Source organism: Malus domestica, chromosome 11, assembly GCF_042453785.1.
Source record: "Malus domestica chromosome 11, GDT2T_hap1".
Lineage (NCBI taxonomy): Eukaryota > Viridiplantae > Streptophyta > Magnoliopsida > Rosales > Rosaceae > Malus > Malus domestica.
The window spans coordinates 12,186,083-12,258,171 of record NC_091671.1 but is presented as its reverse complement, the minus strand read 5'-3'; the positions used below and the strand labels follow the sequence as shown (position 1 = coordinate 12,258,171).

At 37.0% G+C, this 72,089-nt stretch overlaps 5 protein-coding genes across 8 annotated transcripts in view; 1 reads left to right on the top strand and 4 right to left on the bottom strand.

Moving 5' to 3' along the window:
• LOC103447889 (double-stranded RNA-binding protein 2) overlaps window positions 1-438 on the bottom strand; it is a 3,241-nt gene extending 2,803 nt beyond the window's left edge. The window contains exon 1 of the mRNA XM_008387098.4: window positions 1-438. This exon is cut by the window's left edge and continues 193 nt beyond it. Coding sequence (XP_008385320.2) covers window positions 1-53 — 53 coding nt within the window. The 5' untranslated portion in view covers window positions 54-438.
• Window positions 439-17,710: 17,272 nt separating this feature from the next.
• Window positions 17,711-26,299, bottom strand: LOC103413032 (vacuolar fusion protein MON1 homolog). 2 transcript variants are annotated; one of them, XM_029088527.2, is made up of 15 exons: window positions 25,589-26,299; window positions 24,365-24,444; window positions 24,149-24,220; window positions 23,972-24,011; window positions 23,357-23,458; window positions 23,049-23,170; window positions 22,340-22,472; window positions 22,122-22,213; window positions 21,737-21,818; window positions 21,555-21,619; window positions 21,109-21,411; window positions 20,910-21,001; window positions 20,426-20,490; window positions 19,399-19,490; window positions 17,711-18,074 (listed from the first exon to the last, which is right to left on the bottom strand). In XM_029088527.2, the coding sequence occupies exons 1-15, from the start codon at window positions 26,075-26,077 to the stop codon at window positions 17,957-17,959; spliced, it is 1,947 nt and encodes a 648-aa protein (XP_028944360.1). In that variant the 5' UTR covers window positions 26,078-26,299; the 3' UTR covers window positions 17,711-17,956. The 2 variants fall into 2 exon arrangements, with proteins under 2 accessions (XP_028944360.1, XP_008349752.2); XM_008351530.4 differs by lacking the exon at window positions 17,711-18,074 and adding an exon at window positions 18,944-19,229.
• A 9,339-nt stretch (window positions 26,300-35,638) lies between these two features.
• On the bottom strand, window positions 35,639-36,471 carry LOC103447887 (protein S40-4-like). The gene has a single exon (XM_008387095.4). The coding sequence runs from the start codon at window positions 36,356-36,358 to the stop codon at window positions 35,849-35,851; it is 510 nt and encodes a 169-aa protein (XP_008385317.3). The 5' UTR covers window positions 36,359-36,471; the 3' UTR covers window positions 35,639-35,848.
• A 21,447-nt stretch (window positions 36,472-57,918) lies between these two features.
• On the bottom strand, window positions 57,919-59,902 carry LOC103447886 (F-box protein At2g26160-like). Its single transcript, XM_008387094.4, has 2 exons — window positions 59,563-59,902; window positions 57,919-59,384 (listed from the first exon to the last, which is right to left on the bottom strand). Exons 1-2 carry the CDS (start codon window positions 59,577-59,579, stop codon window positions 58,133-58,135), a joined length of 1,269 nt encoding a protein of 422 aa, XP_008385316.2. The 5' UTR covers window positions 59,580-59,902; the 3' UTR covers window positions 57,919-58,132.
• Window positions 59,903-60,399: 497 nt separating this feature from the next.
• Window positions 60,400-70,104, top strand: LOC103413030 (large ribosomal subunit protein uL11-like). Of its 3 annotated transcripts, none has more exons than XM_070808616.1 (2): window positions 60,400-61,032; window positions 69,757-70,104. In XM_070808616.1, exon 1 carries the CDS (start codon window positions 60,520-60,522, stop codon window positions 61,018-61,020), a length of 501 nt encoding a protein of 166 aa, XP_070664717.1. In that variant the 5' UTR covers window positions 60,400-60,519; the 3' UTR covers window positions 61,021-61,032; window positions 69,757-70,104. The 3 variants fall into 3 exon arrangements, with proteins under 3 accessions (XP_070664717.1, XP_028944359.1, XP_070664716.1); XM_029088526.2 differs by having other exon boundaries at window positions 60,413-61,032; window positions 69,835-70,104; XM_070808615.1 differs by lacking the exon at window positions 69,757-70,104 and adding an exon at window positions 68,717-68,917 and having other exon boundaries at window positions 60,427-61,032.
• Window positions 70,105-72,089: the final 1,985 nt, after the last annotated feature.

The following is a 72,089-nucleotide window of genomic DNA, read 5'->3' as shown; positions in this document are numbered from 1 at the left end:
GGCAAGTTGAAGCAGCTCCTTTGGGCCAGCTCTTGCAGCTGGTTCTTGTACATTTCTTCTCCCCTGTACTCTTCTCTCCCCCTCTCTGCGCGTCTGTGCCCGAGCCAACTGTTCTCGGAGCTCCGAAGTTGGGTTCTGGTAATGGGAGGAGCCCGGGAAGATCGGATCGGCGCCGATTTTGGGTCGGGTGGAAAGTGGGTTTGGGTATATGGAGCCGGCAGGAAATGGGTCGGGTTGAGATCAGAGATTTTTAGGGTTTTGAAGGGATGGGGGGTGTGAAATTGAGTTTGAAGAGAGAGAGAGGGAGGTTGGGACTTTGGAGTTGGGGGATGCGAAGCTGCAAAAAGCAGAGAGAGAGAGAGAGATGGAGAAAAGAGAAAAGGGAGGGGAGTGGGGGGTAATATTTCTGGATAGTGGAGTTTTTCTTTTTGGAAGGTAATTATAAAATATTGGGGAGAGAGAGAGAGAGAGAGGGGGGGAGTTAATTAAAAGGAAACTAATGAAAAGGGTTTGAAAACTTTGAGTTTTAATGATAAGGACAAAATAAAGGGTAAAGTGAATAGTAACATGATTGACTTTTTAGTGTAAAAATGTGTTTTTTCGTTAAAGTGAACAGTACTGGTGCTTTTCGTTAAAGTTTCCTTAATTAAATAGTGGGGTTTTGTTACTGTTGGTCAACTGAACGTTAGGCTGCATGGTTTTTTTTAATTTTTTTTACCTCAAAAATAGAATCAACTAAAGCGAGAAACCTCGCAAATAATCAGTATCATTACAATCAAATATAAAAGTAAGAGTAGTCGGAAGTCGGAAGAGAATAGTCATATCCCGAATATAAACTTTAGAGAAGAATAAACTCACATTAATCACAATATCAATCACAAAGTTTGTTTACCGATAAATATGCGTTCAAGTTACATAACGAAAGGATGAAGGCAATTAACGAATGTTTTCAACAGTTCTCCAAGGGACATAACCCCCCTATCTTCCACAGATCAATAACTAATTTAGAGTAATCCCTCCACATAAATTTTAAAGAAACCCATCTATTTTGCAAAGTTGAGTGCATCTCTGAGCGTAGCGCTTCAGCCACCAATATAGTACTTTCATTTTATGTTTTCCTTCTTTTTACTATTTTACGTGTTCATTTTATATATTCTTATAACTTCAAATTTACCACCAAAAAAAAAAATTTTACTTAAACATCGTAACTATTTGTTTGAAATACTTTATTAAGAAGTGATAATTGCACATTATTTTTTTCGTATACACTCTTGTTCAATTTTGTACGTTGTTCTTATTTGATTTATTTAATTTTATAACCATAAATAAAAAAAAGAGTTTATACGAAGAGAAAAAGTTTTGTGCAGTTATTCTTTCTCTCTCACTACGCTGAATTAAGTTTGTATTATTTTATTATTATTTACCAACGATATTTCAAGAACATTTAATTTTGTTTCTTAAAAGGGAGTGAAAACGTATAGTCGTTTCGTTGCACTCAACAAGTGTCTTACATAATTCATATACTGACACGCCCCGATCTTGATGTTCGAAGGACACTGGGATGGCCACGTGCTGGCCGACACCCGAGGGTGACGCAAGTCATTTAATGAATGCATATGCTGAGAACATGTAAATCATTCGTATAAATTTCGTTTGAACTACATAAAAATAATATACTAATATTCAACTGCCAACAATGATAAAGATAGTAATAGTGCATGACATGTTCAGAGCATACATCTAATTTAGAATATAACGGAAGGTACTATTACAATGATGTCAAAACAAAGATGAAGTCACGATATCACTGGTAAGGGAATGCCTCATAGTTCGGATTGTACGCCTCGTTCCTATGTCCTGAGGGGGCGCAAAACAAACATGAATGGACCAAGTTATATATAAATAATACTGAAACAATTATTCAATATACTAACCCCCAAAGATTTATGAAAACTAATAGCATAATATGTGATAGGTTTTTTCGAAAACCCTAGCATGCCATAAAATCTCTCATAAAACGTATGTCGTATATAGTGTGCTAAATAGTGGTATTAGTGTCGCCCGAAGGCACATAGAACTCTCTATTTGCCCGAAGGCCTTCCTTCAGAAATACTTCAAATATCAATCGCCCATAAGCTCCTACAACACCTACCCGAAGGCATACAAGTATCAATCCCCCGTAGGCTCCTACAACACCCACCTGAAGGCATATATGTGACCACTAGATACGCACAAAACCATTGAATATAAGGAAAACTAATGAAAAAGGCTTGAAAACTTTGAGTTTTAACGATAAGGATAAAATAAAGGGTAAAGTGAATAGTACTAGTATTGCATTTTTAGTGTAAAAAATGTGGTTTTTTGTTAAAGTGAACAGTACCGAGAGCTTTTTGTTAAAGTTCCCTTGAATATAATCTTTCCAAACATAGATACATATATCTCAAAATCATCTTCATAGCATATAGGCATCCATCATATATACTACAAAGAAGTGTAAAGACATATTCGTAAATAGTATATAGTCATCCATCATATATACTACAAAGAACATAAGTTTCGATAAAGTATGGTATTCCAAAATATTCTTAGTAAAGCATGATAATAATACAATGTAAATCTAATTTACTTATAAAACATAACTATTAAATCATACTCTTCATGTATGCATTTTTACTATTAAAACATGCATTTTAGAAGGGGCCCACTCATAAATACTCCGTCGTCGAAGAGCCTTAGGAAATAGGAAGGACGGAATCGCCGCTAATAATCGCACCTAAGCACATAAGGGGTCCAATTAAAAAAAACTACACTTAAACGATTGAATTTCAAAAAACGGAAGTCATAAATGGATTTAGGACGTTGAAAAGCATAAAAGGGACCTTGGGTACCCCTACGCGCCCGTCGCAAGGTAGCGACTTCAGCGACCACATGCAGCCGTGGGTCGCTGGAAAAGTCGCTGGCGTCACCCTAGACGGTGGCACGTGTGCTCCACACGCTGGCACATTATTTTTTTCGTATACACTCTTGTTTAATTTTGTACGTTGTTCTTATTTGATTTATTTAATTTTATAACCATAAATAAATAAAAAAGAGTTTATACGAAGAGAAAAAATTGTGTGCAGTTATTCTTTCTCTCTCACTACGCTGAATTAAGTTTGTATTATTTTATTATTATTTACCAGCGATATTTCAAGAGCATTTAATTCTGTTTCTTAAAAGGGAGTGAAAACGTGTAGTCGTTTCGTTGCACTCAACAAGTGTATTACATGATTCATATACTGACACGCCCCGATTCTGATGTCTGAAGGACATCGGGATGGCCACGTGTTGGCCGACACCTGAGGGTGACGCAAGCCATTTAATGAATGCATATGCTGAGAACATGTAAATCATTCGTATAAATTTCGTTTGAACTACATAAAAATAATATACTAATATTCAACTGCCAACAATGATAAAGATAGTAATAGTGCATGACATGTTCAGAGCATATATCTAATTTAGAATACAACGGAAGGTTGCTATATGATGTCAAAACAGAGATGAAGTCACGATATCACTGGTAGGGGAATGCCTCATAGTTCGGATTGTACGCCTTGTTCCTATGTCCTGAGGGGGCGCAAAACAAACATGAGTGGACCAAGTTATATATAAATAATACTGAAAGAATTATTCAACATACTAATCCCCAAAGTTTTATGAAAACTAATAGCATAATATGTGATAGGTTTTTTCGAAAACCCTAGCATGCCATAAAATCTCTCACAAAACATATGTAGTATATAGTGTGCTAAATAGTGGTATTAGTGTCGCCTGAAGGCACATAGAACTCTCCATTTGCTTGAAGGCCTTCCTTCATAAATACTTCAAATATCAATCGCCCGTAAGCTCCTACAGCACCCACCCGAAGGCATACATGTATCAATCCCCCGTAGGCTCCTACAACACCCACCTGAAGGCATATATGTGACCACTAGATACGCACAAAACCATTGAATATAATCTTTCCAAACATAGATACATATATCTCAAAATCATATTCCTAGCATAGAGTCATCCATCATATATACTACAAAGAAGTGTAAAGACATGTTCATAAATAGTATATAGTCATCCATCATATATACTACAAAGAACATAAGTTTCGATAAAGTATGGTATTCCAAAATATTCTTAGTAAAGTATGATAATAATACAGTGTAAATCTAATTTACTTATAAAACATAACCATTAAATCATGCTCTTTATGTATGCATTTTTACTATTAAAACATGCATTTTAAAGGGGTCCACTCACATATACTCTGTCATCGAAGAGTTGTACGAAATAGGAAGGACGGAATCGTCGCTAATAATCGCACCTAAGCACATAAAGGGTCCAATTAAAAAAAACTATACTTAAACGATTGAATTTCAAAAAACGGATGTCATAAATGGATTTAGGACGTTAAAAAGCATAAAAGGGGACCTTGGGTACCCCTACGCGCCCGTCGCAAGGTGGTGACTTCAGCGACCACATGTCACCGTGGGTTACCGAAAAAGTCGCTAGCGCTGCTGTGGACGGTGGCACGTGTGCTCCACAAGTCGGCACCGACAGACACCCATATGCAGGCTCATGCGCCTCTAGGCTTAAGGTTTGGACCGTGTTTGGGCCTGGGCCTGGGATCTTGGGCCTAGGATCTTTGGCTTAAGTTTTTTGGACCGAAAGCCCAAGCTATGCAAGGCCCAAAGGCCTGGGTCTGTAGGGTTTTAGGTTCTACCGGGCCTTAGGCTTGAAGGCCTTGCCCAAAGTAAGGGTTTTAGGGTTTAAATAAAAAAAAAAGGTTTGGGTTTAGGTTTTTGCTGGCTGGAGGTTCAACGGGCTAAGGGCCCGATGTTGGTCACGGCCCGAATGGCCTAGTTTGGTGGGTTATAGGTTTCCGAGTGTGGGTCTTTTGACTCGGTTCTCGACGGAACAAAGACCGGAGCCTTCTGAGCTTCGGTCGACGACGATCTACCACCATAAGGCACGATTCAAGTACTAAAATGAAGTGCAATGTGAGGGAAAGTGTTTTCTTACCTTCGATACACCGTGGGGTGGCCGGGTTTAGCTCAAGAATCGTAGGGATTCGCTGGACCTAGTTTTAGGTGCTCTCTGGGTGCCTTGGAGCTTTATAAAGATAAAGAGAGAGAGAGAGAAAGAAAGAGAGATAGAGAGAGATAGAGAGAGAAAGGATAGAGTTATATAATGATGATGATGGTGTTGGCGATCGTTTGGGTTTGGTTGTGGGTGAGTGTGTGTGTCGATCGGGGAAAGGAAATGGTGAGCTACAAGAGAGATCCGATGGTGAGAGAGATAGTGCTCGGGGAGAAAAGAGAGAATGAGAGATATGGTGAGGGAGCTGCCACGTGGCAGGCAGAGAGATGAGAGAATTTGAGAAAAAATCTATAAAGTAGATCCGGATTGGGTAGAATAGTGAGGGTGAAAATGTAATCTCGTATATTTTTAAGGGAAAATGTGAAATTACATAAAGTTTTGGGGGTGGGGTTTCACATATACGCCATTTATTCGACCCAAAAAAAAAAAAAAAAAAAATATATATATATATATATATATATATATGCTGATGTTGGGGGACTTTTAGGTTAAGGTGAACTTGGGCTTTGAGAATGTCCTCTTGTCTCCCTTCGTACGGATTCGTAACAAGTCCCGAGATATCTCGAAAGAGTTAGCTTGTCTTAGGAAATACCCTGGTAACATCAACGGCTCGAAGATAGCATGAATAATCAAGATAATGACTTGCTTAAGTGAAGCGTGGTGTGGAAGCTAGAAGATTATTAGTTTACATGAGAGAGAAGATATTTGCAAGGTTGCATGGCATTATTTACTGGATAATCTGGGCTTTCCTAGGGTGATAGTAAAGTTTCTAATGGTTGGGGATGTTTGATGCAGAACTATGGAAATTACTAAGGTTGTATAGATGGTGATACTTGGGGCTTGGAGTATGCTTCTGGGCTAAGTGGAACTTTTTAGGCTTCCTCCTGGGTGGTTCTCTCTCATTACGTTTTCTTTGTCTCCCTCTCTATGTTCTTCCAATCTCCCTTTTTGTAATGGCATTTCCCTTCTTATGTAAGTGAAGGGTTCTTCTATAGGCTTCAAAGGAATCTCCCTTTGTGGCTTGGTCTTCCCCTCTTTTCTACCTAACCCTCATATTATTCCCATTTTGTTGTAAGATAGTTGCACTGTTGAGACCTGTAGTTTGCTTCTTCCCGAGAACGCGGCTTTCCTAGGACAACCTTCCGCAAGCGCTACTTCTGGTAGCGCTCCTTATGGCTTTCGCACGTTGGTTGTCTGTGTAGGTTGGGAAGGGGAAATCAGCATTAAATGCTTGACTTGCTGGGCTTAGCATGCATTTAATGCAAGAATCTAGTTTAATCCTAACTAAATGAGTTGGCTTGCTAGGGAAATGGGTAAACTAGGCTAATTCTTTCTTAATGATGTTTGCGTGAAATACAAAGGGTATGGGCTTGGATATTTGGGCCCCTAAGCAGCCCAAAGTATTCCATGACCTTGATTCCACGTATGCCCGATAACCTTCTGTAACCATCCACACCACATTCCACTTGACAAGCCCCGAATATGTGACTTGGGCTTAGCATGAATTGTGGCTAAGGAAGCATGGCGTGATGAATAAGCATGAGCATGGCGTGAATATCTGGCTTAATCATCGTGGCATGACATGTTTGTAAGTATATCCTTCATCAATCATGTGCCTTGGCATGTGTTTGGGCTTGAATGTAGGCTTTGCATGACAATTGGGCCTTGAGACTTGGTTGGGTTGGTGTGTGATATTTTTGGGCCCCAATAGCTGAATATGTGATGGTACAACCACTGCATGTGAGACAATTGTTGTAAGCAATAAATGACTATGTGTCAATTATGACCAGTGCATGTTAAACACCCTTTATCTATACTCGAACAACGATATGTCAGTTATAATCAGTGCATGTTACACACTCGTTAAATACAATTGTGGCAGGTAATATTTACTATTTGTTTTTTACGGCCAATGCATGTTTGACACTTGTTAGTTACAACTCGACAATTGTAAAAAAGTTATGACTAGTGAATGTTGGATACAAGTTGAGTAAAATTGTAGAAAGTAAGGGTTTATTTGGTATCCTATTTGAAAATTTTTATCATTTCTCAAAACATTTCTTGAAAACAATTTTTTTTAAGATTCAAAAACTTGATTGATTTGCGATTTAATTTAAATCTTACGACTTCAACTAGACAAAGAGATCTAAAAAGAAAGGGTTGCACGAGAGAGAGAGAGAAAAAAAAATGAGAGAGGAGGGAAGAAAATACGAGATGATTGAAGGAAAGATAAAGAAGAGAGGATCAGACGAGATAGAGAGGAAGATGAGAGAATGAAGAGAGCGGATTGCAGGAGAGAAGAAAAAGATTTAAAAAGAAAAAAAAGGAGAGAGAGAGAGAGAGAGAGAGAGAGAGAGAGAGAGAGAGAGAGAGAGAGAGAGAGAGATAGATAGATAGATTTGGAGTGAGAGGAGAGAAGGGAGAGAAAAGAAAAAAGTAAGGTTAAGTTTAAAAACTCATTTTTTTATGTTTTTAGAGAATAGACTATATTTTTTAGTTTGTCTTGAGTTCAGTTTTTGAAAACAGTCCTACTAAACGAATTTTTAAGGCTTAACTTGAAAATTGTTTTTGAGTTTAAAAAGTTGAATTCAAGTGCCTGTTTGGTATCTTATTTGAAATTTTTTATCATTTCTCAAAACATTTTTTGAAAACAATTTTCTTTAAGACTAAAAAACTTGATTGGCTTGCGATTTAAAATTTTTAAATCTTACAACTTAAACTAAACAAAGAGATCTAAAAAGAGGGGGTCTAGGAGAGGGAGAAAGATGAGAGAGGAGGAAATGAAGTAAGAGATGATTGAAGGAAAGAGAAAGAAGAGAGAGGATCAGACGAGATAGAGAGGAAGACGAGTGAGAGAAAGAACTGAGAGAATGAAAAAAGCGGATTGGAGGAGAGATGAAAAAGATAAAAAAAAAAGGAGAGAGAGAGATAGATTTGGAGTGAGAGAGGAAGAGGGAGAGAAATGAAAGGAATGAGTTTAAGTTTAAAAACTCGAAAAACTCATTTTTTATGTTTTTAGAGAATATACTGTATTTTTTAGTTCAGTTTTTTAAAACAGTTATACCAAACAAGTTTGTAAGGCTTAAAACTTGAAAATTATTTTTGAGTTTAAAAAGTTGAATTCAAGTAGAATACCAAATAGACCCTAAGATTTTCTCCAAAATAGGTTCAAATTGATTGTTTGTATGTCTTCTGTGTTACTAAACATCTATTACACAATTGAGATTTATTTCATGCAGGCATTCTAAGAAAATTTTTCCTTTCGTGTTCCACAACATGTAGAAAAATCTATCTTTCGATATTATTCTTACAAACTTTTAATGATTTTTAGTATATGAATAGTATTTGCAATGCGTAGCAACTTTCACACTCTAGCTACATATACATAGGGTGTGCTATCCGCACATTCCTTTTTACTTTTCACACACTCCTTGTTAATTTATGTCCGTTGATTTTCTTCAATTCATCCGATTTGACGGCCGAAAACTAAAAAGGTGTGAGAGAAGTAAAAAATGACTGATAAGGACATTTATTATCTTATTTTGCTTAATTTAAAAAAAAAAAAAAGAGGTTGAGTGTGGGAGACGATTTGTCTACCTTAAAACCCTAACTCTTATTTTAATCTCCTTTCATCAGAGAAAGTAAAAAAATATCAAGGGACTTAGAAAATGACTTTTTCATTGAACAGGTGGAAGATGACGCTTCTACGGAAGAGGTAGAAGATTATGTTTCCATTGAAAAGGTAGAAGAATAATTTGTGTGTAGGTCATTTGAATTTGTCCATCGATTTTTGAATTTGTTGTTGTCAAATTCTTTTTAATTTGGATACCTATGTCGTTTCCATATAAATTTGCAAACCGTAGTGGTTTTCATTAGAGGTGGGCACGATTTGGTTCGGTGCGGTTTTGAGTGAAACTGAAACTGAAACCAAAATTTTTTGCGGTTCGGTGCGGTTTCAAACGGTTTCGGTTTGGTTTTTTAAAAAAAATGTACAATTTGCAATTTAACATATTAATAAGCATTTCTCAATAGCAATAGGAAAAAGACATTTGTTATGTAAACAATTAGCATGTTGCATGCAGTCGTGATGTTAAAACATGTTTGTGCAACAAAAGGGTGTCCCTTATAATGTTCATCATAAAACAAGTTGAATAAATTTGAATTCATTAAACGTGAGTGAAACTTTGATACTAGAATATGTGATATCATGATTCAAATGAGTGGACTTCATTAAATCATTGTTCGACTCTTGATAACAAGATTAGTCCACCCTTGTACATATATATGTGTGTGATGGTATGAAATAACAAAGGTCATTCAAGTTAATGAACAAAAGAAAATTATGAATGATGATATTCTAGTGTGGTTGAGTCTCATACTAAGTGTATGGATTCTAACAAACAACCAATTAAAACATGAAATATAATATGGACATTTAATTAAATGTTTATTAATATTTTCGGTGCGGTTCGGTATCGGTGCGGTTTTCAAAAGCCAAAACCAAAACCAAACCGTTCGGTGCGGTTCGATTTGGTTCGTGTTTCGGTTTCGATTTCGATTTTCGGTTCTAAGTGTCCACCCTTAGTTTTCATTTACATATTATTTGTTATATTTTTTAAGGGACAATTTTATAATTTCATATGTATGTATACATTAAAGGTGATTTTGAGAATAATAGTGGGTGGGGAAATAACATTTTAATTTTTTTACTTTTTAAAGTGGGTGGGATTATAACGTAGGTGGGAAAATAAGACAATAAGGTGAATCTAGTAGCTCTCATATGTTATTAACACTTTCATTTTAACCATATAATACTCGTAGGCATTAATGATTTAACAAGTGGCTGATGAGGGCTATCAGTTATTTTAGTCTTGAGTTTTGGACTTCTAATTTTTCTTACATTTCGGAAGAAAGGAGTTGGTTAATCAAATGCAACAAGAGTTTTGAGTGCTGTCGAGTATGCTTTCGTGCCTAGAAACTGCAATAGGCCGGCTCACTCGACGGCCTCATACAACGGATTTTTGTTTCCTGAATTTTTATTCAATGTTCTTGCTGAGGATGTAACGTTGATATTCAAATTGATTGAATAAAGCTATTGTCTGACAGAAAAAAAAAATTCAAATATAACTAGAGGCTGAATATTGGCCATTTAGTACTACAGTATAATATTATTTCTCTTCGCTTGTAAGTGAAAGATCTAAGATTAGATTTTTGCCAAAGACAAATTTAAACCATATTATTGCTAGCCTGTTGTGAGACTTAGCATACTCTCCTGCCCGTCCCCTTAGTATATAATATTGTTTAAAAAAAAAAAAAAAAACTAATTAGAGGCTGAAGGTGGTACAAAAATTTAAATTCAGCTATACGTCAATTTGCTCCCTGTGATCTAGGATTAGCTTGCTAACATATACACCCAATTTATTTCGATAAATCCTAACTCCATTGATTAGAAAACAATAGCTACCTGTGCTACTCCCTTTCCTCTTTGGTATCTAATCCCAATTAATCGCACTTTTCAATTGCCATGGCTAATGGATGTGGAATGGTACACGGATCATATTTACAAGCCACACTACTCATGATAATTTTCGTTTGAGTTCGAGATTTGTTTACATAGATGGATCTCAAACAAGATGTTATTCTCTAAATAAGACATATGTTAATCTCTAAATATGACATATGCGGTGGGTTGAAGAGGAATACCCTAATCACCAAGGCAATCCACCGCTTTCCTTAAAACGTACGTAACATCTTAACTCTAAACAGTCGTTATACTCCATAGTAATCATTTCTATTAATAGATGATACCATAATTCAACAAAATTGAGCATAAGTAATATTTTCTCGAGCTTTAATTCCATCGTTTAACAAATAACCAATGTTCTACACAAAAAATTCATCTCAAATGAGTTCCATCTTGTAAATGATATAATCAAAATTAGTATTACTTTTCTTGGTAGAGGTCAATATGAATAAGTTTATCCAATGTCAAGTTTGCTATGAACAAAAATGTATTTGGTCAAAAACATTGTGGTCAAAGGACAACGATCTTTTTGTATAGAGGTGACGAGGATAAGATAGTTTTAAAGGGACCAAAAAGAAAATATGGGCATTAAAATACGCTAAATGTGCGACCCTTCCTTTCCCTTTTCTTGTATAATTTTGTATTTTGCATGATAAGGTGGTGTAATCTTAAATAAAAATATGATGTTCTTCTAAACTTCTAATAAAATTAAAAATAGAGTAAATTCTAGTATTGATCCCTCAACTTTAACCTAATTGAAGCAATGGTCATTCAACTAAAAATTCATTATCATTGGTCTCTCAACTAAACAAAACGTGTAGCTATAGTCATTTTCGTCAACTCCGTTAGAACTTCCGTTAAAATGAGTCGCGTGCCATGCACGTGAAGCTAAATAAAAGGGCAAATATGGAAAATCAAATCAGAAAAATTGTATCAATGCTCCCTCAACTATAATCCAACTAGAGAAATTATCCATCAACTTTAATTCGATTGTATCAATGGTCCTTCCAACATAACTCATTTTGACATAATTCTGACGGAGTTGACAAAAATGACCATAGCTACATGTTTTGATGAGTTGGGAGGACCAATAATAATATATTTTTAATTGGGGAACTATTGATCCAATTTGATTAAAATTGAAGGATCATTGCTACAATTTACTTTTAAAAATATTGGCATTAAGATACGGCTAAATGTGTTGGAGATCAAAGCCTTTTGTCATGTAGATTAGTACCAGTTTGGTATTGCTTAACTTAAAAAAAAACAGGTATGAAAAAAAGCACCCAGTCTTTTTGTGTTTGGTAAACTTTCAAAATTAGTTTATTTTTCATAGTTTTGGGTGAAAAAAAGCTAAAAAGGCAAAGCAGCAAAACCCAACTTTGGAAAACTAGCTTTTTATCACAATACACGGGTGAACAGTGTCATTAAATGAATTTTTCAAAATGGCAACCTTACCCTCTCTTTCTCCTTCATCCCAGTTACCAAACATTTTACTGCTTTATTTCACAACTGGTTGTACTTACAGCACATCATAAGCAATTTTTTTTTTCAAAGCACAACAATACCAAACTAACCCTTTTGTCGTGTAGATTAATATTATGGACCAATCCAAATTGGTCCCTGGTTAACAATTATAGATAATGGGGCCATAACCTTTTAAACATAATAAATACGATTTTTTTTATATTTAAAATGGTTTTTGAGACTGGTATAACTCTTTATTTTGGTCTATGACAGTGAAAATTGATAGAAGTGGTTTTTGAATTTGCCCACTATAAACCATTTCGGTCCTTCAGTCAAAATATGTCAATATCCTTGTTAAATTATCAGGTGAAAGACCACGTGACGATCTTTAAAAGCGTATTTTTGTCAAACCAACTCATCCACTTAACGAGGATATTGGCAATTTTTTTACGAAATAACCAAAATGATTTACGGTGGACAAACTTAGTGATGACTTTTATATATTTTCATTGTCATAGACCAAAATAAGGACTTACGACATATATGTATATATATCTATATATATATATGTATGTATCTATATATCTATATACCTACATACACACACACATGATTAGTTTCTTCTTTTTCTTGTTTTTTTGCCAAGACATGAGAATCATCTTACATATGAGTACAAATACAATGGCAATTATCATTTCTAAATTATTATATTCCCCTTTCTAGCTAAAAGGATTTGAATAATGAAAATCACATGTTCCCCACCCTACTGAAAAATTATCACATTTTGATTTAGAGGAGGAGTAATTTGAGATCATAAACGAGTGGTGAGGAAAGCACACCTTTATTAAGTGTTCATGGAAAAAACCCATTTTCCTTTTTTTTTTAATTCGTTTTTTAGTTTTGTTCGGAGTGATGTTATTTGAAGACGCAAAATTAATACATTTGTTGACACTTTGCAATAAATGTGAAGTCTACGTCCAATTCTATAATAGACTGTATTAGCAAGCAAGTGGGTTAAACTTATGTGTCCAAATCAGTTTTTTATCGTAATTTTTTGTTTTTGTATTTTGATTATCTTTTGAGCTACTAAATTACTTTTTATTTTTTTTTATCCAAAAGCTACTCAATTACTAAAGCACAAGAAAACGAAAGACGAATTCCAATAGATAAGATTGAAATCTAAAAATATGGATTCGAACTTGAGTACAACGGAGAAACACATTGTTCTAGTTAATTTTTTTTTTTTGTGAGTCGAGCGATAACGTTAGTAAGTAAATATTAGCTTAGCCACCGACGAGATTCGAAAACACGCCATCATGCAAGGGCACAACACTTATTCATCACTGTAGTAAAGAGCCACTTGCATTGTTCTAGTTAACTTAATTAACTCTAAAATTGTGTTTTCTTTTAAAATAAGTTTATTTGTTTGTTTTGATTTTTGAAAATAGCAAATGAGATTTTTACTTAATTTGTGAGTATTTGCTACCCTGCAGGCATGAAACCTCTGCATTTAAACCTCATGCAGCTGCATCAATCAAAAGCATATCCAGAGAAGAGATTCTACTACTCAGGCAACTTTAATGGCCAAATTTCTTGGCAATGGTGATACTCTTTCTACTCCTCACTTCTTCTGTGACATCACTAACATTGTACCTTTTGGTTTCATCATCTTATTAGTTAAAACATTAATGTGTCTTCCATGCTCCATATATGTGAAATTTCTTGCAAAAATCAGTCACATGCCAACATATTAGAAACACAAAAATAAGGGATTTTGTGTAATGAGAGTGACCGTATTTTATGGTCGTAACAATTGGTCACATTATATGATACTAGTCTTTTTAGGCCATAGCATGCAACTGGAAGACTTTACTAAGACAAAGACTGGTTGTCAAGAACGTAGAGAAGATAGAGTGTGCAATTGACCATATTTAGTATGAATAGTACATGGTCATTAGTCAGAGTAGGTGGCTCTCCTAGGGTTCCATCTAGGATCCTTGGGCAAGAGGATCGGGTTGGCCCTTGGTAACAACACGATGTACTATCTCCCTTCAGACTTTTAAACAAAAGAAAGAAAAATCCTTTTGTTTTTATTTTGTGTCCATGTATAAGTTATTTCTTGAAAAATTATTTTCGAACACCTATTTTCTTATCTCATAAACACCCGTTCTTATTTATAATTTCCATGTTGGTAATAGACGGGTTAATTGTCATTTGTCAAGTAATATATTTTTTTATAAAGTAACAGAAATACGATACATGTAGCGTTACTCGCAGTTGTTTCGTGTCAAAACAATAGAAACCGAGTATATGTGTGGCCTCCACAGTCGACGCCGGCCAGCCAGTGGTGCACTCTTGGCATGCATGTATGTATAATAAGGACCAGGATCCTCTCCTGAGCTAAGGATGAGGATCCTCCTCATCAAGGGGTGTGGGCCGTTGGATGAAAATCCAACGTCTACAAACAGGGAGGTCCTTTTAAAGTTATAATAATTGTAGTCGTTGGATTTTCATCCAACGACCCACACCCCTTGATGAGAAGGATCCTCATGCTTAGCTCAGGAGAGGATTCTAGTCCGTATAATAATTCCCAAGTTAGAGGACCATGGAATTTCTAACACCGATGCAGTCAAATGACCAAAATACCCCTGAATTTTCACAAAGTTGTGTCATTTGTCCGAGGGTGTTATTGTCGTGGTACGCGGACAAGTAAAAGTGGGGAACAATCTTTTTCTTAGGGATCCTAGGGATTCCGTAATAGTATCCGATCATCATACATCGTGCAGTTAGAAATTATTTAAAATTTAAAATTCAAATATAAATAGTAACTAACGAAAACTGACCGCACGATTTTCGATAAATAGACACGATTACGAAATCCCTAGGATCATTAGGAGAGAAAACAAAACAAAAAACTATTTTAATCTCCGAAATTGATGATGTTTGACTGGCGTGAAATTACGGAAATGCCACTCGCGAGTTAATGATACGTTTGACGAAAGGAGTTGGAAAACGCGGGGTTCGGACCTAAAATTCCAAATAAGTCCAGAGAGAAGATGGGGACGAGTAAATGAAAAAGTTTGAAAAAGCCTTCCCACTCAATTAAATTCTTTAACTTTTAAATCTTCTTGTTGTTGAAGATGATCATGGAATTTAATTACGCATTTAATGATGTGTCATCTCCGAAATTTTATAAAATAAATAATGTTAAAATAAAATTGTTTTGTTGAATCTTGTGAAGGTAAGATGAGTTGATGATTTGATCAAAAGTCAATGGAGTTTGTTTATATAGGCATGCAAGAAAAGAAAAACTAGAAAATGATCATACCATGTTATAGTACTAATTGAAATAGTTTTTATTTCTAACTAATGGTTTTTGACGGTTTTATGTGCGGATTCTTTCATGTGACGAATTATAAAGTGATTAAATTTCTAATTGCGATGATTGAAGTTCTTTAGACTTTGGAATGCTGGTTGTATTCCTTTGCTACTTCTCATGCCCATATATCAACCAATGTTGCGGCATTAGATTGAACAAGCTGACCTTATTTTTTGCTTTTGTCTTTATTTTAGGACCCTCAAATTTAATCCAAGTTGTTTTCTTGAAGTTTATATCTTTTCTTAATACTGGAATAATGCCATTATGAATCATCAATCTTATTCTTGACTCTATCAGATAGTTGGAATTATCACACTTTTTAAAGTTGTATTGTGCCATTTACTACCAATTCCATTAAACTTTTTGTTAAAAGTTAAAACTCAACGTGTGAAAGGTAACTTTTTTTTTGATAAAATTTTTCCATTGAAACTAAAATGACAACTTTCAATTTTAACACACCAATTTTGAATTAAGTAGCAAGCTTTAGTCGCGCAATTCTGTCACTGCAACTGTTGATAGAGCAATGTGATTGTTTGGTCACGTGACGTTGATTGTATGGCCAATTAACATTGATCGATCAATTTTTGTCACGCAGTTGTTGGATTAAAGTCCAAGATGTTAATTAACATTTCTTGTGAAGCTTAAATACAAATGTTTAATTAACAAAACCCTACTTAATGATGTGAATCCTACATATTGTTCTCTCTAAACAATAGTCAAAGCCACAAGGCCTCACAACCACTTCATTACACAATTTACATCACACCCACTAAAAAAAGTACCCAGAGAGAGAGAGAGAGAGAGAGAGAGAGAGAGAGAGAGAGAGAGAGAGAGAGTAGGAGGGTATAAGTAGAATTCAAGTAGGCCTCTTTAGTTGATGACAAGAGAGAGAGAGAGAGAGAGAGAGAGAGAGAGAGAGTAGGAGGGTATAAGTAGAATTCAAGTAGGCCTCTTTAGTTGATGACAGGAGCTTTCAAGTTTCATAAATCCTTCCACAGGGAAAGGGATCATCTCCGGATCTCTTTCATCTAATTCTCCTCATCAAACAATCCGGACTCTTGAAATTTGATTTAACGGCTAAAAACACGGGTCCACTTTAAAAGTTATAATAACTTTAGTTGTTGGATCAAATTTCAAATGTCTGGATTGTTTGATGAGGAGGATTAGGTGGAAGGGAGCCGAAGATGATTCATTTCCTTTTCACATAACGACCATTCCTCCTCCATTAATACACCCTTTTTAATTAATTAATTTACTTACTTACTTCACTGTTTAAGTTACCGTTGCAGAAGAGTATTTATCAAATATAGCAAAAAATTAAAGGAAAACTAATGAAAAGAGCTTGAAAACTTTGAGTTTTAACGATAAGGACAAAATAAAAGGTAAAGTGAATAGTAACAGGTTTGACTTTTTAATATAAAAATGTGGTTTTTCGTTAAAGTGAACAGTACCGTGGGCTTTTCGTTAAAACTTCCAAAAATTAACCCGTAATTTAAAAAATGTCACTTTTATAAAATCTTTCAAATATATCCAAAATTCCACCTAAATAGACACAAATACCCTCAAATTTAACAATCAAATAAATTAAAAGTTTTTTAGCCAAAATGATTCATGACATTGACATAACTCCTTAATCTTGTCCTTAACAATTAATGATAATCAATAGTAGTGTTCTTGAGTTTGTCTATCGTGAATCATTTTAGTCTTTCTTTGAATTGGTTCATTGTGATCATTTTAGTTTTTTGGTGAAAAATCTGTCAATTGCTCTGTTAGTGTGATGATGTGGCATCATGTGGGTCACACAAATATAATCATATAACGACATGTGGATTAACTTTAAAAACTATTTTTATATTTAAAACTAAAAATGATATTAGTAAGAAAAAAGGCATTGAAGGCATGATTGAAATTCTGCTACTCCCACTTACGGTAACCGCGGCAGCGCTCAATGTCAGTGATGAGGAGGTCGAAGGGGATAAGGTTGTGGTGGTGGAGTGTAGAAGCAAAAATGAAGTTGGACCGGAGCTTGAGGCGACACTAGCTAAAAAGTCTTTAATTTATTTAATTGTTAAATTTGAGGGTATTTGTGTCTATTTAAATGACATTTTGGATATATTTGAAATTTTTTATAAAAAATGACATTTTTGAAATTAAGAGTTAATTTTTTGTTATATTTGATAAATACTCGTTGCGAGAAGAAGAAAGAAAGAAAAATCAGACCTTGTTAAAGTAAAAAGGTTGCAAAAACCACGCTTGGTGGAGTCAATACAAAAGGAGGAGAGAGGGCCTCTTGGTCATTGGGACAAGTTATGTATGGAGCACAGCATCTTCAAAGAGGAACAACAATAAGACCAAAACGATCACATTTTCCGACCGTGTCGATGTCCTAAGAAGCACCGACACGGTCCTTGTTAGGCCATCTCCAATGCACTCGAAAGTTTGGACCTCTCCTATGTCTCGGTGCTTCGTGGGCTTAACTCACCACTATATCCGGACTTAAATATAAGCATATTGGTGTTGCATAACCTAATGTGATAGGTGATAATTCTTGTCACAAATGAACTCCACCTGCCACATAATGTGATTTTATTAACATTAATTAAAGACGGTGAATATAGTCAATCGGCATTAATTATGATTGATTAACCGGTTTCGGGATATGCTTATGTAGAAAGCAATTATGCCATTTTATAAACCGAGTGCTTCGCAGAAAAGCACTTGAAAATGCTTCATGAAAAAGCACATGCTAAAAAACTTAGAGCTCGTTTGAATGTGCTTTTAAAATGACTGAAAACGTTTTTGGTGAAAATATTTTTGGAAACAATTCGTAGTAAAAATTCTAGTAAATCTTGGAAAAACAAAAGTACTTCCTGAAAGAAGCACATAACTGATGCTTCTTGTAGAAAACACTTAAGGTGCTTTTACAACCCAAAAATATTTTCTCTAAAAGCACTTTCAGTCATTTAAAAAGCACAACCAAACGAGTCTTTACTCATCTAAAAAGCGCTTTTAGCCCTTTCAGAAGGGGACAAGGATTGTCTGCCCTCCTAGTTGTGGTGCCCTTCCATGCCCTCCTATTTTGTGCGGTCACGGTTAAGCCACGTCAATATTTTATATTTTTATTGTTTTTTGTCTTATTATCTCATTAAAAAATTAATATAAAATATTGACGTGGCTTAACCGTGACCGCACAAAATAGGAGGGCATGGAAGGGCACCACAACTAGGAGGGCAGACAATCCTTATCCTTCAGAAGGAGTACAAAGCAGACCCTAAATACATAAACTATGGCCTTGGAAATGAATGGCAATCAAGGATTATGATCCTGGATACTCTAATAAAAGGAATGCCTGTTATGCACCAGAAGAAGACAAAAGAAGAAACAAAGCAGAAGAGCGAAAAGAAGAAACGAAAACATACAACGAAACAAGTACAAAATGTGCAAAATGTGCAGAGCTCATTAGTGCATTGTTCATGGTAATTCCATCTACGAAAACAAGGTTTCTCCAAACAAATTAAACGAGAAGAGAAACAGGGCTCAATTGGTGATAGCAGGATGGCACAAGCGACACGGACAAAATGATCCTAAAAGGTCTTCGCAAACATTTCACAGACCTCAATCCGGAAAAGAGAAAAGCATCAGGAGGCAGAACGGAGCCATTTGCGTGTGAAATAAACTTATAACCGTGTGTTAAAAGGATTCTTTTTGCAACTGCTTTTACATCTGTGACAAATGCAAATGCAAACCTTATGAAGCTGAAGCAACAAAGTGGTAAGTTACGAGCAACATCACCTGCTAATTCAAATGCGTATGACAAAAATGACGATTTGAATTTTATTAAAAGAACAGAACTATTGTACAGGCAGTATTACAGAATATAAAGAGATATCACCATGAAAAGGGGCTTGCTCCTAGCAAAAAAATCTCGTTTTCCACATCTTTCACCCACTGACAAACCCGGTTGCAAGTCTTTATTGCCAATGCCTGAAAACCGGTATGAATATAAGTTGAGAAGGCATCTAAAGAAAATAAACAAAATGCACCTAAGGATAAATCCAAATCAGCTTGAAATGGCTTCTCCAACAAATATTAATTATAGAAAAAACAAAAATAACATAAGATTAAAATCTTTTGTCAAAGGATAAAAGTCCTAGGGTATTTCTCCAAGGAGCCCTGCCATTCATTTTCTTCAAATTCTTTCACCGGCTTCATTTCACATTATTGCCATTATTTCTTACTTTGCTACAAGTTCATATCTTCTAAGGTGTTCTGTTTCGTGATTTCTCGTTAATGTCTATGAGTGTCTCCAGTCCCACTAACTGGGTTTGAGATTGTGTTGGCCTATTGGTAATAAGCAGGGCATACAAAACGTTGATAACCAATGAGTTGATTACGCTTGTGACAAGCTCTAGCATTGCCCATTTATTCTGCTGCTTAACCAGAAACACATTTCAACACCTATCCTACGAGATAAACACGATAATGCTCTTTGGATAAGCAATCATCTTTTTGGCCTTGCTTTTAGCCCAATGGTTCCCATAAGTGATAAACCTCATTCAGAAAAAAAACCCCTTTCTTGTCAACTCATCCCTAAATCTATGTTCGGTTTAGAAAAATGGGAAAACGAAAAAATTTGGATGAAAGGGCAATGATTTGCATATATTCCCCTTCACTGGGCCCACAATTTGCAATTCACCCAACAGAGAAATGAGGCAGCCGAAGGAGGGGGGGGGGGTGAGCAAATTATATTACTTAACATAAACTGGGACCCACGAATTTTACTAAAAGTTTTTCCCTCCCTTTTGTCTAATAAAACCAAACAAGGCAAGTAAAAAGCATCAACTCTTTCCCTTTTATTCCCTTTGTAAAAGTGGACAAGTATTGCATAGTGGAAAAGGGTAGGAAACAATAAAACTTACCTTGTCTGCAAGTGGATCAAAAGCTGCATAAAGCTCGAAGTCCTGGGTGACCCAACATAGTAAAACTGACAAAACAAAATGATCATATAACTCCATCAGGAAAGCATCATCAAGCATGTCAACACAAGTTTGATGTAATCGAAGCAAATGTCAACCATGGTATCCTATATAAAAATGTAATGTGAAACAGTAAAAATGACACAGAGTAATGATCAAGCTTGATTACCATAGGGTTTTTGTTAATTACAGTCATAAATGTCAAGGGATCAACTAACAAATGGCTAGGTGAAAAACTTTGACTTCCTAGATGCTGGTCTTTTGAAAAAATGACATCAATATTCAAGTTTGAAATAGTGCAATCATACTTAAAACACCAAAGTTTGGACTACGTAGCAATGAGACTGCGTCAAGAAAATAAAAAAAATTCAGTGTTTTCAACTTTTCCTTTCTGCATATGTATGAAGCAGTATATATTCAAAAGTACCGTAGTTCTCATCTCTTCTAAACTGGGTTTTGTGTGGCCCAATTCCTTTGTCATGCATGGAAGCATAAAGCTTCTGGTAAGCTCTGTATAATCTGCAAGAAGAAGAATTAATTATCTATCTACAACAAAAAGTGACATACGACTTCATTGTGGGAGATTCAATTTTATGCTTAAATGTACTGTTAGATTCATCTGTCACCTTTTCTGCTGACGAGGACTACTTATTGGTGGTGAGAACTCAGAGGATACATACTGATCCAAAAATATACTCCGATATATAAAATGCCAAAGTCCAGCAGGACCGCCTACGCCAATATATGGTTCCCTGAATCTGTCAGGAGAATCTGTTGGAACTGTATGTTGACCCAAATGAGGAGAAAAAGATCCAGAACGTGGCAAAGGATCAAGAGGCAACTCCTCAACACGCATCCCACCATCTACGGTGGATCTCTGAATCTCGCTTAGTACACTGGACTTCAAAAGGACCGATTCAATCCGAATCCTATAAGATCAGAGACAAAATTATGTAGGGAAAAAAAAAACTGGGCTAAGAAGTTACCAATCTATGAAATGGGCTAGGATGTTGCCACATGAAGAACTCCTACAGCACAAATATCATTTTTTCAAACTAAATTTATTGTATACCTGCAATCCTTGAGATGATAAAAGGCATCTGAACTAGTAGTAAGCAACATCAAGTATGTATCAACCTGCCGCAAGAAAGTGTATTTTGTCATGATATTTTAACTAGACAAGCTTAACATGAGGCAAAGTATATAATGTGTGCACTTAAATTTAGATAAGTCATCAACCTAAGTGCGACTCACATCAAGAAAATGGACATAAGCATACAAAAATGCCATGGGATTATATCTAGGCAAGCAAATTGGAGAGAAAGATTCAGATGTCCTGCATTAAGACAAAAAGAAGAAATTAATACAATATTGCAGCTGAAAATGTCTATAAAACATAATCACCCATAATTGAAACCATGCTAGTAGAAAAGAAAGTACCATATGTTTTTTGTGTATGATCCTGTGCTTTAAAACGGGACATCTCGTGATTGGAAACTGAAACTAGTACATGGGATTGGAAATTGAAACTAGTAGCTGGTTAGTATTTAGTGTATCATATCTTACTAGTTTCAATCCCAAATCCCCTGTAAGTTTCCAAAAGGAAGACATAAACACCTATTCAATTTGATCTACTTGCCTAAATGATTCTGATGCCATGACAAAGTTGGACAGCAGCAACATGTCATCAGGATGAAGAGAGGCCTTTTGAGCACCCACAAGACTGATAACCTGCAATCCATTTCAAGTTGTTACAGTGCACTAAGTTGTAAAAGATTTTTCAACTGTGCCATGAAAAATATTTAAAAAAATATTCTTAAAAAGAGATTTCCTCAAGTATTAGCATCAGGATAGAACCTTGTGTTTGCACATCAGTATTGTAAAGAGAACACCAGAATCGGCAACATCATGCAATATGGCACCTGCAGCTTGCCTTGTCGCATAAGCAAGGGGAAGACAAGTGTATGCATGAAGAAATGTGGCAGGATTCCTGAAAACACAGAAACAAGTAGTAGTACTATAAGCATCTTCTTCATTAGGTTTTGTAATTTTAATTTTTGGCATGTGTGAACGGAAATTACATTGGCAGGACAAAGTAGAAAACATTAATGGTCATAACACAAACAAATAAATGAGAAAAAAACAGACCATCCAATATATATCATAATTTCAAGATACGAATGACTTTGCTTATGTAAACTTCATATTAAAGAGCTTATGGTTTTACCAAATTTTTTTCTAAAAGCTTTTAGAACAAAAGGTTTTTATTCAGAACTTTTATACTATTTCAAAGTGAACAATCAGTTTAAAACAGATCAGGTTAGAAATGATCATAATATTCAGCCAAGCAGCCCTTCACATACATTGGATGATCTGTTAATATCACTACTACAATAGTTCATCACCAAAATAACAATATCTGTAATGTAGGGATACTACTTGTGCTCTTGCAAACATCTAAACATCTAAAAACAGGAACCATCATATGAGTTTATTGGATGGTTTTTCACACCAAAAGAAAATTCATATCTAAGTTAGGCATGCCAAAGGGAGCAGAGAAACAAACCAACTGAAAGAGTGGATGAGGGAAGAGAAGACAATATCTGTTCCTCCAAGCAAAGGTGTCATATCAAACTTCGGATTCTTCTCAAAACATCTATTTACTGACTTTGTAAGAATAAGTAGCATCTGCATCCACATATCGTGACTAATTAAATGAAGTGCAGTTACTAACATAAGCTATTTTTATTCTATAAAAGGGAAAGTACATAAACAATATTCTGGTTATTCAATAAATCACTAACAAAATATGACCTAACAGTCAAACATATTAATGCACAAAGAATTTTGCGGAACGGGAAGATCCAATGCTACCTGACCATATATAAGTTCCAATTGCACCCTCAAAGACTCGTAAGGCTCTTCTGTACAGCTGATGCACACTAAGTAAATTGGTCCCTTGACAAGAAAAATCACCTGAACATACAAATATTTTATGCCAATTTAATTTAACTGGTTCCATAAAGATAAGGCCTACAGCTGTGAGTTGATGTACAGTCAAATAATGTCATTCTAGACCTCCACACGAGTAAGACCTAGGTATTTCACGCACATGAACATTATTTTCAAACACTGATATACATTCTGATCCAACTTAGGAAAAAACATAACATACTTCAAGTCATACGAGAAAATTCAAAAAATACAAGCCAAAGGTCCCTCGTCAAATATGTTTTTATAGGATAACATGCATATATCACTAAGACTTCAACATCTGCCCAAGACAGTGTCAGGATGGACAACACAGCTCCATCAACTGGTTCAAAATTAAAGTCATCTGTTCAGGGATGGTATATACAAGCACTCATGAAGGATTATACCACCAGGAAAATGAGAAGGCAGTTCTTATGATCATCCTAGGAATCATGGACTGTTAAAGAAGAAATAACTTGATGAACAAAATTTCGCAAAAAAAGTTACAAAGCAGACCTGATGCTTCCCAGCCCTAACCAATTTGACATGATCCCCACTGTAAAACAATTAATGAACAAAATCACTGGAAGTTTTCTACATAATTCGACTAAAGTAAATCTGTCAGAGTAGACAAATAATCAAAATTTAAGAAATTGGAGAAGAGATTCAATTCAGAATGATTGAGACATGTACCCATTCTCCACGAAGGAAATTATGGCTTGTAATGTTGCTGAAAATCCTGCTAGCTTGTGTTCATCTCCATATCTGATATTAAGCAAGTAATTCAAAAGAAGACAAAAATATATCACGAATGCAGAATATAGACTGATAGTTGCACTCTATTTTGCATAGACATTAATGTAAATTTTGCATTTCTTGAAACAGATAGTCGAGTCACCTGAGACAAACCTGGAATATATTGGTTTGCCAGAGTGACTTAGTATGAAAAAGTGCTTTTTTCTCTTTCTCCATGATATGGAAGCATCATCCTGCACTTCAATTATAAATCAAACAGATACATTGCAGTTATCAATGAAAATCACTTTGTCATCCAAAATAGCAGTGAAATTAAAGGAATTGGTATGGGGCTGAACTGTATTATGAAGAGAAAAGAAGAAACTGACGTGTTTTAATATCACATAATTGATGCCAAACTTTAAGGACTAAAATACCACAACAATGAGCAATACACTAAGCATTTTACCATCCTTTCTCTCTTTCAATATTCTCTATTCTGCTTTTGTTTTGCAATCTAACAATGTTCAGAGATTTATTTCACCTATCCTAGAACTCTAGAATGCCTGATTAATACATCATACTAATACAGTAGAAATCAAAGAATTGCATTAAAAAAAAAAAGCCAAGGAAAAAATAAATCCTTTGACAAAAATCTGAAAATGGTATGACAAATCTAGTGAATACACAAGAGACCTGAACCCCACTTTGCATATAGGACCATCCTGCATTCAATACCTATATGCTATTTTATGTCACTAACCATGCTAGGGAGCAATCTCTTTCTCTATCAGATTCCAATCTAAGGCTTTTAGCTCTGTGACTCAACTATCATTCTCATACTAAACTTATTTGATCATATAGACCAAAAAGTTACTGAGATCATAAGGACAAGAAAAATTTATCATTCAACATCTGTATGCCTTATTCAAGTGCATAAGTACATGCTAATATCTAAAATTGAGCAATAACGAGTCTATTTACATCTATTCAGTCAAGAAGAGCACCAAGGTAGCTGTACAACGTCTGATACATAGCACCTGCATAAGTAGCGTATATCCTACATTTGTCTAAGGCAACTAATTGAAACAACACACCTATTGATCACATTCAACCAAATGAAAATCTTCTAACAATTTGAAATTAGTGAAATACACAAACATACAAACGAATCAAGTCTCGAGCTTTTTCCAATACCATTTCCGAAAGAAGTCCGCAGGGAAATTACCAACTCTCTTCCCAATTTCTCTCTCAATCATTACTTTATTCTTCGATACTAAACTTCATGCACAATTAAAACTCACTTTACATTCCGTGTCCAATAATGACCAAGCAATTCAACCAATGCAATAATTGTCACACAAATTACATGGCCAAGGAGTTGTTAGAACGCAATACCTCATCGACATGTCGTTTCCCGGGCACCCACGGGGTTTGCGAATCCGAAAACCCATCAGCAATCTCATCGTTTCTCACTTCCAAAATCTCATCAACTCCAGAGCCGGCACCACTACTGGCACTACTACTCCCTCTTTCCCCAGCATACCCACTGCTGCTGGGGCTCGACGGCCCATCAACCTCCAGCTCTGAATTGGTCCTCGCCCACACAATACCACCGCCGATTCCGCCACGTGGCAAGCCCTCGCTCGCCTCCTCCACCTCAGCTAAACCAGGAGCAACCGAATTAGCCCGGACTTCCTCCTCCTCGTTCTCGATCTCCTGGTGGTTGTTCCCCTCGGCAGATCCATGTGCGACGCCATTTGCATGGCTGTCGGCCTCGGACAATGCGAGGGCGGCCAATTGGTCTTCCGGGGGTTTGGGGATAGGGTTAGGGTTTGGCTCCCAGGCTTCGTCGCCGGAGGTCGAAGTTCCCGTTTCGGAGGACATGGAGAACTAAAAGGATTTGGGACTTTTGGTGAATTTTTGTGAATTTTGGTAAAAGTGAGAAATTGGGGCTCCAATAGAGAGGGAGGGGGGAGAGCGCAAGGGGTTCGTCTACCAGTCGTTTGTTCTGTCGTGTCCTCTGCTGCAAATTACTCCATTTCCAACGCGGCACTGACCAGTAGGTGGGTGGCTCCGAAATCCGAATGGAGCCTGGCGCGTACTGATACGGGTCGGTTTAGAAAGTTCGGACTTTATACGTTTTGGTTTGGGGCGGGTTGAAGGGACTTTTGGACCAAGCCCAAAGCTTCTCAAAATTGTAAACCAGTTTAACATAATGGGCTTGTCCTCACAATGATAACTAATAAATTAGGTTTTCTCTCCTGCACATATGCGCTGTGCGCATGCCCCATTTACAACAAACCTCAGCCCTCAATTATTATTTTTAGCAAACGATATTATATTGTTTTGACCCAATTTTACATTATCGGTTCGTACGATCAAGGCCGTTGATGAAGCATAACTCCCAACCGTCGGATGAAAAAGTGAAGATAATTTTATTATTGTTAAAGGATAATATTATGGTTTTTATCATAATAATTCTCTTTTAATATGAATTATTTGCATCTTGTTAAACCAGATAAATAGGATGCGAATTATATCCCAAGCAAACAGTACAGTTTGAATTGATTTAGGATGTCTGACTGCACTTGGAAGCTAAAAATGAATTTGAAATTCATTTGATCAAGATGCTGCATTGTTTAAAGGTGATGGGATTATGATGATGTGATAAGCCTAGGATTTGATGGTCTTGAATAATGATGAGATGAGAAACCTAGATAGGCTAGGCCTTTTTGCATGGTGATGGGCATTGTCAGATGAGTTTAGAGTGATAAGAATTGATGATGGGAGCACAATATGCATGTCGTGTGAAAAGGCACTTCGAGATTTCAAAGGGACACCTATTCGGAAAAGGTCTCTATTGGATTGGCGATCAAGGAGACTTGCTATAAATACAAAGGCAGTGGCAACATAAAAAGTCTCCAATTCAACGCACAAACTGCCATGCGCAAACTCTCGCTCTACGCGAAACCTCTCAACAACCTTGAGATTTTTAGTTTCTTTTTCGCCAACACATCTTCAGTTTAGATAAACAGCACTGTGAAGGCAACTGGCGAACATCTTCAGTTTAGATAAACAGCACTGTTGCTGTAGAATCAACCGACTGCAAAGCACCTTCAGTTTAGATAAACAACACTGCGTCAATGCCAATTGGTTATCTATCCAAGTCTCGGTCGAGAAGGGTTTTCGAATCCTTATTGGCAGAGGTCATCTCACGAGCCTTCTCGATGAAGTGAGGTATTACGAATCATTAGACTCAGCGCATTGAACGCCGAGTGTTTTTATGATTGGATACTCACAAGTTGGGTTTAGAGTTCGGCATTCAGACGGCCGAACCACATTTACAATTAAGACGTACATTTGCTCTGAATATATGTGTCCATATAGTCTGGTGTCAATTCGGCGTGCTTATACTCTTACGAATACAATCACCGTGACTGAATCTGACACCGACGATTTGAGAACTTCGTAGAACTAGCAACCTTGTCTTCAGGCTCTAGAACCCGAAGGCCGAGACGTGTTCATTCCTCGGCCGCAATCGCAAGATTGAAAAGTGAGCAGTGCATCCGACATAACATCAACATATTTTACTCATTGGCCGACGAGTTGGCACGCACGCATACAACCGAAAGACGTAGTTAGCTCATTAGTTACTCGGCATGCACGCCACGTAGGCTTGGTAGTTTTTAGGGTCAACATATGTACACTAAGAAAGAAATGGTGCGCTCAACCTCACAATGAGCTAGCAATAATATGGTTCAAATTCGTCTTAGCAAGAATCGAACTTAAGTTCTCACTTACAAGTGAAGAATCGAACTTAAGTTCTCACTTACAAGTGAAGAATCGAACTTAAGTTCAAATTAGTTAGCCCTCCATTTTTAGGACTTGGGCTCGAACTTCATACATTGTCAACGACATGTTTTTTTTTTAGTACAACGATATATTTTTCACTAAAGGGAAGGGAAGTTCGGCTAAACCACACAATGGGCAGCCTAATTTGATATCAAATTCGCCATCCACGAGATTTGAATCTAAAATTTTTTACTTACAAGTGAAGAGGAGACATGTTAAGGTTTAATAGTGACATCATCATGCTGGACCTTCTATACAAGCTATTGCTTGGCTACTTTCATTAATAGGCCTTGATGGGCCTCATGAGGCTGTTGGGGCCATGCTTGCCTTGAGCAAGTGTAATTCACGAGCCCAACAAATGACTGATAGCCTGTGGTTCGTATCTTTCTTGCAAGATTTCGATGAGAAATCTCGTCAAAAGACATCTTCTAATCCACGTGTAATTATCTCATTGAATAGTAAAATACGCCCTAATAGGGTTAAAAACAACTGCAGGTATATATTTGACTAGTATATGACACAAAGCATAAAGATCTCTAATTTAATAGCGATAACGTTAGTAAGTTAAATATTTAGTTGTTGAGAAAAAGAATTCAGTTGAATTTAAACTTGAACCAAAATAAATAAACATTATTAATTTTTGCTATAACTATAAAGTGTGAGCTGATTAATCAAATGATTCCAACTTGGAAACTAATGAAAGAGACATCTTAAAAAAAATAAAATAAAATGCGGGAACTTAAATAAAAAGGGTGAGGGGGCTCGTATAAAGTCAACCCTATAAATGCGGTCCCACCACTAAATAATCAACGGTTGAGATCTTTCCAAGCTTCTTTTCAAAAAGGAAACGTTGCCTAAGCTTTTTTAGCTATCCATTCATTTGTGTCAAGACAACGTCGATTCGTTCTTAACGCTCGCTTAATGAAGAAATAGGCCTTGGCTTTATTCACCAAGTATTCAACGCCTTCCGTCCTTATTCGTCTCTTAGTTATGACTGGTGCAACTTCCATCCTAATGTCTTATTTCTTCATTCACTTTAAATTAAATATTTTGTTTACAAATTTATTCTCGGATTTTTATCACAAATAGTCCATAAAATTGACTATCACCATCAAGATGGTCCATAAAATTGAAAATCAATCAATATAGTCCCTGAAAATAGGTATCGCAAATCAATGTGGTCATTTTGTCATAATTCTGCTAAGTGCAGATGTTGCACATAAATAGGTCCTATAAGTCTTTTTTTCTCAGAAATGGTCCTTAAAATTAACCTGCAACATCAAATAGTCCTTGAAATTGACTTGCAACATCAAAATGGTCTCTGAAATTGAAAATCGATCAATGTAATCCCGCAAGTAAGTGTCCCAAATCTTCAGAGTAGGTCCTACTATAAGAAAAAATTCCATTGTGCAAAAAGGTATTTAGATAACTTTTTAATTAATTATTAAACTCACATCAGCACATCACATAACAAATTTTTTTACAAAATTGTGGCAGAATTATCATATTGATTTGCAACATCTATTTTCAAGTACTACATTAATCGATTTTCAATTTCAGAGACCATCTTGATGATGTGGATCAAACCCATGAACCGTTATTTGCAAGCTGGCCTCCTGCAGATCTGGGAAGAGGCGACCCATGCCACTCCTCCATATGCACAACCCGACTGAAACGTGTCGCCTTTTCCATACGCCGTGCACCCAACATCTTCTCTCGTCCAAATTCAAACCACGACAAACTTCTCCATCTGGGATACAAAATGACATCTCAAACTTTCCCATTGGTATCACCAAAAATTTTCCATTGATAAGTATTACTAGGCCCAATTCATGCTTTTTTCCACAAATTAAAAAAAATATATTGTTATTTTATCTTTTATTTATTGTTAGGAATTTAAAATATGACATATCTACCCATTTAAACATGGTTGAGATTGTATTTCATTGTTTTTACTTTTGATAGTGGGTGACAAAATAAGTGGGGTGGGGAGATACGAAAAGGGGGAGATTGTATTTCATTGTTTTTACTTTTAATATCCCATTGTTTTTTTTTTCTTGACTTTATTTTTTATTTTTTTAATATCTATGAATGTGAAAGTAATATATAAATAAATAAATGAAACAAACACAACTTTTCATGTATTGCAGTTTAATTTAGATACGATGAAGTTTATAAGCAAAAGTTTTGTTTATTGCATTTACGTTCTTCTAATTTTGATCTAGTTAGCATTATTACTTCATTCAATTGGTTGTTCAAATGAGAAGATGCGTACGAACTGAATAAAAATTAAATTCAACTTCGTTGATGAATTGAATATATAACATAAAATTAAAAAATTAAAAAATAAAACCTACAAGGACGAAATTATGCAACAAAAAAATACAAAGGCAAACAAGTAATCTTACCTTGCAAAACTCAATACAAGCTAATTAATACATCACATGATCATGAGACAAGCACGAATGTGATTATGACATGAGCACGAATATGTCTTTACATCGACTTGAACCAATTAATGCCTCCAAGCTTGAACTTTAAATTCATGTAGGTATTTTTATTTCTCATAGTATTTTTTGGGTGGCCATAACTTGTTTGGTAGACAAGCTTTCTTCCTAGAGTTTGCAACTTAAGAAAATAATTGTTGGAGGTAATTTTTTTTCTCGATATTTTTTTATAGATTTTTCACGTGAAGGGATTAAGATTTCAGGTGTGATCAAATTGTGTATTCTTAATTGTCAATATCTGATGTCGGATTGAATTAAAAACCTAACCAACTATTAATTAATGAATTGAACATGGACAATTGGGATGCCTTGCAACCATCCACTTAATAACCTTATCGAAAAAGCAAAAGATTTATAGATAAAAATAAGTAAATAAAACTAGGGTAAATATCAGTTTACTATCCTCATGTTTCGTAATTTTCAACTTTTAGTACATCAAGTTTGTTTCGTCCCAGAGTCATACCTAAAGTGTAAATTTTGAGACAGTCTCATACATCCGTTAGTCAAACTGTTAAGTCTTCCATTAATTGATGATGTGGTGCCCACGTGGACAATGACTGGGTGCCACGTGTTAATAAGGATCCCACGTGGATATTAAAAAAAATAAAAATTTTAAAAAATTACAAAAAAAAAAGAAAGAAAAAGAAAAATGCTTTCATGTACACCATCAGGATCAAAATCCCCGGCCTCGAACTTGTCAGACATGGTGCCTTTCTCGTCGACGATGCCTAGCATCGTCCAATTAAAATGGGACACCTAGCATCCTATTTGCTTGTATACGTATAAAATAGGGGACATCTAGCACCTTCAAAACTGAATGTTATTAATGGTGCCCCACCGGCCTCCCTTCTATGCATCCTAGTTTCCCACCCTTCCTTTTTTTTTTTTATGCAATTGTTTTAAATTGTTGATTAAATACTTTCTTTTTTTGGTCATCCGCTGCCCAACTAGCATCTAATGTTTTTTAAAACCATGAATTAAACTTCTTGAGTTATGCATCTTTATTCACATATTAATTTGAATATATTTTTTTTTTGAACAAACGATATTATCTATACTAAGATAAGGGGTGGGCTTAGCCTCAAAATGAGCTAGCAATAATATGGTTCAAATTCGCTTTTGGCGAGAATCAAACCTAAGACCTCTCACTTACAAGTGAAGAAGAATATCATTGTACCATAATACTAAGTGGCTTTTAACTTGAATATTTATGAAGATCTAACTACGGCATGAGTTCGGACCCCATCAGCTCCGTAATCTAACATTTAATCTAACAAATCTATCGTTTAACCAAAAAAAAAAAAAATTTATATGTCATCATATGATACCAACAATGTATTAATGCTCACCTAAGGTCCTCATTTTGAAGACCCGCAAGGTCCTCTTTCATTTGAACCATTAGATTAATCTAATGGTGCATTAATCAATAACCTTAAATTATCCCTATAACACTTAACAAAATAATAATCCGGATTAAAAAAAACATAAAAAAGGAGTTCACATGTGAAACCCTTCCGTCAACAAAATAATAATCCGGATTAAAAAAAACATAAAAAAGGAGTTCACATGTGAAACCCTTCCGTCTTCTTCCCCTACCTGTCTCTATTCTTCTGAGCTTTTTGCATGAGCAGCAGTGCAACACACATCCATTTGTGTTTGAGTACTCGGTCCGAGAGGTCTTTCTCCAAAGTTCAATCATTCAAGAAGAATTCTTCATCTCACACATGTTTCAAAATCCCTAAGTTTGTTGGAATTAGGTTAAATTGAAGATTGTTGGAACTGCTGTAGTGACATGTGCATGGTTCCTTTTGAATCTCTAAATCTTGTTCTGTTTCTGGTAGGTGTTCTAATAATGTGAAAATCAAATCAAAGTGAAAAACTTCTTTCCCTTCCGAAGTATTTGTTCCTAACATCTACTATTTTTGTTTAATTGCAATGTATTTCTAAAATCTTCATTTTGTTCCTCTCTCCTTTTTCATACGCAAAAATGGAAAAAAAGTTCAGACAAAGAGGGAGGGGTAGGAAGAGAGAGGGATGGAGATGAGGGAGACGGATAAGAAAAGAAGACGGAAGGCTTTCATGCGTGGACTCTTTTTTTATATTTTTTTCTTATCTTTTCAGTTGGGATTATTATTTTGTTAGGGTGTAACATGGATAATTTAAGGATGTTGATTAATCCATTGTAACTGTGATAATTTAAGTTTATTGATTAATCCACCGTGAGATTAATTTAAGGGTTCAAATGAAAGAGGACTTCACAGGTCCTCACATGAGGACCTTAGGTGAACATTATTGGCCCACACTAAAGGTTGATTAAATACATTCAACCTGTGATGGAGGTAGAATATACAAAAATAAATAAAACTTAATCTACCTATCATCCATGAAAGTAGTTCAAAAAAATTTAAACTTCATACGTTTATACATTCATACTAGTATATTTGATGTATGGGGGAGCTACTTAAGGATCAGGACAGGCATGTGTCTATCCTAAAGTTTCTTCACTATGTAGCTTCTGTTTGTGTGCTTTTAGTTGAATACTCTGCATTCTTTGACTTATGTGTTCTTTGTGGAGCAAAAAATAATCACAAAGCGACACGTGGATTTTTGGGTGAAGATGACAAATTTACCCTCGATGCATACTGGGTCTCCTACACGCGAGCAGTGGAGAATCATCCATCAACCAAATCAGGAGTACCCAAAATAGGTAACAAGTTCAAATTTGTCTCATCCATTCTCATTCCATAACCTCCCAAAACATTTCTTTTATTATGATAATTAGCCAATTAATATATTTATACCTAATTAATATATTAATTGCTAATTAAATCACCAAATAGCACCCCAAAACACACTTAAAGGCCGGCCACACCCCATTCCCTATATATATGACCCTATTTCTTCTAAAAAGCTAAGTTGATACTCTTGCAAAACTCCTAAAAACTCTCCAAATATTTTTTTCTCTAAATTCTAACTTTGGCATCGGAAGTTCTTCGGCCAAAGCCCCACCCCAATTCATCGTGGGCGCGTGAGGCTCTTTGCCTTGACCTAAGGTGTTGATTGTTTTGTAGGTGCAATTTTGTCCAAGAAGAAGAATGTGGAAATTTGCATCCAAATTTTTGCTCCCGGTTAGCTTTATTATATTTCCCTAATTGATCAAAAAATGTGTTTTACAGTAGTTTGTTATGAAACCAAAGCCTTCTATCAACTAGCCTTTCTTAGTTAGTTAACCATTTCGGATGATAGAGTGTTGTTTTACATTAAAACTACACATGTATGGAATAAAGGAAGAATTTATCTTGAAAAACATTTTTTATAGCTACAGTTTTGAACCATGATTATTAATTTTTGTTCAACATCAATGTAGGAACTTATTAAAAAGTTTGGTGCTTATGATATAATTATCTCAATCTTATTTTGTCCTGACTCCATTACTCTATTTTGATTAAAATGTTTCTTTGCATTATTAAAAAATGAACTTTTTTCTCCCATTCGTGATGTTACTTTTTGTCCAACTTCTGACTTCGCCACCGTATTTAATGATAAATATAGTACTTACAACATAGATTAGTTAGTACACCTAACCTGTGATGGAGCTAGAAGAAAAACTTGAGATACAAACTGGGAGTAGGAGAAACAATATTTAGTTTGTATGGTTAATTTTAAAATTGAGTTAAAGATAATAAAAATAAACTGATGTGGATAATCAACAAATGGAACTAACCCAACAAAGTGGATTGAACCCAATAATGACTTGCATAATTGAACTTATACCAAGTTTACTCATAAAAAGGAAGTCTACTTCACCATGAGAATATTTAAAAAATAATTAAAGAATTTCCTAGTAGTTTAGAATATCTTTGTAATTCGGATTTTTCATTCCAGTAGATTAGATTAGTTTAAAATATTCATTACATATGATTTGAATACATTGCATTACAAAACTAAGAAGCCTCATGGTAATTGCATTACAAAATATTTTATTTTGTTGGTCGTCTCATGAGCATATAAACAATGGACAAGGATTGTCGGCCCTCTTTGTTTTCGTGTCCTTTCGTGTCCTCCTGTTTTGTGTGATAACGGTTAAACCACATCAACATTTTATATTATTTTTTTTATAGAGATAATAAGACAAAAATAAATAGTAATATAAAATGTTGATGTGGCTTAACTGTGATCATACAAACAGAAGAGCATGAGAGGGCATGAGAGAGCACGGGAACAAAGAGGGCAAACAATCCTTGTCCATAAACAATTGTCAACTACTGTTATTTGGGCGTAAATAATTGTAAGAAATCCAATTGACCTAATTATAAACTAAGAAACCTTGCAGAAATTGTCACCTTGACTGTTGATCGGAGATCATATGTCAGCAGTTGTCAGTATACCCATCCCATATACATAAGCGTAAAACTTACCTCAACAAAGAAATTGACTACCGACAAAACTTGAAAGGCAAGGGAAAAGGCGTAGATTTGAGTTTGACACCTTTGTATTATTGTGCATTATTTTTTGGACTTGGATTCTCTGCGCTCCCATTTCGGTGCTCTTCTGTTTTGTGTGGTCACGGTTAATCTATGCTAATGTTTTATATTGTTTTTTATAAAAATAATAAGACAAAAAAAAAATAGTAATATAAAATATTAACGTGGCTTAACCGTGACCACACAAATAGGAGGGCACGGGGAGGGCACCGAATTGGGAGGGCAGTGAATCAAAGTCCTTATTTTTTAATACAAGTCGTTCTCACCAATTTCTTTTCTCTGCTTTCTATTTCGTGCCAACCCCACCAACAATAAAATATTTTTTAAAAAAACAAACCCACCAACCATTTACTTTCCATTTTCATTTACCAATTTGGCCTCACCTACTCTAATTCTCACCAATCATTTTCAAATTAATTAATTTTTTTTTTAAATTTTAACGATAAAAATAAAATAAAAAATTTATTATTAATTTTTTAATATAAAAATATAATTTTTTATTAAAATAAACAATACAATACGGTAGTTTTTCTTTAAAATTTCCATAAATTAACCACTTCCATGTCATCCGAAATTAAAAACAACCCAATAACTTAATTAGATTGGAATTTAATGTTAAAAATTTAAACCTCCGAGAATTGGAGGACGATTCTCCAATTTGGGATTACATTCGTAAAAACGATCATCTTGATCTCACAAATTAGAAAAAAGGGAAGCACAAAATTCATAAAAAAACAATTAAAATCTAATCAATATTTTCCGTACACCCCCAACCCCCCCTCTCTGTATTTCCTGTTTCTGAAAAATAAATATTAATCTTCGAACCCAGTTTTTTCCCAAATTGCATTTCGGACCCGACTGAGATCCCTCCCTTTCAACGTCCTCCCGACGCCTTCGTGCACCGAGAACGACGCGATTCTCGTTCTCGCCATCTGCCTCGCCAGGAACTCGTGCGGCGGGATCCGCACGCCTCCCTCCACGTCGTTATCGCCGTCCGCCTCGTCGTCGTCGCACCTCCGGTTCTCCCGGTACTCACCTCTCAAGATCTTGGACCAGTCCGGAATGCCGACTGGCAACGACGCCGCCTTGCCGCCGGTCATGTCCGAGCGGTGTCCGGAATCTCCCCGCCGGTTCTTCGCGGCCGAGACGCCGCGGGAGCTCGGGATCGGTTTGCGGTACTCAGGCGAGTTGGACCGGCCGAAGTTGTAGATGTCCGACTCGTCGAGTTCGAAATCGGACGCTAGGGTTTGGTGGTGGTGGTGGTGGTCGCCGGAGAGGTAACGGTAGTTCGGCCTAGCGTAGTAGCTCTTACTAGTCGCCATTCGGGGGAGGATCAAAACGCTGCGTTTCGGTTCGAAGCCCTCGGTTTTTTCTTCTGTGTTCTGTGATTTTGGTTCTGAGAATTGAAGGCGTTTCGATTGGCTTTTATACAGGTCCGCTTGCTGCTTTGGCGCAAGTGGATAAGACTGTCCTCTATCTTCCAGTTCAATCATGGTAAAATTACCTTACTGGCCCCTTCAATTATTATGGGAAATTGACACGTAGGATTTTCGATTTATCCACTCAAGGGGGAAGATGGATTGTCTGCCCTCGCTTTCCCATACATTTTTCATGTCCCTTTATTTTGTGCGATGACGGTTAAGTCACATTAATTTTTTATATTAATTTTTTAATAAAAATAATAAGGCAAAAAACAAATTTTAACGTAACTTAATTGTGACCGTACAAAATATGATCCTCAAGGGGGTTAGCTTCGATCTTGAGGGTGGGCCTGGAATGCATTCCTCGCACGGTTCTGATGACATAGGTTTTTACTGGGGAAAGGGATCCTCCTAATCCATAAAATTCAAATATTCGGATTGTTGAAATTTGATTCAACGATTAAAGTTATTATAACTTTTAAAGTGGGCTGATATTTGTAGCTGTTCGATCAAATTTCAATAGTCTGTATTTTTGAACTTGATGAATTAGAAGGAAGTAATCCGAAGATGATCCCTTTCTTTTACTGGATACTCACTACGTGGCGGGATAGGACTGGGGGGCAGCAGATTGTTCGCGTAGTGGTCTGGTTGGTATTTGATCCTTTTTGTTGGCCCAACTAACGTATTTGATCTTTTGTAACCGTAAACCAGAAAATGGAAAAAAAGGAAACCGAATATATTTTTGTTTTCGATTATTTGCTTTTATTTAGAAAAAAAAAAAGGTTTACACGCATTTTGGGTTAGGATCTTATTTGTTGGGGGGAAAAAATGATCCTATTTCACTTTTGTTAATTGTTCTAATATATATAAAAATTAATAGGCTTTAAACAAAACTTATGTCAGAACATAGTAAAAATCATTAGATTTTATGAATTATGACATACAGGAATACATATGTTAAATACATCACCATTGTAGTAGGATATCATGATTTTTTTTTTTGGATCAATTTGGATATCATGATTGATACTTCAATATTATGTGTGTATACATGGATGACTTTTTTTCTCAAATATTATGCAAATGTGAAGTCCATGTTCACAATTTATTCTATTTATTTCTAACGGATTACGAAAAAGGTTATGCTAGTTCTATGCAAGAGCGAGTTATTTTAGATGCATGGGTCTCACATGAATCTACCACTCCAAATGCTATTACTTACATTTAGTAAATAAACGATGGTTGGTGGATGAAAAAGTGTGAAAGAAAAGGTGAAAAATGAGAAAGAATACCATTTTGTATTTTTTTTTTGGCCAAACCAAACGACATTTTTTTAAAAAGAAATAAAATAAATTTCCATATCTAGACAAATACCATTTGTTTCCAAGCCGTCGATTACCGTCACGTACGGGAAGGAAATTATTAGGGATGGATTCAAAAAATCGAAAAAAATCAAACCGAACATCAGACGGAGACCAAAAAAAATACCAGAGACGGGGAGAGAGGGATATAATAAAAAATACGGATTGACACAAAACGAGAACAAAACAGAAGTACAATGTATCTCGCAGGCTCGCACTGGGTGGTCACAAGTTTTGTCGCGACGTGAATGAGGGAGGGGTTCACCTAGTTTATTTATTTTTGCTCAAGGAGGGGTTCACCTATGCAGAAGCAGAAAAGTGGTCCTGTTTGAGGCTCAAGGAACTGCACACGTGTTTGGTTTCACTCCAATGCGGGAGCAGGCTGGCACGTGAACTAGGCCCCTACTCCTCGGATCTTGCGCGTCTCTTGCCAGCTGGCCCAATGCCCTCCCGTAACGCGACAATAAAAAGTGAAAAATTCCCACGCGTATCGCGGACATTTTCGCTAGTATCGCGATATTATAACTGGGGGGACACGTGGAGTTATAAAATTGATTGAACGTTGAACGGCAAAGCAAACTTCACGCTTTGCTTACGAAAGCGGTAGGAACCAGCAAGAAGGAAGAAGATAAAGGTAAATAAATGCTCAAGTCGGTCCGGGCAAGCAGTCTTTTTCTTTGTAGAAATAAAAAATACATAATTATTGATTGGTGAGATGATTTTTAGAGACGTCTTTTGTTTTTTACACACCTATGTTTATTTATTTTATAAATTGAATAAATCAAGTTAACAAATGAAAATAAACATGAACGTTTTACATGGTTTAGAAATCATTTTTATTGATTATTGTATTTAACGTTTTTTGTTTATCGCACGGTATTTTTAAACTACTCTAACCAAATTCAAATTTAAACGTAAGATAACCAATTGTATTATCCTTGCCAGCTGATCTAACTCATATGTACTTGAATCTAACTTAGTTAGCTCCCAAATTCGTTTTGATAAAGTTGAATTTAATTTAGTCAATTGATCTTATTCACATTACTGGTATCCAACTTGTTTAGCTACCAAATTATTTGAATAAAGTTGGGTCTAATGCAGTCAAATTCTAGCAACGGAAGCATAAATTTTGATTCGACCATATGAGTTACACAATAACCAATGGGAATATTACGGCCTTCTGGGTGGCTTCCATGAGACTATTATATTATGATGACTAAAATGCGGTCTAAATCATCAAATTAACAATAATATTGTTGTTTAACTTTATTGGAGTTCGCAGAAAAGATATGAACATATCCAATCTGAGGAGTGTGACTTCAAATTATTGACTGACAATTTAATATTTATTATATGTTATACTAAGTTGAGACGTAAATTTTACTGACGACGTCCACGCATATAATGGAATAATTTTTTTAATAAAATCGTACTTTCGTAACATGGTGTTATCATATCTACTAGTAGAAGAGATCACACATTTTGTGTGTGTATGTGAATAAATTCTCTTAATAAGTGTATATTTTTTCTATACTATTATTAAAAGAAGCCTCTTTGTCAACTTCCCCCCTCTTTTTTTCTCTATTTTATCCTTCTTATGTAAATATTGTGTATCAAAAGTGTTATTAAGAGAAGTCTTCTCGTCAACTTTTTTCCCTTTCTCTTAATAAGTGCATATTTTTTTCTATACTATTATTAAGAGAAGCCTCCTTGTCAGCTTTTTCCCTTTTTTTTCTTCTTATTTTGTCATTCTTATGTAAATATTATGTATCAAAAGTGTTATTAAAAGAAGCCTCCTTTTCAACTTTTTTCCCCTTTTTCCCTATTTTATCCTCCTTATGTAAATATTGTGTATCAAAAGTGAAGGTAAAATTGGAAAAATAAATATATGATTGTCATTTTCTCAAAAAAAAGGGTAAAATATGAAAAATAGGGATATGATTGTCATTTTGTCAAAATGTACAAAATTACTATTTTTCCCTCTTTTTGTCAATAATGTGTATCAAAAGTGAGGACAAAATAAGAAAAAAAAGAAGAAAAAAGTTGACAAGGAGGGTTCATAATATAGATTAATATTAATCACAACATTTCGCATTGCAAAGTAACTTCATGTATGATTTGATTTCATTAATTAATTTGTTCTAGCATCGTATAGTTTATAATATAGATTTTAGTATTGTTTGACAAGAGTTGCGTGAATATCCGGGACGGTATGTTATAAATGGTGAATTATTTTGATGGACAGTTTTTATATTAAACTTATTGGAATCGGTGTGTTGTCAATATAAATATTTTATGTGATGACTAATATCAAATGTTTTATTTCCTTTGAGGTTTGTTCGTTTGTGTCCATGGCTTGGTTTGCAGGGCATATAGCGGAAACAATTATTTGGAAAACTAATTTTGTGGCTGATGTTCTTGTTGGATATGGGTCTACTGATGGTTGTTTTTGGTGGTGGTGTTGCTTCTGGGATTTTTGTAAATTTTTCTTGTCCTAAAGGCTTTGTTTGTAATTTTATTTTCGTATATAAAAAAAAACAAACAATTATTGAATACATCGTTCCATTGCTTGCATTTATAATAATCCAATTAATAAGACCAAGCCACTCAATGCTAATAATTTTTCAGTATGTCGAGAGTATGAATTTGACATTTGTAAAAGTATAGACATTGCATGTGCTTATAAGTAATTGATTTTATAACGAAATCTCAACTTCCTTCATGGAATCAGAGCAGGTTATCCCACATGTGAAATCCAACGGTCACACATGCTCTACGTCACCAAATGTGTATTGTCCACATGTTAGACTTGAAAATTTGCATCATGTGAGGGGGCATGGACGGTAAGAATATGAATTTCACAACAAATAAACCTTACATGTGCTTATAAGTAATTTGTTTATTGGTGATGACATCTTGTCTTTAATTATGAGATGTTTCGTTTATCATATTCAACCACAATATAACAATTAGAATACCATATACAATTTTCATTAAAAAGTAATTACACTCCAATAATGATGACCTTAATTCAAGACTTGTTTATTGAGGCTAAGATCTGATGATGATCAAGTCATATTATATAAGATACTAATAAACCATCCCTATCCTGCTATCCTTTGTATTCTAATAGCTACGTTTTTTTCCTTCAAAGTGGAAACCATTTCATGTACTAATTAAAGATCATTTAGCAATAAGCCAATAACAAAATAAATCAAGCATCTTAAAACTTAAGCCACTTGCCATAAACTTTTTCGGTGGAAAAAAGTAAGTGCAATTTCATAAAAGAGAAGTACTTTTGTTGAAGTACTTGTGCTCCAACTTTTGCTTTTTAATTGGAATAAAATATGTTCCACATTTAAGCTACAAAGAAATACGAGTGCGACATATTTGAACAAGTCGATCGTTTGATGATTGATTAGTGGTTTAAACTGACAATCTAACAACTTAATATGGGTTTGTACAAATTGAACAATTTTTTTCTTGTAATTAAATCATAAGATCTGCATGTAAGGGGACCGAATGGGGGCAATAGGTAATCAAACATCATCTTAGACTTATCTAAAATATTTAAGCCCTCAATTAATTATATCTTTTGTGTAATTTGTTTTTGCAAAGAATTGTTAAAGCCACCCTAGGTGCTAGATATAAAAATCATGAGGGACAACAATAATGTGATCTTTTGGGTAGTGGGTATTGGATTACCTTATGAGGACTAAAATGGCACAAAATAGGATCTTGGAAAACATCTATAACTCGACAACAGATTATCCCATCAACAACTAAAAGGCATTACTTCTACTTTGAGATTAAAAGTTCCACCCAAATTATGGCTGATACCATCCAATGGCGTAGCCACACCAAAGACTACGGTGGGCTGTAGCCCAGGGAGAGTTTATGGCATATGTGTGTGTGCGCATATATATATATTAGTGCATAATCTAATATAATAGACAAAAAAAAAATTGCAAGAAGAATTATTTTTTAATGAAATTAGCCCGGCGAGTATTTAGCACAACTAGAAATATAAAACTTATCATGGAAAATGTGATGTCATTTTGTTCAAAATTATTATGCTTTGATTCAGCGGACTTTATATTAGTTTCAATCAATTTTTTTTAAGATTGCCTTTACATCTACTTTCCTTGTTTTGATTTGTGCTAGTTGTGTGATTGTAATTGAGATGTCAAGTTTTTTATCTTCTTCTTGTGTTTGCATCTTGTTTGTACCATACTTGACCAATCCCGAAATTACTGAGCACTGGTCAACGTTATACCGTCAAGGACCCAGAAGAGTTTCCTTCCAACCAGGAGGTCAATCACAGCGCAACACGTGCCGACATCAGAAGCCAATCATAGCACGACACGTGTCAACATCAGAAGCCAATTACATCACAACACGTGTCAATGTCAGAATGAAACTAGAAACTCTCTTCTATAAATAAAGATCATTCTCTCACAATATTTCCTAATGTCATTTGTACTAAATCATTCACTAGTACTCACTATAGGAAAGCTTGAACCTATGTACTTGTGTAAACCCTTCACAATTAATGAGAACTCCTATACTCCGTGGACATAGCCAATATGGGTGAACCACGTACATCTTGTGTTTGCTTCCCTGTCCCTATCCATTTGCATACTTATCCACACTAGTGACCGAAACAATCTAGCGAAGGTCATAAACTTAACACTTTCTATTGTACCAAAGTCCCCACCGATTTTGTGCATCAACATTTGGCGCCGTCTGTGGGAACGACACTTATTCCCACTCTCTTCAGCTTTGCCAAGCTGGTTTCCACCATTCGTACACACTCTTTTGACCAGGCATCCCTTTCCAACATGGGGAGCGAATGAAGCCACAACACACAGAATGACACCCCTCTTGCACCTAGTGCGAAACAACGAAAGAATGAAGGAAAGAGGGTTGCTCTTCAATCTAAAGTCGATGAGCTAGAAGCTCAAAACAACAAGATAGCAATGAAGAATGAAGTCCTCCAGGAGCAGTATGAGAAACTCTATGAAACTAGGCGTATTCAAACACGCCAGCTCGTTGCCCCTGTGGACATCAACCATCATCTGGGTGCCCCCCAACATGGAGGGTCACCTCCCTTTGACATGGGTATCTCTGATGAGGAGCAAGCTAATCATCAAAACATTGATCAACATGAGACTTCCCTCAACCCAGATGCTTCGACCTGAAGTAGAAGAAGTGGAGGAAGACACTTCCTTGCATAAGGGTTGGAAGGATCGAAAGTCATTTATCGTGACTGCCGAGACTTCCTAAAGCAACATCAAAAGAATCTCCTCCACATATGCTCGAAGATCAATGACCCAAGGGTTTCTGAAAGACTCGGTCATCTCCCACGACCCAGGCCAGCTGCCAATCTAGGGAAGGAATGACAGGTCCCAAATGAACATGAAGGTACGGGGGACTCTGAGGTATTCCGACAAACTCGCCCTAGAAGTCAGTACGACGAGTCCAAGAAAAAACCACACGCCTATGCTCAAACTTTCCTACTTCTAAGAGGCAACGAAAACTTACGAAAGAAAATTCCAGTGGTACATAACTCCACTCATGACCCCCTTGTCCTACAGCTCCTTGAGGAAGTAAACAAGTTGAAGGCCGAACGTCAGGCTGAGATACCTGACTGGAACCAACCCAGGCCTGACCCTCTCACAAGAAGGATCCTCGACACCCCCTTCAAGCGAAGACAAAACAAAAACTTGGTTTATAACTCTATATTGGAAGGGATGACCCAATTGAACACCTTAACCTCTTTGAGTCCACCATGGTATATCAGATGCACACCGACGAAGAGCGATATCTTCATTTCCCCTCCACCCTTTCTGGCGGAGCTCTAAACTGGTATTGCTGTCTTCCACCTGAAGCAGTAGACTCATTTGAGGAATTGAGGAAACTGTTTGTCTTTTAACACATCTTCCAGACTGATCACTTGCATTCTGCAGATGATTTGTACACTATTCGCCAGAAGCCGGACGAGTTACTATGAGAGTATGCTAATCGCTTCAGCCATGAGTATTCTTGCTGCGCTGAGGCAGATGACAAGACCGCCCTCAAGGCCTTCACACCAGGCCTACGTGATTGTTTCTTCAAATACATGATCAATGCCAACACTTGAAAGACTTACTCTGAGGTGATGGCACAGGCTTACAACCACACCTCCGCCGAAGTAAGGACATACCAAGAGAACCCCCATATGGTTAACCCCTATCAACAAATACGAAGTGGAAGTCAAGTTCTACCAAGTGAAGAGATATTGGCCATTCAGACACCATTGCATCATCTCTTACCTCATTTAGCTACTCGCTAAGTCACCAAACGTATCTGTCTCTTGGTAAGAGGAAGGATTTTTATTCTCAGTAAGCCCATTAGAACAAGAGGGATACAAGTCAAGACAACCAGGGATGAACGTACTGTCGACTATTATGACTATGGGGCCAAGCCTCACTCTTTCAAAGTGAAAGACTAAGTACTGAATGAAATGCTATTATAAGAAGACATACACATTACAAATGTTTTGACTCTCAACCGTTTGAGACCTTTGGTCACACAAGTCATTCGATAAATATTTAAAGAAGAGGGAATTCAGACAACTTCTTCTGAGTCTTTTGCATTCCTAGCACTGGAACACTTGGTCTATGCTGAGCTACCCTTATACTCCAACTCAGAGCTTTACCATGCGTACTTTGACATAAAGTATGTGATACTAAGTGTTACAACCAACATGGTTCACATATCAAAAGCATGGATCCCTTCATGCATAGCAAAACATTCATAAGCATAACTCATATCAATCAACATAAACATTACATTCCAACACATTCATACATAACTTCAAACATTCCAACACATTCTTGATCAAGACAGTGTGAAGCAAAACCAATTTATAGTGCCAACAAGAACTTCATCAATGGAGGGCAACCACAATTCTCAAAAGTTTCACACACTCTTAATCAAGACAGTGTGAAGCAAAACCAATTTATAGTGCCAACAAGAGCTTCATCAAAGGAGGACAACCACAATTCTTAAAAGCTTCACACACTCTTGATCAAGACAGTGTGAAGCAAAACCAATTTATAATGCTAACAAAAGCTTTATCAAAGGAGTTCAACCACAATTCTGAAAAGCTTCACACACTCTTGATCAAGACAGTGTAAAGCAAAATCAATTTATGATGCCAACAAGAGCTTCATCAATTGAAGGCAACCACAATTCTAAAAAACTTCACACACTATTGATCAAGACAGTGTGAAGCAAAACCAATTTATGGTGCCAACAAAAGCTTCATCAAAGGAGTTTAACCACAATTCTCAAAAGCTTCACACACTCTTGATCAAGATAATGTGAAGCAAAACCAATTTATGGTGCCAACAAGAGCTTCATTAATGGAGGGCAACCACAATTCTCAAAAGATTCACACACTCTTGATCAAGACAGTGTGAAGCAAAACCAATTTATAGTGCCAACAAAAACTTCATCAATGGAGAGCAACTACAATTCTCAAACATTCGAGGCAAATTCAAGACTGTTCGAAGCAAATTCAATTTATATGGTTCATCCAAACCTTCGACTACTACAAGGTGTGGCTTGCATCACAATCTCTTGCTCAACAGTGTGGAAGCAAAATTTGTATATGTTGTCTCCAACATTTTCAAATTTCTAGTTTCCTAAAAAAAAAAAAAAGGGAAATTCAACAAAGCTTCATCAATGGAGGACAACTACAAATTCTCAAAAGCTTCACACTATCTTGATCAAGATAGTGTGAAACAAAATCAATTCGTGGTACCCAACAAAGCTTCACCAACAAAAACTTCATCAATGGAGGACAACTACAAATTCTCAAAAGCTTCACACTATCATAATCAAGATAGTGTGAAGCAAAATCAATTCATGGTGCCCAACAAAAGCTTTAACTCCAAAGATTCACGTACAAAGTTTCAACTCCAAAACTTCACCTACAAAACCTTCACCCACAATAGTTTCACCTACAAAAACTTCACCCATAAAAGCTTCACCCACCACAAAAGCTTCACCTACAAAAGCTTCACCCACAATAGCTTCACCTATAAAAGCTTCACCCATAAAAGCTTCACCCATAAAAGCTTCACCCAACAAAAGCTTCACCAACAAAAGCTTCCCTCACAACAAAAGCTTCACCCACAAAAACTTCCCCCACAAAAGCTTCCCCGACCACAAAAGCTTCCCCCACAAAAGCTTCACCCACCACAAAAGCTTCCTCCACCACAAAAGCTTCACCCACAAAAACTTCACCCACCACAAAAGCTTCACCCACAAAAGTTTCACCTACAAAGATTCAACACAAAAACTTCACCTACAAAAGCTTCACACTATCTTGATCAAGATAGTGTGAAGCAAAATCAATTCATAGTACCCAACAAAGCTTCAACCTCAAAGCTTTACCTACAAAGCTTCACCTATAAAGCTTAAAAGTTATATATATATATTCGGAAATTAAAAAATTTAAAAATTTGGAAATTCGAAAATTCAGAAATTCGAAAATTCGAAAATTAAAAAAAAAAAAAAAATTGCTTAGGCCTCATCTTCTTTAGGCCTAACTATTTTCATAACAAATATATATGAAGGAGGAGTTTTGGGCTACCACTTAGAATGGAAAATGGTGAAGTTTTGTTACTTTGGAAACTTGGCTACTAGCAAGATACCTTATTCGTGGGGGACTCCTACCATATGTTACTGCACTTTGATACTCTCACGACCACTTAGTGACTTGGATTTTTTCAAGTCTCCAATCGAGAAGTTTTCTTCACTCGGGAAATTAAGAGAGCACTACCTCAACCTACATGCTTCACTCACAAAGCTTTAACATACAATATTCAACAAAAGAAAAAATTCAAAGAACTTAGTGAAGAAGACTTTGGTGTATTTAACACAATACGTTGAAATGAAGCAAAACTTGTTTATTGATATCTCTGATAAGTTACAAATATGTACATATACATGAATCAAAATAAACAAACAAGAGGGAGCCTTCATAAAGGTTGCTCAGGAAAAGTCTCAGCAGTAGGCAGAGCCCTAGAAAAATGAGGCACCAAATGGTGATTATTCGGAGCCTCAGTACTAGGCAGAACCCCAGAATGAGGAGGCACCGAAGGTTGATCATTTGGAGCTGAATTACGCGGTATAGCCCCAGAAAACGAAGGCAATAAATGCCTTTGGAACAAACCCACAAACCTCTTATGATCAAGTAAAATCTGACCATCAGATTCCTATAGCTGGTCGAGCTTCATCTTCATGTTTGTAATATAGTTATGTGCGAGCCTGTGCAACTGTTTATTCTCATGCTTAAGCCCTCTAATCTCATGTTTGAGACTTATCACTTCAGCCGCCAATGATTCATCTTGGTGGGTTCGAGCAAATAGGCGTTAGGCCATATTAGACACAGAATCTGCACACTGAACACTGAGAGCCAGATAATCCTTAACAGCCAACTCATCAGACCGTTTGGAAAGTAGTCTGTTATCTTTTGGAGTGAGAAGGTTCCTGGCCACCGTCACAGTGGTCATATCATTCTTCATCACAGAGTCCCCAACGGTAAGAAGACCAGTAGGGGATAAGAAGGATGGGCGCTATATGTTGTCTTGAGAAGGCATGGCTGCCTCTTCACCAAAGTTCAAGTCAAAACGACGGACGGATGGGCCAAACATTCTCAGAAATGTTGAAGGAGAAATGAGGTGCAATAAATCTCTGAAGTAAGGGGAAAATTCCTACAAGTAACACCTCTCTGAATGTACTTCTTGCACACAATTGGTGCCCTTATAAAAGAAAGGGCAACATGGTCGTTGATTCAAAAATCGAAGAGGCACCACTTTCCACACGCAACATCAGCTCCTCGGGTACCACAGATAACTTTGTCAAAGATCTCTGACAAAGGTTAGACACATAAATTTTGAAGGTCCAGCTACCTTACTATTACCCATAATGGTAAAGGAACAACACCACTACTTGATAACTAGAAAGTCCCAATGTGTGTCAACCTCCATGTTCCGTGGCAAGGCAGACTGGCAAAAATGCTCAACCTTTACTCACATTCGAGAAAACACTCCAAACAAGATTGCTTTCTAAAAAATCGAAGAGACACTGCTTTCTGAATCTCAAGAGTCAGACTTACAACATGATTACTTTCTTAAAAATCGAACAGACATCGCTCTCCAAATCTCGAGAGCCAGACTCCCGACAGGATTACGTGCTCAAAAATCGAAGAGGCACCGCCCTCCGAATCTCGAGAGCCAGACTCCCAACAGGATTAGTTTTTCAAAAATCGAAGAGACACTGCTCTCCAAATCTCGATAGTCAGACTCCCAATAGGATTGCTTTCTAAAAAATCGAAGAGGCACCATTCTCTGAATCTTGAGAGCCAGATCCCCGACAAGATTGCTTGTTCGAAAATCGAAGAGACATCGCACCGCTCTCTGAACTTCGAGAGCCATATTTCCTTGGATAAAGCTTGTCTGCAATCTTCACACGCAACATCAGCTTTCCAGATACCACAGACCACTTTTTCAAAGTGCTCTGACAAAGTTAAAACACGTGAAGCTTGCAACTCCCACTACATTGCTGAAGGGAAATAATGAGATTTATATGGGATTTCTAGTGACCAGCATGCATATACAATTCAAAATCTATATACATAAGCAACGGAAGCATTTTAGCCCATAATATCAAAGCTATAGTCATGCAAATCCCCTTCAAGAAGCATAGGTTTATGTGAGATGCATCAAAACATTTTATTGAAGAACAAAGTGAAGGTGTAGTTTTATACCTCTTGATCTTGACTTGAGACCAAGGATTGACCACCTCCAAGCTCTTTGTTCTTGGAACTCCTTGAGCCTAGCCTCCCTCCTTGCTTCCTCCACCTTGCTAGAATGAGTGCTCCTTGGTTCTCCTTTAGTCTCCAAGGTTGAAGACCTCTAAAGATCCACACCCACTAGTATAGTGAGATGGATGGAGGAATGACCAAAAGGAGAAAAGATGATTAGCTAAAATCTTCTCTTGGTGGCCGGCCTTGTGAGTTGAGAGAGAGATAGTGTTTTCTCTATTTTTTTTGTGAAAGTAAACTCACAAAACCCTAATGAAACTTTTCACTAAAAGTTCCTTTTATATCTCAAAGAAAGTTAGCCAACAACTTGACTCCTTCTCTCTCCCTTTCCCTTTATTTGGCCAGCCCCTTTGTGTTGTTTGGGCTTTTGGGCTTTTATCATTTCAAGTCATCCTATGCTTGAATAAAAGGACCCAATGGGTATGGGCCCAAATGAACCCGAACTTTTTCTTTAAGCCCAAAACGATCTTTAATCGCTTTTATGATTTCTTTAGACTTTCTAATTAATCACAACACTTAATTAATCCAATTAATTATTTCCATCATCCATTAGTTGTCTCACTACAAGAGTGTATCGGTGTACAATCATTTTAGGTTCTAATTAGCAAGGCAGTGAGGTGATTGGCACCAATCCAATTGATTATATTTAATCCAATCACTTAGTGAATTAAAACTTACTTTTAATTCTCCTTCTTCTTTGACGACTACTTATTTAATCATCTAGAAGAACTCACAAGCCATGAGTGACATCTAACCATATATCATGGCTACCCAAGCTAATGTAGAATTTGTTCGGAGAACCTATTCAGTTGGAATTACAATGTAATTCGATCATTCTCTAAAACAATACTCTTAATCACATTATTAGGGTATGGATATATTATGTCAAACCCGTAATGTGATTATTCCATGTTATATGATTCAATTGAGTCGTATAGGAACGGTTTCCTTTATTACGCTCGATACTTCGGCCGAAGATTCCCGAATCATATCTTAGAGTATTCATCCTCTCATAACGAGGATTAGAGATCCCTTGTTGATCATTCACATGCCTCTGAGAATAAATCACTGACCCCAACAATGCATAGAACACACCCAAGATGAGGTGTGGTCACGTCTCATTATCAAAATGATCAACAACGTATCCCCAAGACAACTATGATGTCTCAGGTCAAAGGATTACTTACATTATTCCAACCATTAGAGTTACTTGCTTGACATGTGAGTAGACCTCCATGCAAGTACTCTCGTTCGATTGTATTCAGTGAACTCATTCCCTTAATGAGCACCTACATACATGTCTTAGTGTCACTACGCGAATGGGATGAGACTTTCCATCCTTCCAATTGAATGGGACATAATATGTACTGGTCTATGCATTGTCAGTATCCCTCTGACAATCATATGACCAGGAACCTTTTTGGACATGATGGTTATGTGAAGAAGGTCTCTGTAGTCTAACATCATTAGATTACTTCTTCCATCGATCCATTGTCCATGGATTCACTATTTAGGACATATATTGTTTATTGAGATAGTCTTAATTAGTATCTTTGCCTTTTGATGTATAAGAGTCATCTATACACACATTCATTGTCCTGAAAGGTTTCTTCCAAAGATTGACTTTCAGGGCATATCTCCAACAATTGTTATGACCAAGAAGGGTAAAGGAATAATACTACTACTTGTTGTTAGGGAGACTTCTATACATGTCGACCTCCATCCTCCACAGCCAAGCAGACCTGCAAATAAAAAAAAATGCTCAACTTTTCTTCACATCCGAGAGGGCACTCTCAGCAGAATCTCTCGAAATACTCAGCTTTTTTTCCTCCCGATAATACCTCTGCAAACAAGCCACACCAGAGCAAGAGTATCTCATATCATCAGGGTTAAAAGTAAGAGTATCCCATATCATGCTTTTTCCCTGTCTTTTCTTTTGGCCTTGTTCTTACCTGTAAGACAAGGAGAAAGAGAGCAATCAGTCAGCATTGGAATCAAGCTTCCAGTCAGGAACTGACTGCTTGGAACCCTTGCCTGATTACTTACCTGGCATTGCTCTCGAGTACTCATCTTCAACATCTTATACTTCCAGAGAAGATACCACATCTGCCTGAGGAACATATAGGGCAAGTGAGAAGGATACAAGGAAGCATGTAGAGACAAGCGTAACAGAACGCGTGCCGATACATCCACTTCTTTGTCAACAGCAAAAGTATCCCATATCATCAGGGTCGAACGTACTCTAGATTTGATGGACTTGTTTTGACCCTCAAATTCTTAAGTCGGCCTTATACTCTGGAGGAAACCAGAAAACCCTCCAGCCCAGTTCAAGAATAAGCCTGTGGAAAGTTAATTCTTCAAAAGCAAAAGTATCTCATATCATCTCTTCTCCATTTGCTTCTCCTTATCCTTGTTGTTGTTTACGACACAAGGAGAAGGAGATCAATCAACCGAAAGCCGAAGTCGAACCTCCAATCCAGGTTGCTTGCTTGGAAGTCTGATTGCTTACCTTGTATGTTACCTCATTCGGCAAATCTCCTAGCTCGGCGACTTGGGGGACTCCTACTATAAGGTTTGTATCGCACTTGACCAAGCCTGAAACTACAAGTAAGCTTCAAGTGAAATTGATACATTACCTTGTGCATCTTCATCGGTTAAAGATACCACCCCTGGATGGAGGAAAAGTACTTCCAGAGAAGATGCCACATCTATATATGAGACAGATAAGGCAAGTGAAAATGATACCACACTTAGGTACTTAGAAGTTTCGTGATTACTCAATGGCTTGGATCTTGCAAGTCCCCAACCGAGGAGCTTCCTACACTCGGGAACTTAGGGGAGCACTGTTTGTACCATACTTGACCAATCCCGAAACTACTAAGCACCGGTCAACGTTATACCGTCAAGAACCCAGAAGAGTTTCCCTTCAACCAAGAGGCCAATCACAACACGACACGTGTCGACATCAGAAGCCAATCATAACACGACACGTGTCAACATCAGAAGCCAATCACAACACGACACGTGTCAATGTCAGAATGAAACTATAAACTCTCTTCTATAAATAATATTTCCTAATGTCATTTGTACTAAATCATTCACTAGTACTCACTAAAGGAGAGCTTGAACCTATGTACTTGTGTAAACCATTCACAATTAATGAGAACTCCTCTACTCCGTGGACGTAGCCAATCTGGGTGAACCACGTACATCTTGTGTTTGCTTCCCTATCCCTATCCATTTGCATACTTATCCACACTAGTGACCGAAGCAATCTAGCAAAAGTCACAAACTTAACACTTTCTGTTGTACCAAAGTCCCCACCGATTTTATGCATCAACACATCTAAATATATGTAAATTTGATGATTCATTGTAATATTTGCGGTTTGCAAATGCAAAGATTGTTGAGTTCATGCCAAGTAAATTTTAAGTATACAAATACGTTAAACTTAAATTTTTGCATGCAATATATATGTAGCAAAAAATAAAATAAAAATCATTTGATTTTAGGATAATTTTTTTGGCTAGCCCACCCATAAATTTTTTTCTAGTTCCGCCATTGATACCATCGACACATCCATTTTTACCTCTAAAACATTCTTTTCAATTTTCAGACGACGAGTCAAATAAATTGAAGAAGATCAATAGACAAAAATTAAAAGGGTGTATGAGAAGTAAAAATGAGTGTGTGAATAAATCTACTCATATGGATACTAGTGATATTAGTTTTTAGCTTTTTAGCCAAAATAATATCTGAAATTGGTATAACTCCTCACTTTGATCACTGAAATTTAAAATCAATAGACGTGGTCCTTAAGATTGTCTACCGTCAATAATTTTGGTCATTTAGGAAAAATCTCCATTAAATTGAAGAAACCACCAGTTTAAGTGAAGGCGTTGATTTGATAAAAATACCCTCAATTTAACGAAGATTTTCCCTGTAATGACCAAAATAATTGATAATGGACAATCTCAGGGACCATTTCTATTGATTTCAAATCTCAAGGACCAAAGTGAGGAATCATGCCAATTTCTGGGACTATTTTGGCTAAAAAAAACCATGTTTTTTAGTTTTTTATGCAGCTTGTGTCATGAGTTTTTTCAGTTGTTTATGTAGTTTTTGTCTATTTTATTTTTTCCTTTTCAATTTGTTGATTTTACAGTCTGGTTGAATTTGTGTCTTATACAAATGTTTAAAGTATGGTCTAGTGGTATTCATTTTCATTTGTAAGTGAGAGATCTTAAGTTCGATTCTCGCCAAAGGCCAATTTGAACCAAATTATTGCTAGCTCATTGTGAGGCTAAACTCACATCTTCTCCTTTAGTATAGATAATATGGTTTGTTCAAAAAAAAATAAAAGGTATGCTCGATTTTTTTTTTTAATAAATATTGTTGATGTTGATAAAAATAAAATACCACTATTATCACCCTCCAACTCCAATTTATTACTTGTGAGATGGTGATGCTATAGTATTGGTTAGCAAGACGTGTGAAAGTCTATGTCTATTAAAAGGCATGGAGGAGGAGAGGTTGAAATAAGCCTTACAGCTAGGGTTTCACTTTCACGGGCATAAAGTTTGATGTGAGTTGTGGACCTTTGGATTGATAGGTAATGCTGTTTGAGAGTGATAGGAGGGTGATTTCCTTGCTTAAGGTGGGGCTGTAACTTGCAACTTTGAAGTTCTTTTGTCTACACACCATTATTTTCCTTTGAAAGTTATGTTTTTGGCAATTGAAATGACCCCAATATTATTAGCTCCCAACACTCTTAGATTCTCTCTAATCCTGGGCTAAAAGCCAAAATACCCCATTTATTCTTCCCCTCCAAACACCACCCAACCCAAGCCAAATCATTGAACTAAATGCCAAATGTTAAACCTGGGCCAAATACCCCCCAGATTTAGTCCACACACCCGTGGACTCGCCCAAAAAATACCCAGTCTCTGCTCACTCACTCATCGACGCGCCCCACGAAGCCCGGTCTCGGCCCGCTCACTCGTCGATGCGCCCCATGAAGCCCGCGTGCCTTCAGCGCCCGACAGCGGGGGTCCCACTATCAGGGCCGCTGTCGGCCACATCCTCGAGCCCAATTGCTCTTTTCCGCATCCAACGACAAGAATTTTAGGACCGTTGGTTGATCCAACGATCCATATTCAAATTTTATTTTAAAAAAATGTTATTTTAAAATACATTGACCGTTGGTTGATCCAACGGTCCAGATTCAAATTTTATTTTAAAAAAATGTTATTTTAAAATACATTGAATCCAACGGCTGAGATCGAATATAATCAAATCTAACGATAAAAAAAAATCTAACGGCCCAAATTTAAATCGAATGGCTAAAATAATTAAAAAAAATTATTTAACTCAATAATTCACTCAAAAACTCTATAAATACCTATGTATTTGTTCAAACATTCACACAAAACTCAATTTTCTCCTACAATTCTTCCAATTTTTCTTTCTACCATTTCCTTCCCTTTCCAAATTGTTCAACATGGCAAGAGAGTATATTAGAGGTCGTAATTGGAAAGATTTAGTGTTTTTTTTCAATATTTATCGGAATTTAAATATTTTTAGATTAAAATGTTCATAAAATTAATTTATGATAGTCTACATAATTTTTTTTTAAACAAATTAATTTAAGAAAAAAATTAGCTTAAGTTCATTCTTTAATAATCCCAGACTGCCAGAAGGGTTGAAACAAAAAATTTGTTTCTGGGCTAAACGCTAAATTTTTCGGGCTAAAAAATTTGGCTTTTAATTCAAGAGTTGGAAATGTTCTTAAAAAGTTAAATGATTTATGTAAACTCATGTTTTTCATTGTGCACAATCATTAGGTCAGACATAAACAAAGGCGTTCAAAGAAAGAAAATGGATGCGGAAATTCCCCTTCCTTAAAAATGACTTGTTTTAAACAATGTTATAAAATAAATTGTAACTTGCAGCTTCCAAGCTCCTCTACCCGCAATTGTTTTCCTTTGAATATGATTTTGGCAAATTGAAATGACCCCAAACGATCACGTCTCAGTGTCCCACACTGAAAGATGACTCTTAAAATTCAATTAAATGATTCCTTTGTAGTTGAAGCGACTTCGATACAAGTGGTAACCGAGGAGAATATATTAAACAAAGAAGTACGGATGTAAGTTCAAAATGCACGTAATCACTCAGAGCTATAAGTTTCTTGACACGATAATCCAGTTTAAGCTAAGATAATCGGACTTGGATTCTCTGCCCTCCCAATTCGGTGCCCTCCTCGTGCCCTCCTGTTTGTGTGGTCACGGTTAAGCCATGTTAATATTTTATATTACTATTTTTTTTTGTCTTATTATTTTTATAAAAAACAATATAAAATGTTAGCATGGATTAACCGTGACCACACAAAACAGGAGGGCACGAGAAAGGCACCGAAATGGGAGGGCAGAGAATCCAAGTCCAAGATAATCACGGTAGACCAAGATGATTAAGGTAGCGACAACAGCTGCAAAATCATTTCATGTACTAATTAAAGATCATTTAGCAACAAGCCAATAACAAATTAAATCAAGCATCTTAAGACTTAAGCCACTTGCCATAAACTTTTTCGGTGGAAAAAAGTAATTGCAATTTCATAAAAGAGAAGTACTTTTGTTGAAGTACTTGTACTCCAACTTTTCCTTTTTGATTGGAATAAATTACGTTCCACATTTAAGCTACAAAGAAATACGAGTGCAACACATTTGAACAAGTCGTTCATTTGATGATTGATTAGTGGTTCAAATTGACGATCTAACAACTTAATATGAGTTTGTACAAATTGAACTTTTTTTTTATTCTAATTAAATCATAAGATATGCATGTAAGGGGACCGAATGGGGGCAATAGGTAATCAAACATCATCTTAGACTTATCTAAAATATTTAAGCCCTCAATTAATTATATCTTTTGTGTAATTTTTTTTTGCAAAGAATTGTTAAAGCCACCTAGGTGCTAGATATAAAAATCATGAGGGACAACAATAATGTGATCTTTTGGGTAGTGGGTATTGCATTTACCTTCTGAGGACTAAAACGGCATCAAAATAGGATCTTGGAGAACAACTAACTCTACAACAGGTTATCCCATCAACAACTAATAGGCATTACTTCTACTTTGAGATTCAAAGTTCCACCCAAATTATAGGTAATGCTACCGACACATCTATTTTTATTTCTAGCACACTCTTTTCAATTTTCAAACGTCGGATCGAATGAATTGAAGAAAATCAATGAACAAATATTAATATGGATGTGCGAGAAGTAAAGATGGATGTGTGAGTAGGGCTACCCATATGGTTACAAGTGATATTGGTTTTTGGTCTTTTAGCTAAAATGGTCCCTAAGATTGGCATAATTCCTCACTTTGGTCCCTAAAATTTAAAAAAATAGAAGTAGCCTTTGAGATTGTCCACCATCAATCATTTTGGTCTTTATGCAAAAAATTTCCGTTAAATTGAAGAAACCATCAGTTCAAGTAAAATGGTTGATTTGACAAACATACACTCAATTTAACGGAGATTTTTCATCAAGTACCAAAATGATTGACGGTAGACAATGACCACTTTTATCGATTGCAAATCTCACGCCCCTGAACCTCGTATCAGTGGCAAAATAGACCATGCGTCCGACGTGCAAGTAAAGTAAAAATAAAAGCGAAAAAGACCTTCTCATATAAACTAACTCTAAAAATTTTAAAGGATGTACAAAATAAATAAAACTCCTTAAATTTTTTGTTTATAAAATATTTTCCTTTGTTTCGTTGTACCTAAAGTTGCACCGCAAATGCTTTGTTTATAGTAGAATGTGGCGGCTAAAACTAGCAAACCCAATGAAGCTATCTCAGCTTTAGCTAAGGCCATCTCCAACCGAAGGTTGGCCAGAATGCTCATTTTAGCTTTCTGGCCTTCCAATAAATTAATATTTTAATGAACAATACATGACCATATTTGCCTTTATCATAAACCGAGGGCCAAAGAGCCATAGGATCAAACATAATTTATTATTTAAAAACTACAACTTAAATTCAAATCCAACGGCTAAGTGACGTCAACTAGCCATTGGATTTGAATTTTTTTTTGCTATAAATAGAGTGGATATTGTGGTATAATTCACACAACTTTGAATTCAATTTCTTTCAATTCAAGTTTGCAATGAATTCTAACTTTGGATCCTCTTCGAATTCCAACTGGAGATCCTCATCCAATTCCAAATTGGAAGAAAAATGGGCGCATATGAGACGAGAAGATAGTTGCTCCACTCATTGAGATCTAGTTTTTTGTAAAATTTGGTAATTTTTAAAAAAAATTAAATTTTCCGGCAAGTCGGGGCGGCGCGTGACCAATGGGCCGATGTTGCTTTTTTATGCAAATTTAGATATTTTAATTCCGTAATTGGTAACCATTTGATATGATTCAATTATAAAAGCTAATGTTGAATATTTCCGATTCTAGAATATTTTCGGAAATGGCTCTAGGAATAGATTTAAATGGAATTATGAACCACGAAAGGCTTGATCCTGCTAAAAGGTACGTAGGCAGTCTAACAAGAGTTAAATGTAGCCTTAATAATCGAGATTTAATCTTTAGTTGAGAATTTGATTTAAGAGAAGAAATTTATGATAAATTATAAAAAAAAAATTATCGTAAGTTTTGATAAGTTAATTTTGGTTATAGTTTTTGTGAGGGATCATGAAATTTAAATAAAGAATCGTGATTATAGGTAGTAATGTAAACCAGAGTTTAATTTGGGCCTATCATTGGAATTATTTTTCGGAAATATATATTTCCGGGGCGGGGCATTACACAAGTAGTAACCGAGGAGAATAAATTAAACAAAGAACTACGGATGTAAGCTCAAAATGCACTTAATCACTCAAGCTTTAAGTTCCTTGACACGAGAACCCAGTTTAAGCTCAAGATAATCGCGGATGACCAAGATAATTAAGGTAGCGACAACAGCTGCGAAATCAAGATGGTCGCAACAAATGCAGAGCCGAGATAGTTGTAAATTGTAATCTCAGATATTTATGTAGACATGCTAAAAGTTGTAGTTTTACAACTAGAAAAGCAGCAGCACCAGGTTTCTAATACTGAGGCTCAGTAATAAGACCGAAATTTTTCTAATTTTAATTTCAAGATGAAGGAGGAGTGCACAACTGAAATATCAAAACACTCTAATGCAGCAAAATGCTTCAACCGATTAGAAAATACGGAATTAGATTGCAAGTGCAAGTACCTAATAGATTAACGATCAAGGCTAATATCCAGTCATGCCAACAGACAAAAGTACATTGAGGCGACATGCGAGATAAAGAAAGTTACCCTTCCTTAATTTGAGGTTGTTGATCACAAAATGGCTGAACGGAGAGTAACAAGGGGAAAATATGAAAGGCAAATAGAAGAGTAGCTTATGCCTAGCAGAGTCCATTAAACTGTGGACAAATCCAAGCGGCGCGCAGGTTGCCTTTCTGCCAAGAAGTCGGAGAGTAAAATGGTGTAATGGTTTCGTTCTCTAAATTGTAGACAGCCATATCAAATGGCCTGCGCTCAGGATGTTGAAAACGCAGAAGATCACACGTGTAATATATGGAATTAGGCTGGCACCCTGCAAAGTTTGAAGCCAAGAAAGACATCGAATGATTGTCACCAACAAACAAAGCCTCATCTCCAATGCTTTTGACCTCAACCTGCTCCACTGTCGATCTGTCTTTCTTATCAAACACCACCTTGTAAACCTGGAAGCTATCAGTCAAATTTCCATCACAACCTTCCTTTCGTTTCACAGTTCTTCGAACGTGCCACAAGTCTCCCTTGGTTGATTCCACAAGATATGCCTTAAGCGCAGACCACCTTTTAAACACTGAGCCTGTAAGCCGTGTGGCTTTTGGAACCTGTGGAAACTTAATTTTGCTCTTGATATCGAACAACACAATTTTTCCCCGAGTTCCAACTGTATATACTTGGCCTTTATAAAATACAGCATCAGAAATACACGTTATTTCCTTAAATTTGCAACAGGACCAAAATCTCTGTCCTGCTTTATAGAAACACAACCTCAAATTCGTTTGGTAAAATAGAACAACCCAATAATCCTTCGGTTTCAAATATGGATCGGCAGACAAGATAACCTTTGGAAGGTAATTCATATACCGATCTTCATCCATGTATTTATCTTCTGTATCAGGGTTTAAGTCATAATAACCAATGCCAGAAAGATTAATGGGCGCCAGATATTTTCTGAAAGGGTCCATGAGAGTTACGTAAAGGCAATTTAGTCCTTGATCTACCACAGCCAACCAACCATGGCTAGAGCCACAATACTTTTTACCATCACAAACCGATAGCTGAATATTGTTGAAGATGTGTCCTTCATAAACACTGTACACAAGGCATTGGTTGGTCTCGCTATTCTCCTCTTCTTGAGAAGATTTGGTAGGGATCATAAGCATGGGAAGTACCTTACGCCAGCGTCCCGTTGTATGATTATACTCTTTCGAAAGAAGACACCAGCCCTTGCAAACGGCAGCAAAACGAACATGGTCAATGGGTTCCACCAGCTTATCCAGAACATCAAAGCTTACTGGAAGACTTGCCCATTTCGATGGGTAGCCAGTGCCATTGATGATGCTAACAGCCTTGTCAGTATGACAAGGCTTCTTATAAGTCCTAAATCAGTACATGACAATACAAGTAAGAACTAAGAAGCAACCAACAATGCAAACATCCATACAAAAACTCAAAAGCCAGAAATCAATCTGGAGCATTCTTGCACTCAGCAGGTTATTCACAACAAGTCACAGCAAGCAATCAATACATCTGAAGAAGAAAGAGAAAGCAACATTACCCAATATCTTCGTTCATGTTTTGGTTGAATGACAGGTACGAATCAGAGAGAATTTACCGATGAGAGGGATGATAGAGTGACTGAGGGAAGTAAAGTGAGAGTATTTTGGAGGGAAATGAAATTAGGGTTTATCATTAGGGCAAACGCATATTTGGGGATTTGCGTTGTGGACGCCAAGAGTTGTGGCCCAAATTGATTGAAGAAACTTGTATTTAGACTTGGAAACAAATTATTATGGATGACGATAACATTCGTTTAATGTCGTGCTTTTTGAACAAAAGATACACCGTAGGTGATCAGTAAAATCAGGGGATTACATTCCTCTCCTTAGTATCTGTCCACTTTCTTTCTTTAGGAATAACACACTTAACTTAATCTTGAACTGATGACTGATGTTTTTTGACTCAATAAGCTGGACGAGCTATGATTTTGATACAATGATATCCTACTCAAAGGTGCGTGAGAATTTATGTTGAGACACGCTATGAATCAACTAGAGAAAAATATCATTAAATCATAGTATTATGACAGAATAAAAATTTATATGCGGATAAATTCACACGATATAGAACGCACGTCAAAACACGACAGTTGCACATTACTACACGTCAAAACATGACATATTACTAAAAAGGCCCAATCACTGTAGGTCAAGCCTAAGTAGTGGTTTAACCAAGCCCAAACCCAATTCAAGGAAGAGCCATTATCCATACCACGAACAAAGAAGCCCATATCCTAAAGACGAATTTATCCTCGAACCATCGCAGCAAAAAGCCCAAATTCACACACAAAAACCTCTTTGTAAAACTCCGCAAATATCAAGGTTATTTCCGGCAGTTCACAATATCCATCCCTGCAAAACCCTAGCATATAATTCACAGAATTTCCCACTCCGTCTGTCGCCTCTGTTGGAAACCCTAGCTTTTCACTCTCTCTCCTTCGCCACCATCAGCTACAATGCCGCCAAAGTTCGATCCCTCACAGGTCGTCGACGTCTACGTCCGAGTCACCGGCGGTGAGGTTGGAGCCGCCAGTTCTCTCGCCCCGAAGATCGGCCCTCTCGGTCTCTCCCCAAAGAAGATCGGAGAAGACATCGCCAAGGAGACCGCCAAGGACTGGAAGGGCCTCCGCGTCACCGTCAAGCTCACCGTCCAGAACAGGCAGGCCAAGGTTTCGGTTGTGCCGTCTGCGGCGGCGCTCGTCATCAAGGCCTTGAAGGAGCCCGAGCGCGATCGCAAGAAAACTAAGAACATCAAGCACAGCGGCAACATCTCACTGGATGACGTCATTGAGATCGCCAAGGTCATGAGGAACAGATCCATGGCCAAGGAGCTCGCCGGCACGGTGAAGGAGATTCTCGGCACCTGCGTCTCAGTGGGCTGCACGGTCAACGGCAAGGACCCCAAGGATTTGCAACAGGAGATCGCCGATGGCGATGTCGAAATCCCTCTCGATTGAGCTGCTGCTGCAGTGAGGCTCCTTTTTCTTTAGCTGAATTAAATTTTTGTTTTGAAGTGTATGTCATTTCGGATAATTTGGGGATTAATTTTGAGTATGTTGTTAAGATCGTTAATCACTCTTTTGGTAATTTAGATGAGTGGCAAGATTTTGGATCCCATTTTTAGCATGTTGGGTATGTTGATTATGATGCTGTTAGGATTCGGAAGTACTTTGGCTTTTGTGTTTTGGTAGTTATAATGCTTTGATTTGTTCGCTTTAATTTTGGATTTCCATATGAATGTTAATCTGTTGAATGCAAATAACGTTACTTTTGGTAAATGGTTATCGGCTTAAGAAATCATATGTGCGTTTTATTTGGATTAAATCATATTTTAAGAGTTTGCTGCTGCAAAAGCAGATGTAGGTGAGATAAAACTGGATTTGGCTGTTGAGAGTTGAGCTGAGAAAACTGGGTAGTGTTTCACTATATCATCCTTTTGTGTTCAATCTGTTATTGAATTTTCATAACCACGGTCGGAGTATATAAATGCTTTTGTAGGTCGAGGAAATGAACCTTCACTTTTTTTAATCGAAGATTTAGAATCTGCTATATCTTCTAGTCACTGATCCTTCCTCTATAGTCGTAGTTAAGTCTTACTTTGTGTTGTTCTTTGTTAACCGTGCTTTCACATGTTTTGTTTGAACCTCTCATAGAGATTTTTTGTAGGTATTTTTTAAAACCCTCTTCCCTAGTTGTATTTTGAACTAAAACACTGCACGATTGATTAGTTCAAGTGCATCTTGTCATTCCCTACCTATTTTTCCATGATTTCTGTTTTTTGTTAAAAATTTACTGTATATTTTAAAAGTTCATTTCTGAAAGCTTTGTCTTGTACAGTATTGCAAAGCACCTCTTGAAGCATTGTTTATGTTGTAGAAGTACCAATACTGTGTTGCGGTGTTCATTTCGCATCTAGAATCCTTGTTACCACTGTCAGTTTAACGTTCAAATTTAGTTTAGACTGCCCCACTTACGACGTGATAACATTAATTTGATGTTGGTTTTTATTTATTTTTATTTTTATTTTTGTGTGTGTGGGATAGAGAGGGGGAAGCTAACCAAATGTGGGATTCCATGGCTAGTTGTATCCGAAAAGTAGCAAAAGAGGTATTAGGAGAGTCCAAGGGCTTTGCCCCACACCAAAAGGAATCTTGGTGGTGGAATGAGGAGGTACAAACAAAGGTGAAGGCTAAGAAGGAATGTTGTAAAGCCTTATACAAGGATAGGACCGATGAAAATGGTGAAAGGTATAGAAAAGCGAAGCAAGAGGCGAAGAAAGCTGTGAGAGAAGCTAAGTTAGCGGCTTATGACGATATGTATAAACGACTAGATACCAAAGAAGGAGAGTTGGATATCTATAAACTAGCTAGAGCAAGGGAAAAGAAGACAAGGGACCTAAACCAAGTGAGGTGCATCAAGGATGAGGATGGAAAGGTTCTTGCTACAGAGAACGCGGTTAAAGACAGATGGAAAGGTTATTTTCATAATCTTTTCAATGAAGGACATGAAATGAGTGCTTCTTTAGGGGAGTTGAGTAACTCAGAAGAGTGTAGAAACTACTCTTTTTATCGTAGAATCCGGAAGGAAGAAGTGGTTGTAGCTTTGAAGAAGATGAAGCATAGAAAAGCAGTAGGCCCAGACGATATACCAATCGAAGTGTGGAAAGTTTTGGGAGAGACAGGTATAACATGGCTCATTGACCTTTTCAATAGGATTTTGAAAACGAAGAAGATGCCAAATGAGTGGCGAACGAGCACTTTGGTGCCTATCTACAAGAATAAGGGCGATGTACAAAATTGCATGAACTATAGGGGTATTAAGCTAATGAGTCATACAATGAAGCTCTGGGAGAGAGTCATTGAGCATAGATTGAGGCAAGAGACACGGGTTTCGGACAACCAATTCGGGTTCATGCCAGGGCGCTCAACCATGGAGGCAATCTATCTCTTACGAAGATTGATGGAAAGATATAGAGATGGGAAAAAAGATTTACACATGGTCTTTATAGATTTGGAAAAAGCGTATGATAGGGTCCCAAGAGACATTCTTTGGAGGATTTTAGAGAAGAAAGGAGTACGAGTAGCATATATCCAAGCTATACAGGATATGTATAAAGGAGCAAAGACTGCCGTAAGAACTCATGAAGGACAAACCGAAAGCTTTCCCATAACTGTAGGATTACATCAAGGCTCATCCTTAAGTCCTTACCTTTTTGCGTTGGTAATGGATGAGTTAACAGGACATATTCAAGATGATATTCCTTGGTGTATGCTTTTCGCAGACGATATAGTGTTGATAGATGAAACTCAAGAAGGGGTAAATGCAAAGCTTAACCTTTGGAGAGAAGTGTTGGAATCTAAAGGTATTCGCCTAAGCCGATCAAAGACAGAATATATGGAGTGCAAGTTCAGGGCAAATGGAGGCCAAAACGAGTTAGGGGTGAGGATCGGAGATCAAGAAATACCAAAGAGCGACCGTTTTCGTTACCTAGGATCTATCTTGCAAAAGAACGGAGAATTAGATGGAGATCTCAACCATAGAATACAAGCTGGATGGATGAAGTGGAAGAGTGCATCCGGCGTGTTGTATGACTGCTGTATGCCACTGAAGCTCAAGGGAAAATTTTATAGGACGGCAATAAGGCCGGCGATGCTGTATGGCACATAATGTTGGGCGGTGAAGCATCAACACGTACACAAAATGGGTGTAGCGGAGATGAGGATGCTTCGTTAGATGTGTGGGCACACGAGAAAGGATAAGATTAGGAATGAGGATATCCGGGGTAAAGTAGGAGTAGCCGAAATTGAAGGAAAGATGAGAGAAAATCGGTTACGGTGGTTTGGACATGTGCAAAGAAGGCCTACTGACGCTCCGATTAGAAGATGCGACTATGGGACAGAGGTTCAGGGCCGAAGGGGTAGAGGAAGACCCAAGAAAACTTTGAGAGAGACCTTAAGAAAAGACTTAGAGTACTTGGATCTAACGGAGGACATGACACAGGACAGAACACAATGGCGTTCTAAGATTCATATAGCCGATCTCACTCAGTGACTTGGATTTTCCAAGTCTCCAACCGAGAAGTTGTCCTCGCTCGGGAAATTAAGGGAACACTACCTCAACCTACATGCTCCACTCACAAAGCTCCAACATACAAGCTTCAACAAAAGAAAATTCAAAGAACTTAGCGAAGAAGGCTTTGGTAATTTAACACAATACGTTGAAATGAAGGAAAGCTTATTTATTGATATCCCCGATAAATTACAAATATGTACATATACTTGAGTCAAAATAAACAAACAAGAGGGAGCCTTCACAAAGGTTGCTTAGGAGCAGTCTCGGCAGTCGGTAGAGCCCCAGAAAGAGAAGGCACCGGAGGGGGATCATTCGGAGCCTCAGTACTGGACAGAACCCTAGAAGGAGGAGGCATCAGAGGTTGATCATTTGGAGCTTCATTACGTGGTACAGCCCCAGAAGACGAAGGCAATAAATGCCTTTGGAACAAACCCACAAATCTCTGATGATCAAGTAAAACCTGACCATCAGATTCCTTCATCTGGTCAAGCTTCCTCTTCATGTTTGTAGCATAGTCATGTGCGAGCCGGTGCAACTGTTTATTCTCATGCTTGAGCCCTCTAATCTCCTGTTTGAGACTCATCACTTCAGCCGCCAATGATTCAACTTGGCGGGTTCGAGCAAATAGGCGTTGGGCCATATTAGACACAGAACCTGCACACTGAACACTAAGAGCCAGAGAATCCTTAACAGCCAACTCATCAGACCGTTTGGAAAGTAGTCTGTTATCTTTGGGAGTGAGAAGGTTCCTGGCCACTACCGCAGCGGTCATATCATTCTTCATCACGGAATCCCCAACGGTAAGAGGACCAGTAGGGGAGACGAAGGATGGGCGCCATATGTTGTCTGGAGAAGGCGGGGCTGCCTCTTCAACAAAGTTCAAGTCAAAACGACGGTCGGAGGGGCCAGACATTTTCAAAGGTGTAGAAGAGAGAAGAGGTCGGACAAATCAAGATCTTAGAAGTGCAAGAATGGAGCTTTTACTGGTGGATATTCAAGTGGGCTTTGGAACTTAATGTCAGCCTCTATAAAAATCTGCACTCGACGAAGCTCCAAAAATTGAAAAGGCGTTTGCTTTCTCAAAAGCTGGGCTGCTCAGAGACCACGAGGGCCGATCTCAGAAATCGAAGAGGTTTGCTTTCTCAAAAGCTGGGCTGCTCAGAGACCACGAGGGCCGATCTCAGAAATCGAAGAGGCACCTACTTTTCCAGCCTTGTCAGCACCTGTCACACGCACACTCAGCTTTGCGGAAATTATGGGCATTCTGTCGAAGATTTCTGGCGAAGTAGAAAGCACATGAATCGTACTGTTCAATCACCCATTTCCCACACGCAACAGTAGCTCATGGGTACCACATATAACTTTGCCAAAGTTCTCTGACAAAGTCGAGACACGTGAAGCTTGCAACTCTCACTACATCGCTCTGACCAAGAAGGGTAAAAGAATAGCAAAGAAACAACACTAACAAAGTTTAGACACATAAATTTTGAAGGCCTAGCTACCATATTATTACCCACAAGGGTAAAGGAACAGTACCACTGCTGGATAATTGGAAAGTCCCGGTGTGTCAACCTCTGTGCTTCATGGCAAGGTAGACTAGCAAACATGCCCAACCTTTACTCACATTCGAGAAAACACTCCCAACAAGATTGCTTGCCCCAAAATCGAAGAGGCATCGCCCTCTGAATCTCGAGAGCCAGACTCCCAACATGATTACTTTCTCAAAAATCGAAGAGAGGGTAAAGGAACAGTACCACTGCTGGATAATTGGAAAGTCCCTGTGTGTCAACCTCTGTGCTTCGTGGCAAGGTAGACTAGCAAACATGCCCAACCTTTACTCACATTCGAGAAAACACCCCCAACAAGATTGCTTGCTCCAAAATCGAAGAGGCACCGCCCTCCGAATCTCGAGAGCCAGACTCCTAACATGATTACTTTCTCAAAAATCGAAGAGAGGGTAAAGGAACAGTACCACTGCTGGATAATTGGAAAGTCCCTGTGTGTCAACCTCTGTGCTTCGTGGCAAGGTAGACTAGTAAACATGCCCAACCTTTACTCATATTCGAGAAAACACTCCCAACAAGATTGCTTGCTCCAAAATCGAAGAGGCACCGCCCTCCGAATCTCGAGAGCCAGACTTCCAACATGATTACTTTCTCAAAAATCGAAGACACCGCTCTCTGAATCTCGAGAGCCAGACCCCAGCATGATTGCTTTCTCAAAAATCGAAGAGGCATCGTTCTCCGAATCTCGAGAGCCAGATCCCCGACAGGATTGCTTGTTCGAAAACCGAAGAGGCACCACTTTCCCAACTTCAAGAGCCGGATCTCATTGGATAAAGCTTGTCTGTAATCTTCACACGCAACATCAGCTTTCCAGATACCACAGACCACTTTTTCAAAGTGCTCTGACAGAGTTAAAACTTGTGAAGCTGGCAGCTCCCACTACCGTGCTATGACCAAGCAGGGTAAAGGAATAGCATTATTACTTGATGTTAGGGAGACTCCTATATATGTCGACCTCCATCCCCAACGGACAGGCAGACCTGCAAAAATGCTCAACCCTTCCTCTTATCTGAGAGGGCACTCCCAACGAAGTCTTTCGAAATATTCAGCTTTCTTTCCCCCCGATAATACCTCTGTAAACAAGCTATACTAGAGCAAGAATATAACATATCATCAGGGTTAAAAGCAAGAGTATCCCATATCATGCTTTTTCCCTGTCTTTTCCTTTGGCCTTGTTCTTACCTGCAAGACAAGGAGAAAGAGAGCAATCAGTCAGCACTTGGAATCAAGCTTCCAGCCAGGAACTGACTGCCTGGAACCCCTTACCCTGGCATTGCTCTCGAGTACTCATCTTCAACATCTTATGCTTCCAAGGAAGATACCGCATCTGCCTGAGGAACAGATAGGGCAAGTGAGAAGGATACAAGGAAGCATGTGGAGACAAGCGTAACAGCACACGTGCCGATACATCCACTACTCTGTCAAAAGCAAAAGTATCCCATATCAGCAGGGTCGAACATACTCTAGATTTGATGGACTTGTTTTAACCCTCAAATTCTTCAGTCGGCCTTATACTTTGGAGGAAACCAGAAAACCCTCCAGCCCAGTTCAAGAATAAGCCTGTGGAAAGTTACTTCTTCAAAAGCAAAAGTATCCCATATCATCTCTTCTCATTTTTCTTCTCTTTATCCTTCATGCTGCCTGCAAGATAGGGAGAATGTGAACAATCAGCTGGAGCTCTGATTGCTTACCTTGTCTGTTACCTCTTTCAGCAGATCCCCTAGCTCGGCGACTTGGGGGACTCCTACTACATGGTTTGTATCGTGCTTGACCAAGCCTGAAACTACAAGTAAGCTTCAAGTGACATTGATACATTACCTTGTGCATCTCCACCAGTTACAGATACCACCCCTGGATGGAGGAAGAGTACTTCCAGAGAAGATTCCACATCTACCTATGAGACAGATGAGGAAAGTCAAGACGATACCACACTCCGGTACTTAGAAGTTTCGTGGTTACGAGATCATTTTCCCACAATATTTCCTAATGTCATTTGTACTAAATCATTCACTTGTACTCCCTAAAGGAGAGCTTGAACCTATGTACTTGTGTAAACCTTTCACAATTAATGAGAACTCATCTATTCCGTGGACGTAGCCAATCTGGGTGAACCACGTACATCTTGTGTTTGCTTTCCTATCTCTATCCATTTATATACTTATCCACACTAATGACCGGAGCAATCTAGCGAAGATCACAAAAAGTGACCGTTTTCGCTACCTAGGATCTATCTTGCAAGAGAACGGAGAATTAGATGGAGATCTCAACCATAGAATACAAGCTGGATGGATGAAGTGTAAGAGTGTATCCGGCGTGTTGTGTGATCGTCGTAGGCCACTGAAGCTCAAGGGAAAATTTTATAGGACGGCAATAAGGCCAACGATGTTGTATGGCACAGAATGTTGGGCGGTGAAGCATCAACACGTACACAAAATGGGTGTAGTGGAGATGAGGATGCTTCGTGGGATGTATGGGCACACGAGAAAGGATAAGATTGGGAAGGAGGATATCCAAGGTAAAGTAGGAGTAGCCAAAATTGAAGGAAATATGAGAGAAAATCGGTTCCGGTGGTTTGGACATGTGCAAAGAAGGCCTACTGACGCTCCGGTTCGAAAATGTGACTACGGGACAGAAGTTTAGGGCCGAAGGGGTAGAGGAAGACCTAGGAAAACTTTGGAAGAGACCCTAAGAAAAGACTTGATTACTTGGATCTAACGGAGGACATGACACAAAACCGAGCACAATGGCGTTCTAGGATTCATATAGCCGACCCCACTTAGTGGGAAAAGGCTTTGTTGTTGTTGTTGTTGTTTCATCTAGTAGCATGTTTGGAGAATGCTGTTTAGAGAATAGACAATGGTCTCCTAAATTGTCGGTTGCTCGTTCAACATGAGTCTCCCAAATCTACAATGTCAAAATGTATATTATTAGTAAAATTGATTCAAAGGGAAAACATGTTTAATGGTGTAGGTATGCATGCAGCTTCACATACATTATGTTTTTTTTGTTTTTGCAGTTTCTTGAGCTCGTTCAAGGTCGTTGTAAGTTGCAACCTTGGTATAGACAGGTATTTTGAAGTTTTACAAAGTCATTTTCAAGGAGGGCAACCTCCATATTTGTATGCGACTCCCATAAAGATCCCGCAAAAACTCCAACTTTATCATTTTATTATGTGTTCCAATTTAAACTGGATTAAGTACAACTTTTATATATCAAAGCAGGGACAAAACCATGTGAAAGTTCATACATGTGTGCTAATTAAATATATAAGATTTAACCTTAACATCTCTCTACATCATTTTTTGCTTCATTAGTAAAATCGTTTTAGCTCCATGGTAAACCAGGTGTTGTACATGTGACACAAAAGAGTGAGATCCTTGGTTTGAATCAACAGCTCAAAATGATCATTCCTGACGATCTTTTCCAAAACAGCATCAACATGCATCTTTCAAATGATGATAACGTTACTCTTACAACAAACATTGAACTGACCTAATGATTTTAATTATGTACCTGATATTAGGACATATCAATCTTTGCTATAAGAGTAACATTATTCATGTGTACTTTCGAATTTGAAAAGAATTCTAAATTTCTATCATCATCTGAAAGATGCATAGTTAATGCTGTTGTGGAAAAGGTTGTCAGGGTGATCATTTTGAACTATTGATTTAAATCATAATGATATAAAGATCCCTTCTCGCTCTGTTGTGTCATGTCCGGCACCGGTCTACCATATGCAGCTGGAGGAGTTTTACTAATAAAGCAAAAAATAATGCAGAGAGATGTTAAGGTTAAATACCATATATTTAATTAGCAAACATCTATAAGTTCACTTGGTTTTGTTCTTGCTTTGATGTCTTTAATATATAGATTGAATTGAAAACTCATGATAAAGCTGGAGGTTTTGTGGGATCTTTAAGAATCGGATACAAATATGGAGGTTGCATCCTTGAAATAGCCTTGCAAAACTTGGAAATGACTATCTGTACCAGGGTTGCAACTTGCAACGAGCTCAAGAAACTGCAAGTACAAAAAAGCTGAATGTATGTGAAGCTGCATGCATACTTGCAGTATTAAAACATATCTTCCCTTTGAACAATTCTGCTAATAAGATACATTTTGCCAATGTAGATTTGGGAGACTCATGTTGAACGAGCAGTTGGCAACACCAAACAGAAAAAAGACCAAAGGTGCTTTGTCTAGTTATGTATCCAAGTTGATTAGATTAGACTTTCATAGGCAATGTACTTTCTTCTTTTGGTTCTAGTTATGTATCCAAGTTGGTTAGACTTTCATAGACAATGGTTGGATTATTCATGTTACCTCTGAAAATCATATGTTGATTTTGTTGTGTGGACCTTTCGCAAATTAAACAAATATTTACGTATGTATTACGGTAAACCGAAGTTCCTTACAATGTGGAGCCCAAAGGGATTTGATTTATGCACTATTTTGGTCCTACGTACACGTTTTTATCGCCTATAGATTGAATAAATTTCAAGTAAAATGAAAATCAATGGACAAAAATAAACAAGTTGTTTAAAAGGAGCGGAAATGGTGTTTTGAAGTCATTTCCCAACCTAAAACATACCTTCTCATATAGAAAAGTTCACTTATTTTGGTCGAACCTCCTAGATAAGGCAGTCAAAACAAAATTCTACTAATTCATGATTAGGCATCAATTTGGCCAAAGGCGATTTTATGTCCTTACCCGAATAATAGGAAGAAGCAAGGGGCTGTAGATTCTCATTTAGAATTCTCTTGCTAAAGTTGGGCTTTCGGTTTTATTAAGAGCATAGCCATTTTACCAAAACACAAACGTATATAAACCCCCCAAACCCCCTCAAAACTAAATCCACTCAAAAACCCCAATTCTCAAATCTCTTGAAATCCCTTCCCAGCCTCCTCTCTCTTTCTCAACCTTAAAAACCAAAAGGAGAAAGAGAGGCATCCGTTTACCTAAAATCTTCTCCACATCACAAAAACATACAAACTTCGACGTCAAAACCTACGATTTCGCTTCAAATTTGCTTAGAAGCTATGATGATGTTAGGTTACAAGCTCACAATGCCGAAGGAGCTCGTGCATACGAGGAAGCCTTGGATTGAGGTTGCACCGTCCCTTCTTGATTTTCCATGGAAGGGTTCTAGCTCTCCGAAATTGGAGACGATCGAGGAGCGAGTGGAAGAGTATAATGACGACGACGACGACGACGATTAGTGTTCTTGGTTTTGGTTTGAGAAAGACTTGAATTTGTGCTGGAGAATGAAAGTAGCGTCCTCGTTTAGGAATTGAATGGGAGATGACAATTATCAGAGATGATAATGGCTTACAATTGTGAGTCACTCTTTGATAATGTATTTGTTATGTACATTTCTGAATATATTTTAATCATTGTGCGTAAAATGTAATCCAACTATTTTATAATTTATTCTCTCTTTTATGTCAAGATATTTCTTTGTCCACTGAGTTTCCTTTTATTTAATCAATCCTAAGGCAAGAAACAATACAAAAGAAGAAAATGAGAGTACAAAAATCTCACTTTGTATTTCGGATTTTAGAACTTATGGGCTTTTTGATAACCATTTCATTTTTTATTTTGATAACTTGGTTGATAACTAACTTTATGGGGGGTGTATTTAATTGAAATTTGAGGGATTTCTAGAGATTCTATGTAAAATTTTGAGTGAATTCCCTCAAATTCCCAAGGAGAGAGGCGAGATTTAAGAATGCTTAAAATACATCATGAAATCTCTCCAATTCCCCAACTTTTTTAAGACCCTTTAAAATATTTCTAATTGAATCTAGACTTTCAGAGAATTAATCTCTCAAAATTTTAATTGAATACACCTCCTTAATTTTTAGATCCCAAAAAATAAAAAATTATTTTAAAATGTAGCCAAATTTTGAAGATCACAAAATTAGCTTTTAGATTTCTATTTTAGTTATTTAAATGAAAACTGAAAAATTGAAATAATTACCAAATAAGTTCTCAGTTTTAAAAATAAAATAAAAATAGTTATCAAACATACTCTTAAGATTACTTGCTCATATTGTAGCATTCCGATCAAACAAGAGAGGCATGTATCTAAATCTTGGTACATGTTTGGTATACTATTCACCATGTGGCTTATGTGCCTTGTATTCTACATTCTCTTCTTTTACGTCACTATTATAGTAAGAGTTGTTTTCCAATGTGTAATGTTAGTTTTAATTTGTACCTTCCACATTTTTAGTAGCATTCTGGACCTTTCGTTTTTGTACATGTACGATCCATATCGGCCCAAAGGCCGAACAGAAAATTAAGAAATATATATTTTCACATATGTTTGAAATAGACCGTAAGCATTAATGGAGTTAGATGATTAATTGGTAGGGAAAAAAGA

Coding starts and splice junctions, on each gene's coding strand:
- LOC103413032 (XM_029088527.2), bottom strand. CDS start 26,077: ATGTCCTCCGAAACGGGAACTTCGACCTCCGGCGACGAAGCCTGGGAG. Junction 24,221..24,364: donor GGCAAACCAATATATTCCAG/GTTTGTCTCAGG, acceptor GCTTAATATCAG/ATATGGAGATGAACACAAGC. Junction 21,819..22,121: donor ATGGCATCAGAATCATTTAG/GCAAGTAGATCA, acceptor GTCTTAATGCAG/GACATCTGAATCTTTCTCTC.
- LOC103447887 (XM_008387095.4), bottom strand. CDS start 36,358: ATGGCGACTAGTAAGAGCTACTACGCTAGGCCGAACTACCGTTACCTC.
- LOC103413030 (XM_070808616.1), top strand. CDS start 60,520: ATGCCGCCAAAGTTCGATCCCTCACAGGTCGTCGACGTCTACGTCCGA.